This window comes from Hypanus sabinus, chromosome 24, assembly GCF_030144855.1.
Source record: "Hypanus sabinus isolate sHypSab1 chromosome 24, sHypSab1.hap1, whole genome shotgun sequence".
Classification (NCBI taxonomy): Eukaryota; Metazoa; Chordata; class Chondrichthyes; order Myliobatiformes; family Dasyatidae; genus Hypanus; species Hypanus sabinus.
In genome coordinates, this window is record NC_082729.1 from 18,962,948 (window position 1) to 19,034,680 (window position 71,733).

The 71,733-nt window shown below is 47.6% G+C and overlaps 1 protein-coding gene, 1 long non-coding RNA gene and 1 pseudogene across 3 annotated transcripts in view; all 3 read right to left on the reverse strand.

Moving 5' to 3' along the window:
- Positions 1-5,480: 5,480 nt before the first annotated feature.
- On the reverse strand, positions 5,481-38,734 carry flcn (folliculin). 2 transcript variants are annotated; one of them, XM_059949422.1, is made up of 12 exons: positions 38,385-38,734; positions 32,205-32,605; positions 31,494-31,640; positions 30,824-31,045; positions 30,332-30,498; positions 26,661-26,752; positions 25,513-25,706; positions 24,698-24,811; positions 18,773-18,896; positions 11,153-11,275; positions 7,201-7,303; positions 5,481-6,241 (listed from the first exon to the last, which is right to left on the reverse strand). In XM_059949422.1, the coding sequence occupies exons 2-12, from the start codon at positions 32,433-32,435 to the stop codon at positions 6,034-6,036; spliced, it is 1,725 nt and encodes a 574-aa protein (XP_059805405.1). In that variant the 5' UTR covers positions 32,436-32,605; positions 38,385-38,734; the 3' UTR covers positions 5,481-6,033. The 2 variants fall into 2 exon arrangements, with proteins under 2 accessions (XP_059805405.1, XP_059805403.1); XM_059949420.1 differs by lacking the exon at positions 38,385-38,734 and having other exon boundaries at positions 32,205-32,625.
- A 12,376-nt stretch (positions 38,735-51,110) lies between these two features.
- LOC132380543 (G-protein coupled receptor family C group 5 member C-like) lies at positions 51,111-57,437 on the reverse strand (annotated as a pseudogene).
- A 13,230-nt stretch (positions 57,438-70,667) lies between these two features.
- The window catches only part of LOC132380552 (uncharacterized), a 5,299-nt gene continuing 4,233 nt past the window's right edge, over positions 70,668-71,733 (reverse strand). The window contains exon 2 of the long non-coding RNA XR_009507812.1: positions 70,668-71,733. This exon is cut by the window's right edge and continues 1,254 nt beyond it. This is a non-coding gene — a long non-coding RNA (uncharacterized LOC132380552).

The following is a 71,733-nucleotide window of genomic DNA, read 5'->3' on the forward strand; positions in this document are numbered from 1 at the left end:
AAATCTATTCTTGAAGGACATATTCTGCCCCCTGGCGTCATTTTATTCAAAATGCATGTAATGCAATGACGGGACACGTTGATGAAGGTTCGTTCGTGGTAAAAGTGCTGAACTTAGAGGAGGGAGGCATAATCCGGAGAACTGTGTGGTGAGCCTTTGCTTTTAAACCAGTATTAATTCGAAGTGTTCTGTGTGTGACCCTGTCTACTGTGTTTTGCACCTTAGCCCCGGAGAGACGAACATTCGTTCAGCTGTGTACATGTAAATGCTTGAATGGCAATAAAGTGAACTTAATTTGAAATATTAGTCCCACTCACATCAGGGATGAAGCTGCGCAGAATCGACGTCAATTCCAAAACAATTAATTTCCTAAAGTTGTCATGCTGATCAACATATTCTCCAGCACCTTTTTGCTACATCTTATAAGAAACAATTAACTCAGAGTGGGTCAAACATGTGCCTTTATTTTACTTGCTACAAGGGAGGACTATCACCGTACAAGGGCCGGTGACAGATTCAGGAAAAAAAAACAGACAGCTCAGTCACTCCTTCATACACAGATGTTATCTACCCAGCAATCATTTGGCGTTGGAGATTGATTAGCAAATTAAAGAAAGTCAGTGGAAAGCGCAACGGCCGTCGAGTGAGAGGTCAAAGTCAGTGATCATCATGAGGCTTTCACTTTTCGAGACTTCAGTGAGGAAAAGCTACCGTCAGAGAAAGCAAAATAAAATCTCCATGTTATGTTTTTTCCATCCCGTCTTTATATCTGCTCAGCTAGGAGAGTACAGAGGCCAGGCATGACAGTTGAATGCACACTGGGGGCTCAGCTATTCTGGACTGGTGTTGTACAATGGACTGGAATTGCTTAGAGAGCTTAAGGGAAAAAGAAGTTTTAGGGGTAAGTCATCGTAAGATTATCGAATTCACCTTGAAATTTGAGAAGTAGAATCTAAGGTCAGATGTATCAGTTTGCAGTGGAGTAAAGGATATTACAGAGGCATGAGAAATGAGTTCGTCAAAATTGATTTGAAAGTAACACTGGCAGGGATGATAGCAGAGCAGCAATGGCTGAAATTTCTAGAAGCAGTTCGGCAAGAAGATATATACATCCCAAAGAGAAAGAAGTATTCTCAAGTAAAGATGACACAACTGTGGCTAATAAGAGAATTCAAAGACTGCATAAAAACCAAAGGGAGGGCATGTAAGAGATCAAAAATTAGTGGGAAGTTAAAGGATTGGGAAGCTTTTAAAAATCAACAAAAGGCAACTAAAAACGTTATCAAGACAATAAATATAGAATATGAAGGGAAGATAATAAGTAAATAATATTAATTTTTCTTCAGATACATAAAGTGTCAAAGAGAGGCGAGAGTGGCTGTCGGACCACTGGAAAACAATGCTGGAGAGGAAGTAATGGGGGCAAAGAAAAGGAGGAAGACTGAATAAGTATTATGCATCAATCTTCACTGTGGGAGACATCAGCAATATGGCCGAAGTTCCGGGTGTCAGAGGTTGTGAAGTGTGTGAAATTACCATAATTAGAGAGAAGGATCTTGGGAAACTGAAATGCCTGAAGGTAGATAAGGCACATGGACCAGATGGTGTACACCCCAGGATTCAGAAAGAGGTGGGTGAAGAGATTGTGGAGACATTAGCAATTATCTTTTAAGAATCATTAGATTCTGGACTGGTGCTGGAAGATTGGAAAATTATAAATGTCACCATTCTTCAAGAAAGAAAGAAAGAGGCAGAAGAAAGGAAATTATGGTTAGTTAGTCTGACTTCTGTGGTTGGGAAGATGTTGGAGACAATTATTAAAGATAAGGTCTCAGGGTACTTGAGGCACATGATAAAGTTCGTCGGAGTCAGCATGGTTTCCTCAAAGGAAGATCTTGCCTGAAAAATCTGTTGGAATTCTTTGAAGAAACAGCAAACTGGGTAGACCAAGGAGAATCGGTTGATGTTGTGTACTTGGTTTTTCAGAAGGCCTTTGACGAGGTGCCACACAAGAGGCTGCTTAACAAGCTATGAGCCTGTAGTATAACAGGAAAGATTCTGCCACGGATAAAGCAGTGGTTATTTGGCAGGCAGCAATGAGTGGGAATAAAGGGAACTTTTTCTGTTTGGTTGCCGGTGAATAGTGGTGTTCTGCAGGGGTCTGTATTGGAACTGATGCTTTTTAACTTATATGTCAATGATTTGGATGGTGGAATTGATGGCTTTCTTGCAAAGTTTGTAGATGTTATGAAGATAGGTGGAGTGGTGGATAGTTTTGAGGAAATAGCGAGGCTACAGAAGGACTTAGATTAGGAGATGAGCAAAGAAATGGCGGATGGAATAGTGTCTGGAAATGCATAGTCATGTACTTTCATAGATGAAAGGGATAGCTATTTTCTAAATCGAGAGAAAATGGAAAAAAAGGCTCAAAACGACGTGGATCCTTGTATAGGATTCCCTAAAGATTAATTTGCAGACTCAGTCTGTGGTAAGAAAGGCAAATGCAATGTCAATATTCATTTCAAGAAGACTAGAATATAAAAGCGAGGATGTAATGTTCAGACTTCATAAAGCACTGGTGAGGCCACAATTGGAGTATTGTGAGTAGTTTGAAATGATGTGCTAAAACTAGGGAAGATTCAAAGAAGGTTCACGATAATGATTCATGGATTGAATGGTTTGGCATATGAAGATCATTTGATGGATCTGGGGCTGCATTCACTAGGATTAAGAATGACGGGTGACCTCATTGAAACCTATCAAACGGTGAAAGACCTTGATGGAGTGGATGTGGAGAGGATGATTCCTATAGTGGGAGAGTCTAAGACCAGAGGATACAGTCTCAGAATAGAGCCGTCCTTTTAGAATGGACATGAGGAGGAATTTCTTTAGCCAGAGAGTGGTGAATCTGCGGATTTATTTGCCACAGACCGCTGTGGAGGCTGTTTTTATGTATATTTAAGAGCCAGAGGTTGATAGATTCTTGATTGGCCAGGGCATGAAGGGATACATTGAGATAGCAGGAGACTGGGACTGACAGGCAGATTGCATCAGACATGATGAAATGGCGGAGCAGACTCGATGAGCCAAATGGCCCAATTCAGTTTCTGTATCTTATGGCATTACGGTCTCATCTCTGGACACCTCACATTTCTGTCTGTGGAGCTTCCGCATATCTCAGTCCTGCTGATTCTCGACCATAATGAAACTTAAATTGCTCAATCGACGGTGTCGCTAAGCTACTGAGCCCAATGCACTGGAATCTCAATAGCATTCCATGGAGCTTCCCTTCCATGGTTGCGAGCAACCGAGAATATAAAATCACTTACCGCAAAGTTTTACACAACCTGATACTTTTGGTCTTCAAACGAGTGTTTTTCTTTCCATTTTTCTAGTTTTTCCATCTCCTGGATTCTGCAGACAAGAGATTCTGTAGGCGCTGGAAACCTGGAGTAACTGACACACACACACAGTTTTTTTTCCTGGAGGAACTCCGCAAACCAGGCAGAATCCGTGAAAAGAAATAAACAGTCGACTTTTCGGGCCAATTCCAGCCACTGTGCATATTTGCACAGAGGGTCACGCAGTATCGTAACGGTTAGAGGAACACTTTACTCCAATAGCAGTAGAATTGATCAGGGTTCATTTACACTGCTGTCTGTAAGGAGTCTGTGCGTCCTCCCCATGACCGCGTCAATTTCCTCTGGGCGCTCTGATTTCACCCACAATCCAAACACGTCCGGGTTAGTGTAGTAAGTTGTGGGCATGCTATATTGGCGCTGGAAAGTTGTCAACGCTTACCTGGCATCGGACTATGTTGGTCATTACCACAAACTGACGCATTTCACTGTATGTTTGATGTACGTGCGACAAACGAAGTTCATCCGAATCTTATTTCTAAAAAAAATTTAACTTTGACTTGACTCTTGCAAACTCCGCCCTGACCACCAGAGGGTGCGCGTAGCCCGTAGCTCGTTTTAGACTACCAGTGCGAAAAGGAAGCAAACTTCAATGAACCATTGAACACGGCCTCGGTACCGTTTTGCACTTATTAAATGGCTTATATTAATATGACTTAGTATATTATCTAGTATTATACTATATAATTCAATATAATATATATGATGCTAAATAATTTATTATACTATATGTAGATGAGTTATTAACTTCAAACTTTCTGCATAATCACTCAGAGTGAACTGCACGTGCATGTAACGAGAGCTGTATAACTCATCTCCTTCTACCTTAGGCTACGAACTTACCAATCACCCCTGCTGTGGACACTTCCTGGAGGTCCAAGATCTGTATGCTCCACGACCTCTGGACTAAGTGTGCAAATGAATTAGGGGACTACGTTGAAAAATAAACGTGCTAGGTTTTCTAAAATTGACGCCTTATACTTTAGGCCACGAACTTATCAATCACCCCTCGTAATGTGATGGAGCTGGCTGAGTCTCTAATGCTCTGCCGTCTTCTGCAAGACCTGGAGTTCGGGTTCCATCATCTGTCAGTCCTTGGGGTCAATACCAACTGTCAAAACCCAATGGTCAAAGGCCAAAGTTGGTGAGTTCAGAGTCGAGGCCTTATGGTCAAAACCCTGTCAGCATGGACAAGTCTGTCTGATGTCCATAAGCCCTCAGGAAGCCCAGAAACTGCTGTTCTGAGGTTAGGGACCTGTCTTTGTATTTGAAAGGGGAGGGGGGGTCAGTGAGAGGGAGGAAAGGGGCATATCTGGCTGTCGTTGACAAGAGAGATTCTGCAGAAACTGTAAATCCAAAGTAACATGCACAAAACGCTGAAGGAACTCAGCTGGTCAGGCAGCATCTATGGAGAAAATAAACAGTTGACCTTCCAAGTGGAGATGCTTCAGTAGGACTGATTTACTATTTAGGATATATTTACTGATTTGCTGTTGTTTGTTGTTCCGCCAAGCACTGTGGTGTCAGAATGTGCAGTAACATAGTCTTACAAGAGGATGGTTGCTCATGCAAAACAATGCATTTTGCTCTGTGTTTACATACATAGGACGTAGCAGTCTGCACAGCATTTGGGAGTGGCGGAGTTCAGCGTTCAATTCCAACATCCTCTAAGATGTTTAACATTACTCCAGTCTGAGCATGGGTTTCTGCTGGTCTCCTCTAATGTACCGGTTAAGGCTCGGTTGCACTGTATCTAATAAACAAATTATTTCTTTTTTTAAAGTAAAGTGTAATAAATAAATAAATCTGAATGTGATTTTGACACTCAGATCCCGTTGCCTTGTCTTTTCTTCCAGATGTTGCAGGAGTGATCTCCATTCACTCGGGATGGTGAGTGTGGAACCAGCTGCCAGCACAAGTGAACTTTGGACAGGTATTTTGATGCAAGGGGTATAAAGGCCCCGGTGCAGGGCAATGGCAGTAGGCAGTTTAAATAGTTCAGCACGGACCAGATGGGCCGAAGGACCCATTTTTGAGCTGTGCTTTTCGATGACTAACAGATACAGTAGAACACTGGCTTTAATAAAGAAAATACTAATTACAAAGTTAAACACACACTTAAAGCAAAATTGTCATTGAAAACACACATCCAAACTCTCAGTCCCTGTGTTAGATTAAAAGGTGCATCAGTAGTATCCAGAACCGAAACATCTGACTTCTGCAGAATGGCCTCAGGAGCCAAAGTTTCTCCAGCTCCCTCTCACTGGCCCTCAGTGACTTGCCTCCCTCCGCACCCTGCGTCATTGACAGTATCCTCATTAACATTAATACAGCTCCCGCAGTGGACCGTCCCTCTCAGCGCCCTGTGTCACTGACTGTATCCGGACTGACATTAATCCAGCTCCTTCACACAGTCTCTCAGCGAACCCTCTCCCCAGCGTCCTGTCACTGACTGGAACCCCACAGACATTAATCCAGTTCCCTCAGCGACCCCACTCCCACAGAGCCCCATGTCATTGACTGTGTCTCCACTGGTGTTAATACAATTCCCTTACACCACTCCTCGCTCCTCTGCATCCCCCGCCCACCTCCTTTGCCTCACTGGGTCCACCCGCTAATTGTGGGCCTCTGTCGGGGGCATGGCACCACCCCGGACGCTGGACAGGAGGTGGGACTTGTAGGTCTTGCTGAGTCCAGTGATCCAGAACTTGAGGAGCTTGACGTTGTCCTCGTCGCTGGCTCCCAGGGCAGCCAGGAGCCGCTGCGTGTCCTCCTTGGGGCGGCTATCAACCCGGGAGAACTTGAACAGCACCTTCACCTTACTGGGGGTGGGGTGGGGTGGTTCAGGGGCAGTGGGAGGAAGGGGGGATGGGTAGATGGAGGAGAAGGGGGTGATAAAGCAGAAAGAGAGTTCGGGATCCAGGATTGGGGGTGGGAATGGAAGGCAAAGGGAATGAGGCAGTGAGAAAGGGAGGGTAAGAGGCAGGAGAGTGGAAGCGAGTGAGGGAAAAGGACAGGAAATGGCGAAACATGCGGGTGATGGAGGGCAAGTGAAGGAGGGCCAAAAAGTGGGGTGGGGGGAACGAGGGAGGGAATGCCAAAGCATGTGGGGGAGGAGAAAGAGGTGGCAAGAGGAAGTAGGGAAGGAAAGGGGAGCCAAATGAGGTTTGGGAGGGGACAAGAGTGAGAGGTGAAGGGGAAGGAAGACGAGGATGTGAGAGCAAAGGGAAAATGGAGGACAAAAGGAGGGTGAGAGATGGAGGGGAGAGGGAGCAGAAGGGGAGGGGAGAGAGGAAGGGAGGGATGGAGAAAGGGGACAATGTTAAGAGTCAATCTTCAATATTACCCCAGGCTGCCCATTCCCCCCAGCCTCCTACAGCACAGTGCTTGGTGTGTTTCCCTGGCGCATGTATACTCAGACTACCAATGCCCTCTGACCATGCAGACACCTCCCTACAAGGAACAGACACCCCAAAGCCCAGCCCAGCACCAAGGGCTGACACCTACCCCTCCGAACCCTAGGACAGACAGCTCCATGTAACCAGGGCTGGGGAAGACAGAGACAGACAGACAGACCTCATACACAAGGAGTGTGAATGGGTGCGAGACACAATCAGGGAGGTACCCAAGCTGATGCGCACAGACCCAGAGGTCTGGCTGGTTAACCATTCCCCACACCCACCATCCACACCACCCATTGCTCACCCCCACTCAACACCACTTCACATTAACCCTAGCCCTCCCCTCCCCTCCCACCCTACCCTGTCCACTCAGCACTCACTTCATCCACTCCTCCTTGAGGCAGATGAGACATTGATCCACCACCTCCACCGACAAGCTCTCGTTGCTCAAGGCAGCTTCCAGTTTACTCAGAATGGTGGGACCTGTGGGTGGGGTGGGGGACAGACAGCACAGGTGAGGGTCTGAGCTGGAGAGGCACTCAAAGGGGTGCACTAACCCCGAGTGAGAACAAACTTCTCCCCATTGCCGAAGGCTGCAATTGATCTGACTGCAGCCCCCTAAACGCAGATGCTGGAAATCTTGAGCAACACACACAAAATGCTGGAGAAACTCAGGGGAATTCTTTCCCCACCCTCCCTCCTCCTCTCTTTCTCCATTCTAGCTCCCCTCTAACCCTTTCTATGATCCTCACCCACCATTCAAGTGCCCTCCTCCTCTCTTCCCATGATCTGTCTGGGTAGCCTCCAATCTGATGTCATGATCATCAATTTCTCCAACTTCTGGTTATTTCTCCTCCTCCCCTTTGGTTTCCTTCCATTCCCCACTCTGGTCCCCCTCTTACCTCTTCACTTTCCCTCACCTGCCCATCACCTCCTTCCAGTGCCCCTCTTCCTTCCTTTTCTTCCACAGTCCACAGCCTTCTATTATTTTCCTCCTTCTTCTGCCCTTGACTTCTTCCATCTATCCTCTCTCAGCTGTTCACATCAAACCCCCCCACCAGCCTCCACATCACCTTGTTTCATCAATCACTGATCATTAATTCATTTACTTTTATTAACTTCTTAGAGTCCACATGGATAGGCTCTTGCTGCCTTCAAGCCACATCACCCAGCAATTCCCCCAATTTAATCTGAACCTAATCTTGGGACAATTTACAATGATCAATTAACCTACCAACCGGAACGCCACTGGGAGGAAACCCACGCAGTCACGGGGACAGCGTGCACGCTCCTTACAGGCGGCAGTGGGGATTGAACCTGGGTCGCTGGTACTGTATAGCGACAAGAGTCTGACCACTCCGCTACCGTGACATGTTGCACAAGCGCAATGGAAAACTCCCTTGCAGCAGCGTCACAGGCACGGAGAACCACAGACTCGACATTCACACAGAAAGAAAAAAAAATCATTAATCACAGCCAACACTGACAAAATGCTGGAGGAACTCAGCAGGCCAGGCAGCATCTATGGTTAAAAGTACAGTCGACGTTTTGGGCTGAGACCCTTCAGCAGGACTGGAGAGAAAAAAAGCTGAGTAGATTTAAAAAGTGGTGAGAGGGGAGGGAGAAACACAAGATGATAGGTGAAACTGGGGTGGGGAGGGACGAAGTAAAGAGCTGGGAAGTTGATTCGTGAAAGAGATACAGGGCTGGAGAAGGGCGAGTCTGATAGAAGAGGACAGACGGCAATGGAAGATAGGTAAGGGGAGAGGAGCACCAGAGGAAGGCATGGGCAGGAAAGAAATAAGGTGAGAATTGGAAGAAGGGATGGAGAAAGGTGAAGGGGGTACTACAGAGAGTTTGACAAATCCATGTTCATACCATCAGGTTGGAGGCTACCCAGAGATAATGCAAGTTGCTGTTCCTCCAAGTGTGATGTCCACACGACAGCAGAGGAGGCCATGGATCGACGCATCTCTTTGGGAATGGGAAGTGGAATTAAAATGGATGGCTACTGGCAGACTCGGTGAAGCGGTCGCCCAATCCGCGTCGGGTTTCACCGATGTACAGGAGGCCACACTGTGAGTACCGGACACGGGTGAAGTGTCGCCTCACCTGGAAGGATTGTTGGGGCACTGAATGGTATTAAGGGGGAAGGTGTAGGGGCAGGTGTAGCACTTGTTCCGCTTGCATGGGTAAGTGCCAGGAGGGAGATCAGTGGGGAGGGACGAATGGGCAACAGAATCGCATAGGGAGCGATCCTGCGGAAAGCAAAAAGACAGTGGGGGGGTGAGGGATGTGCTTGATGGTGGGATCCCACCGGAGATGGCGGAAGTTATGGAGAATTATGTGCTGGACAGAGGCTGGTGAGGTGTTAGGAGAGGACAAGAGGAACCCTACCCCTGGTAGGGTGTTAGGAGGATAAGGTGAGAGCAGACATGTGTGAAATGGAAGAGATGCGGTTGAGAGGAGCATTGATGGTGGAAGAAGGGAAGCCCTTTTTTTTGAAGGAGGATGATACCTCCTTCATTCTGGAATGAAAAGCCTCATCCTGAGAGTAGATGTGTCAGAGGTGGAGGAATGAAGAGAAGGGGATGGCATTTTTACAATTAACAGGGTAGGAGGAGGTCTAGTCCACCATGTCCAAAGAGATCCTACCACCAAGCACACCTTTCCCTCTCCCCCCACTTTCTGCTTTCCACAGGGATCACTCCCTACATGAATCCCTTGTCCATTCATCCCTCCCCCACTGATCTCCCTCCTGGCACTTATCCTTGTGCCACACCTGCCCCTACACCTCCTCCCTCACAACCATCCAGGGCCCTAGTCCTTCCAGGAGAGGCAACTCTTCACCTGAGAGTCTGTTGGGGTCATATACTGTGTCTGATACTCCCGATGTGGACTCCTGTATATCACTGAGACCCAACGTAGATTGGGAGACCGCTTTGCCGAGGACCTGTACACCATCCATTAGAAAAAGCGGGATATCCCAGTGGCTACTCATTTTAATTCCACCTCCCATTCCTATTGCGATACATCAATCCATGGTCTCTTCTACTGTTGTGTGAACGACCACATTTAGGTTGGAGGAACAACACAATATATACCGTCTGGTTAGACCCCCCCACCACCTGATGGCATGAACACTGATTGCTCAAGCCTCCAGTAATAACCCCCCCACCCCTACCTTTTCACCTCCCTCACCTTATCTCCTTGCCCACCCATCACCTCCCTCTGGTGCTCTTCCCGACTTATCTTTCTTCCATGGCCTTCTGCCCTTTTCCTTTGAACTCCCCCTTCTCCAGCCCTGTATCTCTTTCACCAACTTCCCTGCTTTTCACTTCATCCCTTCCCCTCCCAGTTTCACCTCACCTTGTATTTCTCTGTCCCCTCACCCCATCTTTTAAATCTACTCATCTTTTTTTTTCCAGTCCTGCTGAAAGATCTCGGCCCAAAACGTCAAATGGACTTTTCTTCTATAGATACTACCTGGCCTGCTGAGTTCTTCCAGCAGTTTGGGTGCGTTGCTAAGATTTCCAGCATCAGCAGATTTTCTCTTGTTTTTAAATCAAATTTTTTTTGGAAGAAGCAACACAGAACAAAGAAAGCAAAGTCCATTGCATGCAAAGTTGTCACAGTGTTGTTGTACTGAGGTCATGATTAAGGTTGTGCCAGTTGGTTCAAGAACAGAGTGGTTGAAGAGCTGGTGGTGTCAGACTTCAGGCTCCTCTACATCCTGCCCCATGACATCCTCTCTAAAGCTTCCACATCATGAGGCAACCAGAACTGAACACAATAATCCAAATGTGGCCCAACCAGAGTTTTAGAATTGCAACATTGCCTCACAGCTCTTGAACCCAATTAATAAATGCACTACACACCTTCTTAACAACCCTATCAACTTGGGCTCAATGAACATGGACCCCAAGTATGGTTTGATCTAAATTTTATGAAGCGGAAATGTTACCTCATGGCTATTGAGCTCAGTCCCCTGATCGACGAAAGCTACACACCTCTCCTAACTCTAACCCTAACAGTTCCCCCACATTCCCAAATACCCCTTTCCCAACTCCCTGACACTGTCCCTGTCAGGAAACAAGTCCATCTGGGATGCTCCCTCCATCCTAATTCTATTCCCCATTCTACTCCATCCTAAGAATCATTCCTTTCATGACACTCCTTCCTTATACCTCTCCCCACCCCTCATTCCATCAAATAGCTCCACCCTGCCCCCTCCCTCATCCCACCCCTCAGCCCAGACACCACATCCTCCTCCCTCCCTCCCTTAGGAAACTCAGGTTGGGGGGTGGGGGGAGAGAATGGAGGAAAATTTACCTCGATCGGTCACCATGGCACTGCTGCTGACGGTGAACTCGTAGCTGCCAAGGGGGTCCTGGTCACCGTGGCTGGTGGGTGATGGAGAGTGGAGGGGCCGGACATCCACCACCACACAGAACTCTGAAAAACCAGAAGGAGGAGAGGGGTCAGCTTGGCCTGTCACCATCCTATGCCCACCCCTTCCACCTCACTGTTTCGACTAATGGGGGGGGGGGGAAGAGTGTGGGAGTGAAGAAGACGAGATGTCACTGGTGAGCAACGCTTGATCCAGATCCCTGGGGCGGAAGGTCAGTGTGTCGATTTTCTAGCAACTCCCTGGGGTGAAAGGTCAATGTCCCAACCATCTTCCACCAGGGGTGAAAAGACAATGTTATTACCCTCTCTGGGGTGAAATGTCCATGTCACCACCAAGAACTGATAGGCCAGTTCCCAAACAATCTCCCAGAGTCCTGAATTGATACTGTAAGTCAACATCTCCACCTTATCCCACCACCCAGGCATGACAGGTCAACATCCCCACCCTTGCACAACTCCCTGGGGTAAAAGGTCAAAAGCTTTACCCTGTCCCTCCACCCAGTGAGGGTGCACAAGAGGTTCACCAGGATGCTGCCTGGATTAGAGGGCATGAGCCAGAAGAGGAGGCTGGACAAACTTGGGTCGTTTTCGCAAGAGCGGCAGAGGCTGAGGCGAGACGTAATAGAGGTTTACAAGATTATTAGAGACACAGACAGAGCAAGCAACAGGATCTTTATCCCCCAGAGTGAAAACAACTAATACTGGACAGTAAAAATTCAAGGTGAGAAAGGTGGAAAGCTCAAAGGAGATGTGCGGGACAAAGTGATTTCAGACAGAGGTCAAGTAGCTGGAATGTGCTGCCCGGGTGGTGATGCAGGCAGATGCGGTACAGGCATTGCAAGGCTCAGGTAGGAATGTGGACGTGCAGAGAGGGATATGAACGCAGAATAGCTCACTTGGATTGGTATCATAATTGCCAAAGAGCCAGCTTTCCCCCCCCCCCACCCCCAACCCCATTCTCCCCAGTCTGGGAGTCTGGGGGCAGGGGAGGAGAGAAATGAAACATCAGGTACCACATCCCCCACAGACCCAATTGCTCACCAGTCGAAAATCAACATTCAACCCCTGGTCCCCACTTGCCTCCAAATGCCATCATTTAGAATTAGGCCATTCAGGCTATCGAGTCTACTCTTCCATTTCATCATGGCTAATTTATTTTCCCGTCAAACCCATTCTCCTGCCTTCTCCCCGTAACTTTCGATGCCCTGACTAATTAAGAACCTGTCAACTTCTACTTTAAATATACCCAGTGCCTTGGCCTCCACAGCCATCAGTGGCAGTAAATTTCACAGATTCACCACTCTGGCTGAAGAAACTCTTCTTGGTCTCTGTTCTAAAGGGGACATCCTTCCATTCTGAGGCTGTGCCTTCCGGTCATAGACCCTCCCACTATTGGAAACATCTCTTGTGCACTCTAAGCATTTCAATAATTGATAGGTTTGAATGAGATTTCACCTCCCGCCCCCCCCTACCACTCTGAACTCCAGTGAGTGCAGACCCAGAGCCAACAAATGTTCCTTATACATTAATGCTTCCATACCATGGTGGCAGGGTCGAGATATGTCTCTACCACAGGAGGTGCAAGGCGCTCTTTCCCCCATAAGCCTGCAGGTCACCCTTGGGTGTAGCAACAGCTCAGCACACCACTACCTCCCCCCAAACCCGAACAGGGTCACCTGAAGCCATGGGAGCAGGTGGTGGATGGCCGTATGAGCAGCTGGTGCACATCACAAGTCCTGGTTATGCGACCAGTGATGGCAGGCAGACAGTCTCCGAAGGATGTTGATAATGGCTGGGGTCACCCATCTTGTAAAGACACTGATGGCAATGGCAAAGCGCTTCTGCAGAGAAATTTGCCAAGAACAATCCTGGTCTGGAGACCACAATCGCCCACATCATATAACATGGCAGATCACGATGATGATGTTGACCTGGAATCGTTCTCATGAACCTCCTCTGGACCTTCTCCGATACCAGCACATCTGTTCTTCAACAAAACTGCTCACAATCCTCCATATACGGTCGGACAATGCCTTTTAAAGTCTCGGCATTACACCTTTGTTTTTCTATTCTCATCCTCTCGAAATGAACACCCGTTGGCCTTCCCAACTCAGCCTACAAGTTAACCTTTAGGGAATCCTGCACGAGGACTCCCAAGTCCCTCTGCACCTTCAATTTCTGAAGTCGCTCCCCGTTTGGAAAATAGTCTCACCATCATATCCTTGCATTTATATTCTAGTCTTCTTCCTACTGGCTTGGGGTAGCTGAATCTGACCACACACCAAAATCTCTTCCTCATCACCCCACCTCACTCCCAAAAGCCGGATCAGAGGCCTCTCAGCCTCAGGAACGTTGAGACATCCCCTTGAAAAGCCGCAACAAGAAGGGAAATCCTGGGCAATGACAGGCTGAACTCCTGAGGAGTGTTTGATGTCCATGCGATATCGGTCATCGACAATATGTTAAATGATTTTACTTTATTTAGAGATACAGCACAGAAAAGGCATCTCCAGCCCAACAAGCTGCACCTCCCGGTAATCCCCAGATTTAACCCCAGCCTAATAATGGGGCAATTTACAATGAGCAACTAACCTACTAACCAGTTCATCTTTGGACTGTGGGAGGAAACCAGAGCACCCGGAGGAAACCCACGTGGTCACGGGTAGGACGTACAAACTCCCCCTGGACAGGGCCAGATTTGAGCTCCGAACGATGCCGAGCTGAAATAGTGTAACACTCACCGCCACAGTGCCGAAGTGCCCTAGATTTGTTTGTGATAATGGACCTGATTCTGGTGTCTTTGGACCCATACCAAGTGGAATTTAGGTTGGGGGGGGGGGGCGGAAGGAGGAGGAGTGGGAGCAGTGGAATCTCATTGTCAGAGACTGACCTTTCCCCATTCTACGTCCTGGGCCCAAGTATTCTAGAGGCTATACTATATTCAGAGTTTGGGGAAATTTGGTACACCATCAAACACTCTCGCAAACTTCCACAGATGTAAGGCGGAGGCCATTCTGACTGGTTGCACCATCGTCTGGCATGGAGGCTCCAGTGCACAGGATTTCCAGAGAATGTAAAGGTTTGTAGGCCCCACCAGCTCCATTATGGACACAACCCTCCCCACCACCGAGGGCATCTTCAAGAGGTGGCGCCTCAATAAGGCCCTCATTAAGTGCCCTCATCACCTGGCACATGCCCTCTTCTCAATACTACAATCCCGGGAGGTGGCACAGGAGCTCATGGGTCCACGACCATCAAGCGGTCCATGAAGCCATGAACAATACCTCTTTTACACTCTTTATGTTTACTCTGGCAAAGTAATTTTATGTCTTGCACAGTAGAGCTGGCACAAAACAACTAATCTTGACCCCCCTCAGGTGTTCAAATGTATTGTGTACAGAGATAACCGTACTATTGTCATTGGCAGAATTTCAGATGGTGATGAGGTGGTGTATAGGAGCGAGGTAAAGCAGCTGGTTGACTGGTGTCACAGCAGTGACCTTGCACTCAACGACAGTAATGACCAACGATTGATTGTGGACTTCAGGAAAGGGAAGGCAAGGGAACACACACCAGTCCTCGTCGAGGGATCGGACATGGAAAGAGTGCACTACTTCAAGTTCCTGGGTGTCGACATCTCTGAGGATCTATCCCTGGGCCGTACGTATCGATGCAGCTACAAAGAAAGCACGACACCGGCTATATTTCATTAGGAGTTTGAGGAGATCTGCAATGCACCAAAGGCTCTCGCATGTGTCCAGGTATACCGTGGAGAGCATTCTTATTGGCTGCATCACTGTCTGGTATGAGGTGGAGGGGGACGGGAATTAAATAAATCAAAATGCACCGATCGATGTCCAGGTATACCGTGGAGAGCATTCTTATTGGCTGCATCACTGTCTGGTATGAGGTGGGGGGGGAGGGGGAAGGAAATCAAAATAAGCTGCAGAAAGTTGTGAACTTAGCCAGCTCCATCAAGGACACCTTCAAGGAAAGATGTCTCAAGAAAAGGCGGCATCGATTATTAAGGACCCCCACCACCCAGGACATGCCCTCTGATTGCTAACATCAGCGAGGAAGTACAGGAGCTTGAATACACACACTCAATGATTCAGGAACAGCTTCAAACCCTCTGCCATCAGATTTCTGAATGGACATTGAACTCATGAACACTACCTCACCACTCGTTTGTTGCACTACATTTTAATTTATGTATTATATATATTTACTGTAATTTACAGATTTTATTACATATTGAAATGAACTGCTGCTGCATAACAAATTTCACAACCTATGCCAGTGATGTTAAACCTGATTCTAATTTAATTCGCTTGAAATTATAAACCATGTTTTACGAAGTTATGGATATGATAATAGTATACCGATGTGATAGCGTTAGAATCAGAATCAAGTTTATTATCACTAACATATGTTATGAAAGGGCAGCATGGTACGATACAGTCTTTTAAGAGACTTTTGGACAGGTACATGGAGCTTAGAAAAATAGAGGGCTATGGGTAAGCCGAGTCATTTCTAGGGTAGGGACATGTTCGGCTCAACTTTGTGGGCCGAAGGGCCTCTATTGCACAGAAGGTTTGCTATGTTTTTTATGGTAGTGTAGTGGTTAGCACAATGTTTTACATTACCAGGGACGCAGGTTTAATACCTGCCGCTGCCTGTAAGGAGCTGGAACAGTACACAACGGCATGGGTTTTGTCCCAGTGTTCTGTTTCCTATCACAGTCCACAGACGCACCGGTTGGTAAGTTTAGCTGGTCATTGTAACTAGCCCCGTGAGAAGGAAACAGGATTTGCTGGGCAGCACAGCGCAGAGGACTGGAAGAGCTTTGCACCTCAATAAGTAAACAAATGAAGCAGTTGTTTGATGGCAGCAGTACACTGCAAGGCACGAGAAAGTAGAAATTACAATAAATTAATGGTACAAAAAGAGGAAAAAATCGGGAGGTGGTGTTCATGGACCATTCAGAAACCTGATGACAGAGGGGAAGAAGCTGTTCATGAATTGTTGAGTGTGGGTCTTCAGGCTCCAATACTACCCTCCCCACCCCCCCCCATGGTAGTAATGAGAAGATGGCGTGTCCCGGACAGTGAGGGTTTTTAAATGATGGATGCTGCCTTTTTGAGGCATTGCCTCTTGAATATGCCCTCAATGGTGAAGAGGGTCATGCCCAGGATGGAGCTGGCTGAGACTATCATGCTCTGCTGCCACCTTCGATCCTGTACACGGGAGCCTCCGCACTAGACAGCGATGTAACCAGTCAGAATGTTCTCCAAGGCGCATCTGTAGGATTCATTTGAATAAACATTTGCACGTTAAATAAAACAACAAATTTCAGAACATTTTTCTGTGATTGATTCTCTGGGCCTGCTTGCGATGGAGCTCCAAAGGACGAGGGTGGGATCTCACTGAAACTGAATGGATACTGTGAGAGGGCTGGATGTAGCGGACGTAAGCCATTTCATCATCGCTGATTTATTATCCCTCTCAGCACCATTCTCCTGCCTTCTCCCCAAAATTTTTGACTCCCTGACTAATCAAGAACCTGTCAGCCTGCACTTTAAATATATCCACTGACTTGGCCTCCACAGCCGCCTGCAGAAACCAATTCCGCAGATTCACCACTCTCTGGCTGAAGAAATTCCTTCTCAGCTCTGTTCTAAATGGATGTCCTGTTATTTTGGGGCTGTGTCTTCTGGTCCTAGACTCATCCACTGTAGGAAACAACCTCTCCATCTAGGCATTTCAATATTTGATAGGTTTCAATGAAATCCCCCTACATTCTAGTGGGGATAGGCGCTCAGCCATCCTCATATGTTAACCCTTTCATTCTCAGAATTATTTTAGTGAACCTCCTCTACATCTCTTCCAACGATAGCACATCTTTTCTTAGATAAGGGGCCCCAAACTGCTCACAATCATCCATGTCCAATATACCCAATGCATTATAAAGCCTTATATTCTTGTCCTCTCAAAATGAATGCCAACATTAAATCCGCCTTCCTTACCCTCGTCTCAACCTGCAAGTTAATCTTTAGGGAACCATACACAAGGATTTCCAAGACCCTTTGCACCTCTGATTTTTGAATGACTTTTGTAATGGACTCCAACATCTTCCCAACATGTTAAGAAAATAGTCTACACCTTTATTCCTTCCGCCAAACTGTATGTCCATTCACATCCCAACACTATTCTGCTACTTATTTGCCCATTCTCCCAGTCTGTCTAAGTCATTCGGCAGATTCCCTGCATCCTCAAACTACCTGTCCCTCCACCTATCTTTGCATCTTCCGCAAACTTGGCCACAAAGCCATCACCAAAATCGTTGAGATATAACATGAGAAGGAGCAGTCCCAAACCCTACCCCTGCGCAAAACTACCCATCACCACCAGCCAACGAGAATAGGTCCACTTTATTCCAACCGTCTCCTGCCAGTCTGCCAATCTTCTGTCCATGCTAGTATTGTTCCTGTAATACCACGGGCTCTCACCTTGTTAAGCAACCTCATGTGCGGCACCTTGTCAAAGGCCTTCCAAGTCCACACATCTACCGATTCTCCGTTGTCTATCCTGCTTGTTATTTCCTCAAAGAATTCCAACAGATTTGTCAGGCAAGATTTCGCCTTAATGAAACTTTGCTGACTTTGGCTTGCTTTCTCATGTGCCTCCAAATACCCTGAAACTTCATCCTTAGTAATGGACTCCAACATCTTCCCAACCACTGAAGTCAGGCTAACTGGCCCATAATTTCCTTTCTTCTGCCTCCCTTTCTTAAGAGTGGAATGACAATTGCAATTGTCCAGGCCTCCAGAATTCCAGCCTCTGGTGATTCTTGAAAGACCATTACTAATGCCTCCATAATCTCCTTTAGAATCCTGGTGTGTAGTCCATCTGGCCCAGGTGACTTATCTACCTTCAGACCTTCCAGCTTCCCAAGCACCTTCTCCTTAGTAATAGCAACTACACTCACTTCTACCCCCTGACACTCTCAGATTTCTAGCATACTGCTGGTCTTTCACAGTGCAGCCTGATGCAGAATACTTATTAATTTTGTTTCCAACTTCTTTGTCCCCCATGGAGAGGGCCAGTCCTTGACTTGAGTGGGGGGTGGGGGGGTATCTTGGAACCATGGGTATGTTGCCTCAGAATAAAAGGATGAAAAACCGAACACAGAACTCTGCAGCACAACATTTTCCTAATTCAGCTCCTATTTCTTGCGCCGCGGAACATCCCCGAGTTAACTTCCACAGCATCTCTCCCTCCTGTGGAGGGGAATAAACAGTTGATGATTCAGGGAGAGACCCTCCTTCAGGGGAAAAAGAATAGTCAACTGGGAACGAATGGCGTTATTCTGCTCCTGAACGTCACGGCACCGCACCCTCCCGCAAACACACACCGCGCCGGGGCGGAGAGGCTGGTGGGCCCCCCCCCACCCACCCCCACTGCCCCTCCGCCATCACAGGAAATCACCAACCTCCATCCATAAACACCCTCCCTCACGAGGACCCCCCCCCCCCCACTCACCGGAGGCGGCGATGTGCGAAGGGATCTGCACCTCGGGTCTCAGTCCCAGGAAATTGCAGCGGTAGGCTTCCTCGTAGCAGTTACTGTAGGGAACCTTGCGGACACAACCCACCGGAAGCATGGTCTGCTCGGGAAACAGAGGAAGGGTTAGATTCTCTTCCTCCGGAAAGGCGCGTCATGAGGCAGAGGGCTGGGAGGGTGGGAGTGCAGGAGGTTGGTAGGTCACGTTGCAGGGGTACGAGAGGCTGGTGAGGACGGACTTGCACACTGTGCACAAATCTCAAGGAGCGACTTGAACCTTTCTGACACCCACGGTGTGTTAAATTTCAATGTACATTGTACGATAGTACAGCACAGGTCCAGGCCCTTCAGCCCATAAAGTTTGCACCAAGCAAGTTAAATTCGGAATCAAATGCCCAACTACTTGAGGAGGCTGAAGAGAGCTGGCCGATGCACGTACATACTCACGTCATTCTGCAGATGCCCCGCAAGGCACATCCTGACGAGGTGCATCACTGCATGCAACGGGAACTGCACTGCTGCAGAGAGCAAGGCTCTTCAACGGGTAGTCAAAACGGCCCGACAGCAGCAGCCTACCCCACCCCCAGCAAAGACACAAATACATAGAGCGGCCCCCCTCCCCCCACTGCTCAGGGTCAACCATGGATGTCGCGTTCTGTAGCCAGAACAGTACAGTATGGAGAGCAAGCTGTTGCCCAACTGGAAGGACCCCCTCTCCATGCAACTAATGAATCCAAAGGAATGGCAGAGACCAATACAGCTGGGCACCAGCAGCCCTGCCAGAACTTCCAGTCAACGTTGAACTCAACATAGAACTGCCTTAGGGACTTCAGCTCCAGTTTTTCTTCTGGGTTTACTCCTGAAGCCGTCCCCATGAGTGGGTACAAGAACAAGACAGCAGAGGTTTGAGATCAGAGTTTTCCTTCTCTTAGACGGCTGACGAGACTCATCTGTCCGAAGCGACTGGGTTTAAGACGCCAGTAACTCGCCTTTGCCCCTTCTCCTGTCAGTGGAAACGGTTCCAATGGACTTAGTAGCTATGGCCAAGAGCTGGTCTTGGCTGTAGGAAGCTATCTGAGATCCATGGGAGCACTTCATACATAATGGGAGCTTGTCCCCATTATCACCCCCGGCTACGACAACATTAACCATATAACGGGGCTGGAAAAGGGCCTGTAATATCATGAAGGATCCCACCCACCTTGCTCATGGACTGCTTGTCCTACTCCCATCTGGGAGAACGCTACGTAGCATCCACGCCAGGACCACCAGACTAAAAGTTACTTGCCTCAAGCAGTAAGGCTGATCAACATCTCCTCCCACTCACCCACTTTACCATTTCCTATCAGAGTCACCTTCTGTACAGACACTCCTGTTCCATACAATCTATGGAAATAAGCTATCTTGTGTATTTATATTTATTGTGTTTTTTATTGTGTTCATTACCTTGGTTTTTTGATCTGCATTGATTCAAGAGTAACAATTATTTCGCTCTCCTTCACATTCATGATTGAGAAATTACTTCAAACAATACCGAATCTTGAATTAAATTAATCCCTTCTGCTACACAGCATCGAACTCCCTCCATTCCCCACACATCCACCCGCTTTTCCAAGATCCTCTTCTCCGGTCCTGACAAAGAGTCTCGGCCCGAAGTATCGACTTTTCTTTCCCCATTCATAGATGCTGCCTGACTTGCGGAGTTCCTCTTACATTTTGTGCATCGGCAGTATCTCGTGTCTCTGAGAGCCTCTTTAATGCCTCTATCACCACCCCTAGCAGCGCATTTCAAGCACCTGTCACCCTCTGTGTAAAAAACAAAAACTTGACCCGCACAGTTCCATTGAACTTAACTGCCCTCACCTTAAATGCATGCCCTCTAGTACTGGATATTTCCTCCCCAGGGAAAATATATTGCCTAATCTATGCTTCTCGGAATCTTACGGACCTCTCTCAGGTCGCCAATCAGCTTCTACCACTTCAGAGAAAACAACCCAATCTCTCCTTGTAGCTCACGCCCTCTAATCCATGCAGCGGCCAGGTAAATCTCTTCTGCACCCTCCCCAAAGCCCACACACCCTTTCTGACATGAGTCAATCAGAAATTAGTGCACAGCAGATGGACCCAGGAGTATTCACCAAAAGCTCTTTTGAAATTTCTCCCACTAAACCTTTGCCCTCTAGTACTTGATATTTTCACACTCGAGGGCTGGATGTGTGACTATATCTACACTAGATATAGATAATCTCATAACATTATAAACTTCTGTCATGTCTCCACCCAGCCACTGCTATTCCAGAGAAAACATCGCAAGTTTGTCCAACCTATCCCTATGGCCTTCTAATCCAGGCAGGATCCTGGAGAACCCCTCCTGCACTCCCTGCAAAGCTTCCACATCCTCCCTGTTACACACACACAAAATGCCGAAGGAACTCAGCAGCTCACGCTGATCTATGGAGAAGAATAAAGTGCAGATGTTTCAGACCAAGACCTCTCATTGGGACTGGAAAGGAAGGGGGAAGAAGCCAGAATAAGTAGGTGGGGCAGAGGGGGGTTAAGAGTACGAGTTGGCAAGTGCTAGGTGAAGCCAGATGAAAGGAAATATAGGTGGGTGGGTGAGGGGCAAAGGAGGATGAGAAGCTGGCAGATAGGATGCAAAACTGGACTGAGAAGTGGCAGATGGAGTTCCACCCAGATGAGTGTGAAGTGGCTCATTTTGGTAGGTCAAATATGATGACAGAATATATAATCAATGGTAAGACTCTTGGCAGTATGGAGGACCAGAGGGATCTTGGGGTCCAAGTCCATAGGACACTCAAAGCAGCTGAACAAGTTGACTCTGTGGTTAAGAAGGTGTATGGTGCATTGGCCTTCATCAATCGGGGAATTGAATTCAGGAGTTGAGAGGTAATGTTGCAGCTATATAGGACCCTGGTCAGACCCCACTTGGAGTACTGTGCTCAGTTCTGGTCGCCTCACTACAGGAAGGATGTGAAAGCCATAGAAAGGGTGCAGAGGAGATTTCCAAGGATGTTGCCTGGATTGGGCAACATGCCTTATGAGAATAGGTTGAGTGAACTCGGCCTTTTCTCCTTGGAGTGACAGAGGATGAGAGGTGACCTGATAGAGGTGTATAAGATGATGAGAGGCATTGATTGTGCGGAAAGTCAGAGGCTTTTTCCCAGGGCTGAAATAGTTACAACAAGAGGAAACAGGTTTAAGGTGCTGGGGAGTAGGTACAGTGGAGATGTCAGGGGTAAGTTTTTTACTCAGAGAGTGGTGAGTGCGTGGAATGGGCTGCCAGCAACAGCGGTGGAAGCGTATACGATAGGGTCTTTTAAGAGACTTTTGGATAGGTACCTGGAGCTTAGTAAAATAGAGGGCTATAGGTAAGCCTAGTAATTTCTAAGGTAAGGACAAGTTCGACACAAATTCGTGGGCCGAAGGTCCTGTATTGTGCTGTAGGTTTTCTATGGTTGATAGGTGGAAAAGGTAAGGGCTAAAAAGGGAATCTGATTGGAGAGACCAGTGAACCATGAGAGAAAAGGACAGACAAGGAGCATCAGAGATAGATGATAGGCAGGGGGAGGGGAAGGGAAGGGGTAGGGGGAAGCCAAAATGGTGAATGGAAAAAGAGAGATGAGGGGATAACAGGGAAGAAATTACTGGAAGTTGGTGAAATTGATGCTCGTGCTGTCAGGTTGGAAGCAACCCAGGTGGAATATGAGGTGTTGATTCTCCAACCTGATAGTAACCACATGCTGGTAGTACAGAAGGCCATGGACATGTTGGAATGGGAACGGACAGTGGAATTAAAATGGTTGGCAACCGGGAAATCTTACCTGTTGCAGACGGGGCAAAGGTACTCGACAAAACGTACCACCCCACCCCCACCAATCTGCATCAGGTCACACCCAAGACCACCAGATACAGGAGGTAACCCCGAAAGACACGTAGCAGAAATGACTGCTTGGGGCCCGGAATGGAGGTGAGGGAGGAGGCGAATGGGGAGGTGGAGCACTTCTTCCCCCTTACAAGCGAGAAGGGCAAGGAGGGAGACTAGTGGAGACTTCCTGTTCGTAAGCTGGTTTTTTGTTATGTCATTTCCTGCGTGGGTTAATTTGGATTTCGACTGGGCGCAAACACTGTAGAAACACATCCATCACCATCCATTCTTTATTTGTCCTTGAAACAGCAATAACCGTCATTTCTTAATATTGGTATATGTACTATGAAGGAACCATTATGTTAAGCTATGGTTGCACCACAAGTTCCCTCTGGTCAACACAGCATAGTTGATGCATGATGCATGTGTGTATTATCTCCATTAACTGATCGTGAGAATAATCAATAATATTAGTATATTCAAGCGCTCGACAATTCTGTGTTTAATCTAATATGTGTTTTACCTAACTTTCTGCAGTTTCACAAAGTTCTCTCATTAAAAGCCCTGAAGAAAGTTTCCAGCTCAGGTAATTTTTGAGATTGTTTAACTCCCTGCCTGGCTTTGTACACCTCGCGCTGGGAGGGCAGTAGACAGAGGAACAAGTGGACAAAAGAGTCACAGAGAGTGAGAGGCCCCTACAGAAAGTGGAAAGCAGAGAGTGAAGTCAGCGGATGGGGGAGAAGGATTAGGAGAGTCCAACACAGAAACAGGTGCTTCACCCCATCTAGTCCGGGCCAAACTACTTAAGGTACCTCCAACCTGCACTGGGACTACAGCCCCAGCCAGGTACCTACCCAAACTTCTCTCAAACATTGAAGTCGCGCTCGCATGGACCACTTGTGCTGGTAGCTTGTTCCACACTCCAACAACCGGCTGAGTGAAGAAGTTTCCCCTCATGGTCCCTTTAAACTTTTTACCTTTCAACCTTAACCCAAGAACTCTGGTTGTAGCCCCATCCAACCTCAGTGGAAAGATTTAAAGATGTTCAATTTTCCAACATGAGGAAAGGTGTTTTTGGTGGTGGTCTTGCAAAGAGACAACCAGAACTGAACACAGTACTCTAAGTGCACAGTCTGAACAGAGTATTTTTTTTTAAAACACCTACAGTATCTGTCACTCTGCTACAGGAAAGATGGCATTAAATGGCAAAGAGTGCAGGAAAGAATCTCAAAGACGCTGTTGGGAGGAGGGGTCCTGAGTTACGGGAGAGTTTAGACAGGTTAGGTCTTTAATCCTCGGAGGGCAGGAGACCAGGTGGTGACCTTGTAGAGGCATATAAAGTCCCAAAGGGCATGTTTAGTGTGAATGCACACATCCCACACTCAGTGGTCACTTCATTGGACGCACCTGCTCGTTAATGCAAATATCTGACCAGCCAATCACACGGCAGCAATCAAAGCATAAAAGCATGCAGACATGGTCAACAGCTTCAGTTGCATTTCAGTCCAAACATGAGAATTGTGAAGAAATTTGATCTAAATGATTTGTTGGTAGAATTGGTTGTTGGTGCCTGACGGAGTGGACTGAGTCTCAGAAACTGATCTCCTGGGATTTTCGTGCACAACAGCCTCTAGAGGTTAACAGAGAACGCTGCGAAAAACAAAAAATCTCCAGTGGGTGAAAATACCTTGTTAATGAGAGAGGTCAGAGGAGAATGGCCAGGCTGGCTCAAGTTGATAGCCGCTCAAATAAACACACGTTACAACAGTGGTGTGCAGAAGAGCATCTCTGAAGGCACAACACATCAAGCACTGAGGTGGATGGTGAGGTGCAGGACGCATCTAATGAAGTGGTCACCGCGTGCACTTCACTGGGTTGTGGAAGCAGGAACTAGAGGGCACAGGTTTCGGGGATTTAACAAGAACCCAAGGGGCATTTGTTTTTTTTGAAATATAAACAGAGGAAAAGAGCTGACAGAGGAAGTTACATGGCTCAGAGCTAGAAGATGGTGTGCTTACCACGAGAACATCGATGGCTGATTCGATCAGCTTGCGGTTGGGACCCCTCCAGATGACCTGGTTCCCCATCAACACGTGCCAGGCAAGAACGTGGAAGGACACTGGGGACAGGACCTGGGGGGCGGGTGGTGGGGACAGTGGTGGAGAGGAGAGTGATAGAGAATGTACAGAACACTTAATATTCAACTGCAGCATTAGGCAACATTCCTTGCTACTCACACGGAATAACGAGGCCAAGATGTGACTCCCTCACCCTTTGCCCCCCCTCCTCCTCCCTTCTCCCTCACCCATCACCCCCCCTTCTCAAATTAACACCATGGCAGATGCAGAGTGCGTAGAGTAACGAGGAGAAATTCTGACGTGTGGCTTCCAAAAAGGCAGATTAGTGACATGGTGGTACAGACTAATGACAGGAAATCCTGAGTTGTGTCTTCAGGAAGGTGGGGGGGGGGGGGGGGGAGCAATGTGGCGGATGCATGGTTCATGGACTAACAAGGGGAAATCCAGAGTTGTGGTTTTGGGAAGTTGGATTAGCAATGCAGCGGATGCCGAGTAGATGGACTGAATGGAAGTCCTGAGTTGGACCTTCAGGAAGGTGGATCAGTGATGTGACAGATGCAGAGTGCATGGACTAACAGGAAATACTGAGTTGTGGCTTCGGGAAGGAAGATTAGCAATGCAGCGGCTACTGAGTACATGGACTAACAACAACGAAAGACTGATTGACCCTTGCCCTGGGGGACGGGGGAAAGGAGCAAGGGCACAAGAGGGTTGTCACTGGGCACCAAGACTGACCATCCCTTGCACCAACCTACCTGCCTCATGTGGCGTAGGGAGCGGAAGACTGGAGACGGCCCAGGGCATAAGGCCCGGCCGGAGCCCCAGGCACACTCAGCGGCATGACCCAGCTGCGAAGAGCCCAGCATCCCCTCGTGGGGGCCAACTGCTTCATCGATGGGGCGGGGCGGGCGTTCTGAGTCCTCCCAGGAAAGGGAGTCTTCCTCTAATTCTGTGGGGTAGGGGAGAAGCGATGGGTGAGAGAGGGAAGGGGAAGGGAGGCAATGGGTGGGGCAGAAGGAGGGAGGAGAGACGATGGTTGGGAGGGAAGGCGGCAGGTGAGAGAGGGAGGGGGAGGGAAGCAAAAGGTGAGGTAGAAGATGGAGGGGAGGCAATGGGTAAGGGAGAACACAGAGGAGATGGTGGGGGAGAGGGAGGGGAGGCAACGTGCATGAGGGACGGTGAGGGAGGTAGCGGCAGTGACGTGTGAGGAAAAGTGGGAGAGGGAGGGGAGACAACGTGGGTGAGGGTCAGTGGGGGGGGAGGGCAGAAGAGGCAACGTGTGTGAGAGAGTGCGAGAGGGAGTGGAGGGGGCAGGGAGAGAGAGAGGACGAAGGGGAGAGAAGGAAGGTGTTAAGAGATGAAAGAAAGGGAAAGAAAAATGACATGAGGAAAGGGGAAAGAGGGGTGGCGGAATAAGGAGATTGGATGAGCGAGAAAGGGACAGAATTAGGGGAGATAATTGGGGGGAGGGGAAGCAGAATGTTTAAGGCAATGGAGGGTAGGGTAGGGTAGGAGTGAGAGGTGGTAGGAAGAAAGAGATACCGTTGGTCACATAACATAAAAACCCCTATCCATGGTCCTTCAGATATGACCATCTGTACAGAAAGATCCCACTCATTACTCGCGTTAGGAGCCAAAGTCAATACTGGGGAGGGGTGGGCAGAGAATTGGGAGAGACGTACCCGGATTCTGGCACCCCAGTCCCCGGATAATCCCATCCCAGGGCACTGTTGTCCCACTAGACTGACAGTGGTCGGGCTGGCCACCAGATAAAGAAATCACCGTAGTGGCAGGCAAAATGGCCTTTTGCTGCCTCCCCCAGGTCTGTTCAGCCCCAAATGGACCGCTGGGGAGTCGCGGCATCCCACTCCCCCCCCCCCGACCCTTCCCCGATGCTTCGCACCTGCTTGCTTTTCCCTCTGGACCAGGGTATCCTCAGTGGGGGCACCTTCCAGAAGCTTCTCGGTCAGACGACTTCCGCAGGATTTCAGCAGCCTGGGCAGATTTGGGAGGGGGTGGAAGATAAGGGGTATTGGTCTCCAGAGTAAACACAGCATATTGACAGGCCATTCAGCCCAAACATCCCTGCTGACCAGGAATCCCTGTCTGAGCTGGTCCCAATCATATGCCTTTGGCCCATATCTAAGTCTTTCAAATTTCAAAGTTTAAGTTATTCTCAAAGTACACACACGTCACCATATACAACCCTGAGATTTGCTTTCTTGTGAGCCCCACAGTAAATCCAAGAAATATAATAGAATCAGTGGAAGACAGCATCCAACCGGACAGACAACCATGTGCAAAAGACAACTGCAAACAGAAAAGAGGAAAAACAATAACAGAAATAAATAAATAAACAAACAAACAAACAAACAAGCAAGCAAGCAAGCAAGCAAGCAATATCAAGAAAACGAGATGAAGAGTCCATGAAAGTGAGTCCATGGGTTGTGGAAACAGTAGTGCTGGGGTGAGTGAAGTTATCCCCTCTGGTTCAGGAGCCTGATGGTTGAGGGGTAATAACTGTTCCTGAACCTGGTGGGACAGGACGCACCTGTATCTGTAACAGCGAGAAGAGAGCGTGTCCTGGGTGGTGGGGGTCCCTGATACTGGATGCTGTTTTCCAGCAAGACTGCGCAGTGTAGATGTGTTCAATGGTAGGGAGGGGTTTACCTGTGATAGACTTGATTTTGTTTACAGGTACCTGTCTAAATCACTTTGAAACATTGTAGTTATACTTGTGGTTCCTTAAGGTTTTTACAGCCAGGGATGGGAATGGGGATTAGCTCCAACTACCTATTAAACGCTCCCAATGCCGTGCATCTCAAATAGCTTCCGACAACCAAGTACAGCTCCTGGCCTTCATTTGCGGCTTAGCTACCAGACCCAGCAGAACCGTTACCACTGACAGGAGGAGGGGCAAAGGCGGGTTGCTGGCCCTTAAAACCAGTCGCTTTGGCCAGCTGAGACTCACCGGCCGTGGTCGGCAGCTCATCAAGGAGCAGGGAAACTCTGATCTCAAACCTCCGCCGCCTTGTGACTGTACCCGCTCACGGGGAAAGCTTCAGGAGTAAACCCCGAGGAGGAGTCCGGAGCCAGGGAACCCGAGGCTGTTCTACGTTGAGTTCAACACTGACTGGCAACTGATGCAACAGCGCAGGTGCCAGACTGTATCGGTTTCTACAGTTCCTTTGGATTCATCGACTGCGTGGAGAGGGGGAGCCTGCTGTGTGGGCAACTGCTTGCTCTCCATATCATACTGCCCTGGCTTGCACATAGACATCCAGGATGCAACATCCATGGCTTACCCCGACCACAAGATGAGAAGACAAATGAGCAGAAATAGGTCATTCGGCCCATCGAGTCTGCTCTGCCACTCCACAATGAGCTAAACTCTTCTCTCGTCTAGTTCCAATTTCCGGCTTTTTTCCCAAATCCCTTGAAACCCTGACTAATTAGATACCGGTCAATCTCCTCCTTAAAAACCCTCAATGATTGGGCCTCCACAGCTGTATGTGGCAACGAATTCCATAAATCCACGACCCTCTGGCTAAAAAAATTTCTCCACATCTGTTTTAAATGGGTACCCTCTAATTCTAAGACTGTGACCTCTTGTCCTGGACTCACCCACCAAGGGAAACAGACCAACAGAGGCTATCTGTTGTACCTGCCATTGCTGCAGCTTAAACACTAGTTCTACCTGCCTTTACCCCTTCCTCTGGCAGCTCAATCCATAGACACAGGAGATCAACTGGGTTCTTAAAAGGACCAAAGGAAAAACCAGCAAACCTGGCTAGAATCTGTCACTACCACCTGCCTTTCCTATAGTTCCACGGTTTCTGGAAGGATTACCAGGATCCTGACGAGATACTAGATTAATACCATCCACAAACCCGTAAGGAAGCTCTCATCACAGTTTATCCAGGTCAGAGATGACCTGGGCTCAGGACGGCTGGCTTTTACAGGACTCCCCGTGAATGTGGAGCAGTGTACATCAGACCGACTGGACGCACGGTGGAAACCCACATCAAGGAGCACAGGAGGTGTATCTGTTTGGGTTACCCAGAGAAATCAGCGGTAGCAGAACATTGCACCCGCAATCGCCACAGAACTGACTTTGATGGCACAAAACTCGCACCTTTGGCTTTTGGGACTGCCTCGCGAAGGAAGCCATTGAAATAAAGCTAGAGGAAAATAACTTTTACAAAGACGAAGCTCTCACTCTGAGTAAGAACTGGAATTTGATTGTAAACTGGATGAGGACTAACCAAACAGGAGGACAGATGACAGGGGTATAAATACCACCAGACTAAACCTGCCCAGGCATCATGCCTGATGAAGATTGGCAGAGCTTGTCATCCAAATGGTGGTTAAAATCGATACCTGTACCCGGCTGGAAGCGCAGAAAGAGTTTATTCGTTATATATGCCGGGAAAGCACTAGATCCTTTTGAGCTTGTCGCATTTGCCTGCCTTGGGCCCATATCCCTCTAGAGCAGAGGTTCCCAATCCAGAAGTCATGGACCCCTTGGTTAATGGTATTGGTCCAAGGCATGAAATAGTATAGGAACCCCTGCTCTAAGAATTCCCTATCCACAAACCTGTCTAAGACTTGGACAGATTAGGAGGTTGGGCAAAGACGTGGCAGATGGAATACCGTGTACTGTAATGCACTTTGGTAGAAATAAAAGTGTAGACTATATCCTAAACAGGATTCAGAAATCAGAAATGCAAAGGGACTTGGAAGTCCTTGAGCAGGATTCCCTAGCTTTCAGGTCGATTCTGTGGTGAGGAAGGCAAATGGGCCTTCACTTTGAGGAGATGAGAATATAGAAGCAAGCATGCATTACTGAGGCCACATTCAGAATTTTGTGATCAGTTCTGAGGCCTAAGTAAAACCACAAGTCCCCTTCCCTTAAGTCTTTATGAATATTTAAGTCAGAGATTGATAGATTCTTGATTGGTCAGGGAATGAAGGGATACAGAGAGAAGGCAGGAGATTGGGGTTCGGGGGAAAATGGATCAGCCATGATGAAATGGCAGAGCAGACTTGATGGGCCAAATTGCCTAATTCTGCTCCAATATCTTATAGTCTTATGAAATGTATCGAATATTGAAAGGTCCATTTAGAGTGGATGTGGAGAGGAAGTCTAGGCACAGCCTTGGAATATGACGTTTCTTTACAACAGAGATGAAAAGTAATTTCTATAGCCAGAGGGTGGTGAATCTGTGGAATTCATAGCCATAGATGTGGAGCCCACGTCTCTCGTACCCCCTCTCCCCCTCCTAATTACCCCTTCAGCGGGGAGCTAGCATGGCCTGGAATTGGAAGAACAAGGACCAAACCACACTACTGTTCTCCCCTGCTCCATGTAAGCCCTACTCAACCCTCTCCTCATCTCCTTTCCCTCCTTTCTCAACCCTCCCCTCTGCTACACTCACCAGCCCACTTTCTTCCTCTATCCCCTTTCCCTCCCCTCCCACCCATCCTTTCCCTCCCCTCCCACCCTTCCACCTCTCTCTCCTTTCCTACCCCCCTCTCTGTTCCCCCCTTTTTCCCCTCCCCGCTCCCCCTCACCAGGCAAAGCTAGTGTGCAGAGAGGCCCAGAGGTTGCCGGCATTGGTGAGTGACGGCAGAGACCGTGCCGCGCTCCCGTTGCGCTGGTGCAGGAAGGCGCCGGGGGTGAAGGCCGTGTTCATCCGGTGGGCCCGCTGGGGGCAGCCATACTGTTCTCCCTCAAACACCTGGTGGAGGAGGGAAGAGGAAAGCGGGGAGAGATGGGAGAGAGCAAAAGGGACGCACGATTAATTCTCCCAACACATTCCTCCTCCAGACCCCACCACTCACCGCTCCTTCAAACATCCATCCCCCTCCCTCCCCCTTTCTCACCCCTCTACACCCTCCGTCCTTCCCTCCCTCATAACCCTCGTAACACGCTATTCCATCCTTCCTCATCCCTCCTCCTCCCATCATTCACCTCCCACTCCCTCCCTTGCCTCCTCCATCTCCCATCCCACCCCCACCCACAACGCACGGGCTAGGTGGGGGTGCCCCCACCGCAGTTCCTACCCTCAGCGCGCTGGCCTGCAGCTGTCCGATGATGGCGCGGACGGCGGCGAAGAGGAAGGGCCACGAGTTGATGAGGTAGAGCCGGTCGGTCATCACCACGATGATGCTGTACCAGCGCTGGAAGCCCCGAGCCAGGCTGTCCTTGATGAAGAACGTGTGGCTGAAGACAAAACCGTGCTGCTCGTCCCCGAAGAAGATGGGCCCCTCCCGGCCTGGGCACACCTGGGGAGGGGGGGGGGGGCCAAACGTCGAGAGAGCCGGTCACGGGGGAATAAATGCCCCCCTTGGTCAGCAGAAAAGGGGCAGAGAGAGGAGTGTACATGGCAGGAGACGGCAGGGAGGGTGTTAAGACGACAGATAGGGAGAGGGGAGGGTGAGCGGGGAGGTGAGAAGTGAGGAGAGGTCAGAGAAAAGGGTGGAGTGGGGTGGGGTGGGCAGTTTGGTTTAGGATGTAAGGTTAAGTAGAAGGAAGGGTCTGGAGGAGGAGGATGGGGACAGCAAGTATCGGACTGGGGAGGGCTACGTGTGCAGGGTCCCAGTGCAAATGAAACGCTTCCACTGAAACCACCGCCCCCACCCCCCCATCCCGCCACTGCTGGTACCCACAAGGTTTTACCTGTCCCTCCCCACCACCGCACACCACCCCCCCGCCCTCTCCTCATGGACCCACCTCACAGCTGAGGCTGCGGACGCAGGCCTGCCGGACGATGCTGAAGAGCTGTGGGCGGGTGGGGTGCTGGTGGCTGACGTACTTGACAGAGGCCTCCTGGTCCAGGCTGACGTAACCCGGGTGGCCGAGAGAGAAGGAGCGGCAGCCCTGGAACACAACAAGGAGAGTCAGAGGGGACGGGGGGAGGGAGGAGGGGCAGGAGATCGCGAGGGGGGCAGGAGATAAATAGACAGACATTAGTGAGAGGGGAGAGGCATGTTCCAGGGAAAGGGGGAAGAGGAGCACAGAGAGGTGGCAGAAAACGAGGGGCATAGAGAGGAGGCAGAAAACGAGGGGCACAGAGAGGAGGCAGAAAACGAGGGGCACAGAGAGGAGGCAGAAAACGAGGGGCTGGGGCAAGGGAGAGAACTGGGGGAGTCGGAGAGAGAGGCAGTATAGTGGATTGTATTCATGCAGCAGAACAAGGAGTGTACAATTCTGAGGCTGTTACACGTAGGGAGGGGATGAGGAAGGGGTTTGAACAGAAGAATGGGAATGTAGGGGTTACAGAGATACAAAGGGAGTGATGAAGGGGTTTTAATAGGAGGACAGGGAAGGGATTGAAAGAGGAAGGCAGGGCATAAGGGGGGTTACAGAGAGGAGGGTACAGATGTCAGGCGGAGGATGCGGTGGTGAGGGGGAAGGGAGTAGCGTGCAGTGAAGCCCATCTACCTCACACATTTCGGCCCTCCTAAGTCCGGGGCTCCCTGAGGTTTCGCTGCCCCCGTCAGCCGGGCTGCGTGCCTGTGCCCCCATCTGGATGCCCCCTTCCTCGTCGTCAGCAGCACCACACTCCCCTCCCGTGCCTCCCAGCGGCAGGGCCGAGTGCAGAGCCTGGGTGCAGAACAGGGTCCGGGGACCGTGCAGCTCGCAGAAGTGGCACAGAGCCACAATGGCATTCATCGTCACACCCCTCCTCCTCCTCCCGGACAGCGAATTATCTTCCTCCTCGTCTTCCCGTCCTCGTTGCTGGCAATGGCCGAGACCCTCTTCCTCCGCTCCTCCTTGCTGAGAGTGGCAGAGGCCCTCCCTCCTCCAATGCTCCTCGGAGCTGACGCTCAGAGTGACGGACCCTAGCAGAGGAGAGTGAGACATAGGGGTCAATGGGAAGGGACAGGCCCTGCTGCCCGCCATGGTCCATCTGGACGGATAAGCTAGCTCCCCACCTACCGAGGAAACTGATGCCCCTCCATCCCCCACCGCACCCCCACCCACCCCACGCATCTCATTTCCAAACCAGTCAAAGGGGCCAAGTTTGAAACCCCTCCCCCCTTGTCCTCTGCCTTTCTTACCATCCCTCTCTACACTTTCGTTCTCTCTTTACTTCTCCACCTCTCTCATCCTTTTCTCCTCTCTGGACCCTCCCTGCCCCTTTATTTTGCTCCCCCCATGAACCAGTCCTTAGAGGTGGAAAGGGTTAACAACTAACTGTTACTATTTCAGAAGACCTTTCCTGGGCCCAGCATGTAAATGCAATTATGAAGAAAGTCTGGCAGCGCCTGTACTTCCTTGGAAGTTGCAGAGATTCAACATGACAGCTTAAACTTTGATAAACCTCTATAGTTGTGAGGTGGAGAATATATTACCTGGCTGCATCACAGCCTGGTACGGAAACACCAATGCCATTGAATGGAAAATCCTACAAAAAGTAGTAGATTCGGCCCAGTCTATCACAGGTAAACATTTCCCAACCACTGAGCGTATCTACACAAAACGTCGCAGGAAAGCAGCATCCACCATTAGAGATCCTCACCACCCAGGACATGCTCTCTTCTCGCTGTTGCCATCAGCAAGGTGGTGGAGAAGCCTCAGGACCCACACCACCAGGTTCGGGAACAGTTATTACAACAGGTTCATGAAATAAAAGGGATAACTTCACTTGCCCCGTCATTGAAATGTTTCCACCTCTTTTCCCCTCTCACTTTTCATTCCCTCCTCTCTTTTTTCTCACTCCCTTTTCTCTCTCTCATCTCTCTTTCATTCTACTTTCTCTCTCACCTTTTCCCTCACTCCCTTTTCTTTCCCTCCTTCTTTCAAATTCCTCTTTTCCCTCACTCTCCCCCTCCCTCTTTCCTTTCATTCTCATTTTCTTTGTCTTCTCATTTCCCCCTTTCTATCCCTTCCCTCTCCTTCTTTCCTTTCGTACTCATTTTTTCTCTCACCTCTTCCCTCACTCCCTTTTCTCTCGTTCACTTTTCTCTCTCCCCTTCTTCTTTCATTCCCATCACTCTCATCTTTTTCCTCTCCCCTCCCCCTTCTCTCTTCTTCCCCTTTCCCTCTGCCTTCTCCAGTGCCCTTTCACCTCCTCTCCCGTCTCTTGAAGTCTTCCGCTCTCCCACCCTCTCGCTTCTCTCTCATCCCCTCTTATCTTCTTACCTCCCCCTCGCTTTTCTATCGTCCCCTTTTCTTTCTCTCTCCCCTAACATCTCCCTTTTCCATTGCTCCTGTGCAGACCTGGATTTTTGCTAGAAATCTACAGTGGCACATAAAATGCTGGAGGAACTCAACAGGTCAGGCAGCTCAATGGAGTGGAATAAGCAGTCGACTATGTGCCTATCTATTGAGATACAGTGCGGAATACACCCTTTGAGCTGCGTCAGCCAGCAACCCCCAATTTGAACCAAGCCTAATCACGGGACAATTTACGATGACCAATTATCCTATCGAACAGTACGCCTTTGGAAAACGGATCACCCAGAGGAAATCCACGCATTCACGGGGAGAACGTACAACCTCCTTACTGACAGCAACAAGAATTGAGCTCAGGTTGCTGGCACTGCAAAGCGTTGTGTTGACCACCACACCACCGTGCCACCCTTTGGGCCAAGACCCTTCTTCAAGTCTGGAAAGGAGGGGGAAAGAAGCCCAGTGGAACACGACACACCAACATCAATTTCTCCAATTTCCAGTAATTTCTTCCTCCTCCTCTTTCTCTTTTCCCATTTCCCTTTTGGCTTCCCTCTTCCACCCCACCTTCTCTACTCCTCACCTCCCTCTGGTCTGCCTCATCATTCCCTTTCCCCCATGGTCTACCCTCCTTTCCGATCAGATTCTACCTTCTGCAGCCCTTTACCTCTTCCATCTATCAACTCCCAGCTCGTTACTTCATCTGCTCCCCCATGCACCTACCTTCACCTGTCAGTGTACACCATCCTCCTCCCCCCAATTTGTTATTCTGACTTCCTCTGAAGACCTGGTGGAGGGACTCGTATTGAAATGTCATCTCTTAAAATTTGCTGTTTCTTCCCTACTCTGATGTTGGTCTGAACAACACGTGAACCACTCGACCACACTTGCATGCTTTTAGGCACTGGGTTGCTGCCACATGATTAAATATTTGCACTAACGAGCAGGTGTACAGGTGAACCAAATAAAGTAGAAGAATAAGGAAGAAAGAACAAATTTTAAGAGATAACATTTCAATACCTGAAGTATGTGTCTTCAGACTCCTCCCTGGTGGTAGTAATGAGAAGCAGGTATGTCCCGCCCAGGGGTGGGGGTTCTGAGCAAGGGATGCCACATTTATAGAGGCATCTCCTCTGGAGGGTGTCCTCAATGGTGGGAGCATTGTGCCCGTGACAGAGCTGACTTGAATCTACAATGCCACGCAGCACCTTAAAATCCTCCATTTTGGGAGACTCCCTACCACACAGCGATGCAACAGGGCAGAATGCTCTCCATCATACATCAGTAAAAATTTGCACGTCTTTGGTAATGTACCAAATCTCCTCATACTCCTAACGAGGTAGATCTGCTGGCCTGCCTTCTTTGTGATTCCATCAATGCGTTGGACACCAAAGTTCTGCCTTCTCATTACAACAACGTAAAGCTGAAGTTTTATAAGGCATTGGTCGGACCGCCCTTGGAGTATTGTGAGCATTTTTCAGCCCCGTATCCAAGAAAGGATGAGCTGGAATTGGAGAGGGTCCAGAGGAGATTCACAAGATTTAAAGGGTTACTTATGAGGAGAGTTTCATGGCACTGACCTGTACTTGCTGGAGTTTAGAAGGATGAAGGGGGATCCCATTGAAACCTATCGAAGACTGGAGGGCCTAGATAGGATGTGGAGAGGATGATTCATATAGTGGGGAAGTTCTGACACAGCCTCAGAATTGAGAAATGAGGAAAAGTTTCTTTAGCTAGAGCGTGGTGAATCAGGTGGCTGTGGAGGCTAAGTATTGGGTATACGTCAGGCAGTGGTTGACAGGATGTTGATTAATCAGAGCATCAAATGTTATGCAGACAAGGCAAGAGAATGGGGATGAGCGGGATAATAAATCAGCCATGATGGAATGTTAGAGCAAACTGAATGGGCCAACTGGCCTAATTCTGCTCCTTGCCTTATGGTCTTGTGATTTTCTCCTCCAATGGCACATTCCAGACATCACATCTCTGTCGACACTTCTCACTGCCACAATAATTCAGCCAGCATAATCAAAGACTCCATCCACCCCAAACAGTTTCTTGTCTCTCCCATCCCGTCAAGTAGAAGATACAAACGCCTTAAAGCATGTCCCAACAAGGCTTCTACCCTGATGTAATAAAGCTATTGAAAGATTCCACAGTACAACATAATAGACTCTTAACCTCACCATCCAGGTGGTGGGATAGTCATACGAGTAGCTGGTCAATATCAAAAGTCCTGCTTATGCGACCACTGATGCCAGGCAGACAATCTCTGAAAAGTATTGATAAATGCTGGGGTCACTGCCCAAAAAGCAGCCAAGGCAAACCACTTCTGTAGAAAAATTTGTGAAGTACAATTGACATGGAAAGACCATAATCATCCACATCATTCTGTATGGCACATAAACGAACAAACTCACAAACCATCTCGATACAATTGCGCAGCTTATAATGCAATTATAAGGTGCAACAATTATGGTGCAACAACAACGGACAAGGGAAGTCAACGTATACCCAAAGAAAGGGCATATAATAGCACAAACATTAGTGGGATTTTAGAGGATGGAGAAGCTTTCAAAAACCAACAGAAAGCAACTAAAAAAGTCATAAAGAGAGTGTCAGAGGGCAGAAATGTGTGAAGTTGCCATTACTAGAGAGAAGGTGCTTAGGAAACTGAAAGTAGATGAGTCACCTGGACCAGATGGACTACACCGCAGGTTCTGAACGGGGTAGTTGAAAAGACTAGTAATGATCTTTCAACAATCAATGGATTCTGGCACGGTTCTGGAAGACTGGAGAAGAAAGGAAATTATAGGCCAGTTAGCCTGACCTCAGTGGTTGACAAGATATTGGAGTTAATTGTTAAGGATGTGGTTTCAGGGTATTTGGAGGCACATGATAAAAATGGTTTCTTCAAAGGAAAATCTTGCCTGACAAATCCATTGGAATTATTTGAGGTAACAAGCAGGATAGACAAAGGAGAATCGTTTGATGTGTACTTGGATTTTCAGAAAGCCTTAGACACGATGCTGCACGTGAGGCTGTTTAACAAGTTAAGAGCCTGAGAGTGGTATTTCAGGAAAGATACTCAGATAGATAGAGCATTGGCTGATTGGCAGGAGGCAAAGTATGGAACAAAAGGGAGCCTTTTCTGGTTGGCTGCTAGTGACCAGTGCGGTTCCACGGGGGTCTATGTTGGGACCACTTCTTTTTACGTTATATATCAATGATTTTGATGGTGAAATTGATGGTTTTGTGCAGATGATAGTAAGATACGTGGAGGGGCAGTGGTGTTGAGGAAGTAGAGAGGTTACAGAAGGACAGGCAAATTAGAAGAATGGGCACAGAAGTGGCAAATGGAATACAGCATCGGGAAGTGTATGGTCTCACACTTTGGTAGAAGAAATAAAAGCATACACTATTTTCTAAATGGAGAGAAAACTCAAAAAGGACAAAGGAACTTAAAAATCCTTGTGCAGGATTTTATGAAGGTTAATTTGCAAGTTGAGTTGGGGGTGGGTGAGGAAGGCAAATGCAATGTCAGCATTCATTTCAAGAGGATCAGAATATAAAAACAAGAATGTAACGTTGGGCCTTTGTAAGGCACTGGTGAAGCCTCACTTGAGTTTTGTGAGCAGTTTGGGCCCCTTATCGAAGAAAGGATGTGCTGACATTGTAAAGGGTTCAGAGGAGTTTCACAAGAACGATTCCAGGAGTGAAAGGGCTACCATATGATGATTAATGGCTCTGGGCCTGTACTCACTGGTATTCAGAAGAATTGGGGTGGGGGGGGATGTTGCACTGATACCTATCAAATGCTGAAAAGCCTCGATACAGTGGATGTGGAGAGGATGTTTCCTATAGTGGGGGAGTCTAGAATCAGGGGGCACAGGCTAAGAATAGAGGGACATCCATTTACAACAGCAATTAAGAGGAATTTCTTTAGACAGAGAGTGGTGAACCTGCGGAATTCATTGGCACAGACGGCTGTGGAGGCCAAGGCACAAGGTACACTTAAACCAGAGGTTGATAGGTTCCAGATTAGTCAGGGTGTGAAAGATTGCGAGGGAAGGCGGGAGACTGGCGCTGAAAGGGAAATGGATCAGTCATGATGAAATGGCAGATCAGTCTCGATGGGTCAACTCACCTATTTCTGCTCCTACACCTTATCTTACGGTCTTATTGTCTACCTGGACTGCACTTCTCTGTAAATGTAACATCTTACACTGTGTAATTATCTGATCTGTATGAACAGTATGCAAGATAAGCTTTTTCCTGCATCTCGGTACACGTGACAAAAATAAACCAATTCCAGTTTAAACTCTGATACCGCTTTCCATTGAACTACCCCCGGTGTATGATCAGTATGAACGAGCACGCAATACATGTTCTCACTGTATCTATCAATAATAAACAAATTTACCAATGTTCTGTATTTAAACTTACCTGTCAGTTCAACGTTAAAGCCTCCCAGTTCTCCGGGGAAGCGCCGGCCTTTTCGAGAGCCAGGCGCACTGTATTGAAGGAGCCCCTCACGCCGTCAGATGACTGTGCCTCAGTGCTTGAACTCTTGTTGCCGAACGGGGCATTAAACCGATGACTTGAGGCCTCGCTTTTGCAATATAGCTAACTATTAAAGGTCTGCGTCCCTATCGCCTAACGTCCTCTCGCTCTCTTCTGCTGCCGACCCCTTCTCTATCTCTCGCCCGCACTTCTCGCTACCTTTCCGCTCCCCAACTCCATGTTGTGGAGGCGTTCTCTGCACTTGACCCAGCTGAGTTGAATCATGTGACGTTTGCCGTCACCTCCCGGACTTCCGGGAGTCAGTCACGTTGCCGTGACGCGTCTCAGCGTCGCAAACCGGAGAAAACAATTTTAAAAAGAAGTGGCTGTTTCTGGTTAATGCTTTTATATTATTTGGGAACGAAAACCTCACCTAGAGCAACGGCCCACTCGGAGAGGCGGCCGGCTGGTGGGGCGTTCACGACCGGATCCCGCCCCCGATCTGCTGGGTGCAGTGGGCGATCCTCCGGTCATCTCCCTGAGGCAGGAAATGCCCGTCCGGGCCATTCTCGCGACCGTGGTGTATTTTCAGCCCGTGTTGTAATTTCAGGCATTGTGACGTCAGGCGAAACGGGCGTCCCACCCCGAACCCCCTATCTCCATCACCCCATTTCTCCTCCCGCGGCCCCAACCATCCACCCTCCACTACCCCCCCCCCCCCCCACATCTTCCCCCACTGTACCATGTTACTGTGAAATGCATGCTTTGCATACTGTTCTTACAGATCAAATCCTTACACAGCACAAGCTAAAACAAAAGAATGCAGAATAAAGTGCTACAGAGAAAGTGCAGATAAACAATAAGATGCAAGGGCAAGGTAGCTTGTGAGATCTGAAGTCATCATACTAGGTTCAATAGTCTGACAATAGCAGGGTAGAAACTGTCCTTGAACCGGCTGGTAGATGCTTTTAGGCATTCAGCAACCCTCCCCCCCCCCCCCACCCCAAAGCCCTTCTTTCCGTAATCCTTAACCCCCTTATCTATCAATATCTGGCTTAAACAAGCCCCTGTGACTTGGACTCCACCACCTTCTGTAGCAACAGATTCCACAGACTCATCACCCTATCTGAGTTTTTAGGGACAACCCTTTATTCTGAGGCCGTGCCATCTGATCCTGACTGGTGGAAACATCCTATCCACATCCGCTGTGGTGGGAAGTGTGCTGACTGGCCCTATCACAGCATGGTATGGGAAGACCAATGCTTCTGGGCACTAAAGGTAGTGAATTCGGCCCAGTACATCACAGGCAAACCCCAACCATTAAGTACATCTACCTGAAACCTTGCTGTAGAAAAGCAGCATCCATTATCAAACATCCTCACCACCCAGGCCATGCTGTTTTCCCGCTGTTACCATCAGGTAGAAGATACAGGAGCCTCAGGGATCGTATCAACAGGTTCAAGAACAGTTACCACCAGAGGCTTGAACAAAAGGGGATAACTACACTCATTTAAGGACCCTTTCATCTTGATATATTGTGCTCATTATTTATTGCATATTTATTTATATTTGCGATTGCAGTTTGTTGTCCATTGATCCTGTTTACAGTTACTGTTCTATACATTTGCTAAGTATGCCTACAGGAAAAGAATCTCAGGTTTGTTTATGATGACATGTATGTACTGCACTCTGATAATAAATTTTACTTTGACTTTGACTACCCAGCCCTTTCAGTTTGCAGTAGGTTTCACTGAGATTTCTGCAATCCACATCCTTCTGAACTCCATACAGTACAGATGTAGGGATGTCATATGCTTTTCAAATGATTCATTCATGGGATTGGTCTTGTAAATCTCCTCTAGATGCCCTTTAGGACCAGCACATCTTTCCTTAGATATAGGGCCCAAAATTGCTCATGCTGTTCCAAATGCAATCTGGCCAACAGCTCACAAGGAGTACAATCCCCCACGTTCATGACCTCTAGAAATGACGGAGGGTCCTGACGAAGGGTCTCGGCCCGAAACGTCGACTGTGCTTCTCCCTATAGATGCTGCCTGGCCTGCTGTGTTCCACCAGCATTTTGTGTGTGTTGTTTGAATTTCCAGCATCTGCAGATTTCCTCGTGTTTGTTCTTATTATCAAAGTACAGACATATCACCATGCACAACCCTGAGAGATGTGTTCTTTTGCAGGCATGCACGGTAAGTATGAAAACCATAATAGAATTTAGTTAAAGGCCACATCCAACAGGATGGACAACCAATGTGCAAAAGACAATAAACTGGGCAAATACAAGGCAGAGAGATCATAGAAATACATGAATGAATAAATCAGTAAGCAAGTATCAAGATCATGAGATGAAGAGACCTTGAAAGTGAGTCAATTGGCTGTAGGAACTGTTCAGTGATGGAGGTGAGTGAAACTGTGTGAAGTTATCCCTGGTGGTTCAAGAGCTTGATGGTTGAGGGGTACTAACTGTTCCTGAACCCGGTGGTGTGGGTCTGGAAGCTCCTGTACTTCTTCCTGACGGTTGAGAGGTAATAACTGTTCCTGAACCTGGTGGTGCAGGTCTGAAAGCTCCTACACCTCCATCCTGATGGTTGAGGGGTAATAACTGTTCCTGAACCTAGTGGTGTGCATCTGGCGGCTCCTATATCTCCTTCCTGATGGTTGAGGGGTAATAACTGTTCCTGAACCTGGTGGTGTGGGTCTGGAGGCTCCTGTATCTCCTTCCTGATGGTTGAGGGGTAATAACTGTTCCTGAACCTGGTGGTGGGGGTCTGGAGGCTCCTGTATCTCCTTCCTGATGGTTGAGGGGTAATAACTGTTCCTGAACCTGGTGGTGTGGGTCTGGAGGCTCCTGTATCTCCTTCCTGATCGTTGAGGGGTAATAACTGTTCCTGAACCTGGTGGTGTGGGTCTGGAGGCTCCTGTATCTCCTTCCTGATGGTTGAGGGGTAATAACTGTTCCTGAACCGGGTGGAGTGGGTTTTGAGGCTGCTGTACCTTTCGCCTGATGGCAGTGGTGAGAAGACAGCATGACTTGGGTAGTGGCAGTCCCTGATGATGGATGCTGCTTTCCTGCGTCAGCATTCCATGTAGATATGCTCAGTGGTGGAGAGGGCTTTACCCGTAATGGACTGGGAAGTATCCATTACTCTTTGTAGGATTCTCCTGCAAAACTGTTCAAGTTTATTGTCATCTGAAGGCACATATATACAACCAAATGAAACAACATTCCTCACCCACAAAACATATATCACACACAGCACGTAAACAAAATATTCCCATAAATAAGTTAATAAAATGTAATTCAAAAATGCACATAGTGCATTGAGCAGGTAAACAGTAATGGTAGTGTAGTGGTTAGCATGACACTATTACAGCTCGGGGCATCGGAGTTCAATCCCAGTGTCCTCTGTAAGGCGTGTGTACATCCTCCTGTGGAATGTATGTATTTTCTCCGAGGTGCTCTGGTTTCCTCCCACAGTCTAAAGATCTACTGGTCAGTAAATTAATTGGTCATTGACAATTCCTGTGATTAGTGGGTTGCTGGGTGGTTCTGCTTGAAGGGTCAGAAAGCCCAATTCTGTATTGCATCTCAATAAATAAATTAGGCATTGAACAAATCACTATCCTCGTGGTGAGACCTTGGTGGTAGCAGGGTATTCATTAGTCACAGCTGTTATGCAGTCTGGCAGGCCTAGTCCTGATACTCCTGTACCTCCCTCCTGATGGTAGTGGGTCAAAGAGATTGTGGGATGAATGAGGAGGTGAGGTAGCTCCAGGTTATGAATCATGACAATCTTATTTGCCTTCTTTACTACAGACTTACCCTTAAAGTTCAAAGTAAATTTTATTGTCAAAGTACATATATGTCACCATATACAACCATGTGATTCATTTTCTTGCGGCAAATTCAATAAATCTATAGAATCATAACCATAACAGAATCAACAGACTGCCCAACTAGGGCATTCAACCAGAGTGAAGAAGACAATAAATGGTCCAAATACAAAAATAAGAAACAATTAATTAATAGGTACATAAATAAACAGGTAAAACATGAAATTAAGAATTCCTGAAAACAAGTCCATTGATTATGGGAACATTTCAATGATGGGTCAAGTGAAGGTGAGTGAAGCTATCCACTTTGGTTCAAGAGATTCTTGAGGGGTAATAACTGTTCCTGAATCTGGTGGTGTGAGTCCTGAGGTTCCTGTACCTTCCTCCTGATGGTAGCAGTGAGAAGAGAGCGTGTCCTGGGTGGTGGGAGTCCCTGATGATGGATGCTGTTTTTGTGTGACAGTGTTTCATGTAGATAAGCTCAATGGTTGGGAGGTTTTTAACCTGCAAGTTCATCTTTAAAAAAATCCTGAACCAGGACTCAATTCCCTTTGCACCTTTGAGTTTGCAATCTCCTCCCCATTTAGAAAATAGACTACACAATAGACAATGAATTAAATAAAGTCAAGGAGGAGGGAGACACAGTGGATTTCAGTTAATTGGAACACATTGGGACCAGCACATTTAGGCCCAATTAAGCAGCAGCCCTAACTACTGGATGTTTCATCTACCGTAAATAGTTACAAGGGTATTGGAAAGGGACAAGCTACTATTTAACTGAGTAACAAATTATGTATGTAAACAATTTACAAAACAAATTAAGACACTATCAATTCTATAGGCCTATAAAGCTGTGTATTAGTTCCTAATAGTTTTCAACGGAGCAACTCAGCCAGAGTACACTGTCAGGTGCAGATAGTGGGCTGCCTTCGTACAATGCTTTCAATGTTTGCATCCTCCAAATCTTCATTGTTATTGTAACATTCAAGCCAATTGTCAATACCTTCAAATTCTTTGTTCCTAACGTGCTGAAGTAGTAAAATCATTCTGATACAATTCTGAATTGTCTTTTGCTTATTTCTCACTAACTTTCAATTAACAGTAGAGGAACTCACCCAGTATAGCACATTCTTTACATAGACTATAAATGAGCAAAATCTGTGCAGACACTTAGTGCAGGTAATGGACTTCCTTCAATGCCTTCCTGCATGAAGTAGTGTCAAAACAAAATTATCAAAAATCACTGCTTTTTGAATTGGTGTCTATCGGTGCAAAAGAATAAAATGATACAACTACACACAACCGATGCTATTTAAAAACTGTTTGCTCTAAATATAGTGTCGCACCTAGTGGACACATGACTGACTCTTCCTGTCCCAATTAAGTGGTGTAGTGTCCCAAATAAGAGAAGGGAATCAATTTTCTCAATTAGGTTTGTGTTCTTTAGGAATTCTCCCAAATAAGCAGGTTCCCCAATTAACTGAGAGTCCAGTTAACCAGAATCCCACTGTATATTTGAACACTTCACATTGCAGTTTATTGAAAGACACCCTTTACTCTGAGGCTGTGCTCTTTGATCTTAGACACTCCGTTGATGGAAAGATTGTCTCTACATCCACTCTGTCCAGTGCTTTCTGTCCTGAAGAAGCATCTTGGCCTGAAACATCAACAGCTTTTTCCTTTCTATAGATGCTGCCTGACTTGCTGAGCTCCTTCAACATTTTGTGTATGTTGCTTTGGATTTCCAGCAGGTGAATAATTTCTTGTGTTTATAACTTGCACTGAGGTCCCTCTAGTCCTTCTGAACTCTATTTGAGAACGGGACCAAAGTCTTATACACAAGCAAAAGACTTCCTACAAGGCTCTTGTCTCTGAGACACTGCCTCTTCCATAAGGAAACGCAGAGGGGTATGGGTTTACAGCAACCCTAGGTACAGTGATCCCTCATCATCCTTCCCACAGCGCTCCCTCCTCATGCCCTCGCACAGCTCTCCCTACTCACCCCCTCCCACAGCACCTGCTCCTCAGCCCACTCCCACTGTGCTCTCTTGTCTACCCCACCCACAGCACAGCACAATACAATGCTCCCTCACCACCCTTCCCATAGTGCTCCCTGCCACAACACCCTCTCCATCAGCACTCCCTCCTCACAGTCGCTCCCAAATGTGGCACTCCCTCCTCACCACCCCTCCCTCAATTTTCAAACATTCAGAGACTACTGCAGAACATTCCCCACCCCGCAAAGAAAGAATCTCGATCTCCATATTCTGGTGGTTACTGCTGAAAAATAACTCCCGGAGCGGGGAGGAATTTTAATGTTTGATTGCTTGTCAGTGAAGAGATGCTTTTAGAATTCATAAGACTTCAGAAATCTTCCAGCGTTGTCCTGGGGTCATGAAGCCAAAGGGTCACCTTCCTTACATGTCCTGGAAGTTGCCTTATTGGAAAAGTATGTGTTTAAGAGGCTGGTTGTCGAGATGAAATGTGGGGAGTTGGATTCACTGCACAACCATTAAAAAATAACAAGTTTTTCAGACAAAAACAACAGGCGATTTGGAAGCTCCGGTCTCAGGTCTCCGGATTTGGAAGACTGGTCTCCGGTCTCCGGATCTCGGGTCACTTCCGGACTTGGTGGGGAGGGTCTCACCCTGACCAGCATATAGGCCCGAAACCCCATAGGACATGGAGGACTTGAACTCCTGGAGCCTCAGGGTCAAATGCACCACCATCAGGACCTGGGGAAATGAAAGGGATGGTTAGGAAGGGGCAAGCAAAAGAGATGGCAGATGTTTTGAGCCTGGATCTACAGCAGTGAAAGCAGAGCCTTCGAGACTTTTTCACAGAGCATCACAGCACAAAAAAGGACCATTCGGCCCAGTGAATCCATACCTTCCTGGTCTTCTTCCTAGTCCCATCGACCTGCACCCAGAGCTTATCCTCCATATCCCTCCCATCTGCACCAATCCAAATGTCAGAATCGAACCTGCATCCCCCACTTCCACTAGCAGCTGCTCTACTCTTGCACAACCCTCTGAATGAAGAAGCTCCCCCTCAGGTGCCCCTTAAATATTTCACCTTTCACCCTTATCATATGACCTCTATTTCTGGTCTCACCCAACCTTAGTGGAAAAAATCTGTGTGTATCTACCATACCTATGTTCGAGGGAACATTGTATTCAACCTTTCCCTATAACTCAGGTCCTCAAGTCCTGGCAACATCCTTATAAATTTTCTCGGCACTCTTCCAAGAATGTTATCTCTGTATGTTGATATCTTTCCTGTGCATTCACAAGAATGATCGCAGGAATAACAAGGTTAATGTATGACGAGCTCTGGGCCTGTCCTTGCCAGAGTATTGAAGAATAAGGGGGTGGGGGGGGGTATTCATTGAAACCTATCGAATATTGAAAGGCCTAGATGGAGTGGACATGGGGAGTTCCCTAAAGGTTAGCTTGCAGGTTGCGTCGGTGGTAAGAAGAGCAAATGCAATGTTAGCATTCATTTTGAGAGGACTAGACTAAAAGGGCAAGGTTGTAATAATGACGATTTATAATACATTGGTCAGACTGCACTTGGGCCCCTTATCTAAGAAAAGATGTGCTGTCATTGGAGAAATGTTCACAAAAATGATTCCAGAAATGAAAGTTTAGAACAATAGGGGGGCAGGGATCTCATTGAAACCTTTCAAATATTGAATGGCCGAGATAAGGTAGAAGTTGAGCAGATGTTTCCTATAGAGGGGGAGTCTAGGATCAGAGGGCACAGCCTCTGAATTCAAGTATGTCCCTTTAAAACAGAGATACAGAAGAATTTCTTCAGCCAGAGGGTGGTGAATCCGTGGAATTTATTGCCACAGACATCTGTGGAGGCAAAGTCATTGGGTATATTTAAAGCGGAGGTTGATAGATTCTTGATTAGTAAGGGCATCAAATGTTATGTGGAGAAGGCAGGAGAATAGGGTTAAGGGGACTAATATTTCAGCCACAACAAAATGGCAGAGCAGATTCACTGGGCCAAATGGCCTAATTGTGCTTCTATGTCTTATGGTCTAGGGAGGTGACCAGAACTGCACACAATACTCCAAATACAGCCTTGCTAATGTCTTGTACAAAGTAGCATCCTAACTCCTGTACTCAGTGCTCTGATATCCGAAGGCCAATGTGCCAGAAGTACGATTTACGTACTGCTGCCACAAAATAACAAATTTCACATCATAAGTCTGCGATACTAGTCCTGATTCTAATTTTGATTATGCAGTCTTAAAGCTCCAAAACATCACAACAGAGAAGCAGGCACTTCAGCCCATCTAGTCTGTGGCCTGGTCTTTTACCTCATTCCATCTACCTGCAGCCAGAGCATATCCATCCAGACACCTCAAACTCATGCACTTAGAGTATCTAGTCTCCCTTAATTGTTACAATCAAACCCGTATCCATCACTTTCATTGGCAGCTCATTCCACTCACACCATCCTCTGAGTGTAAATTTCTCCCTCATATCCCCACACTTCCGCTGGCAGCCTTTCTCTCACTGTGAATGACCATTCCACCGTCTCAATGCCACCTGTCCCAGCCTCACCCCAAGATGGTTCTGCCCTTCTCTCTCTCCCCTTACTGGCCCCAACCTCACTAGCAGACTTGCAGATGAAGGCATACAGCATCTCTCCCTCCCTCCTTGACCCGCTGAGTTCACTGGGCATCCTGCCGGAGTTCAGGAGGTGTGGGCTGAAGCAGAGTGACCAGCTGCAGCTGCAGTCCTTCGCTTGAGGTCACTGCCAACTGGGAAAGGGGAAGGAAGGCTGATCAATGGGGGAAGAGCAGTCTCTGAAAGCTTCTAAGGAGAATTGGGATGGGACAAGTATAGGAAGTGATGGGCCAAGGGCTGGGAGTGGGAACAAACATGGAGGGGATCACCGCCAGCAGCATTTGCAGTCTCTCATCCATCCCAGACCAGCAGACACTTGCAGTGTCCCATCCATCCCAGATCAGCAGCCATTTGCAGTGGAGTAACAGACCCAGACCAGCAGACATTCATAGGGTCCTAACCATCCAAGAACAGTGGCTATTTGCAATGACCCATCAGTCTCAGACCAGCAGCCATTTTGTCCCATCGGTCCCAGACCAGCAGCCATTTGCATCGTACCATCAGTCACAGACCAGTGGGCATTATTGGTGTCCCATCTGTCTCAGACCAGCAAACACTTGCAATGTCCCATTAAAGACCTGAGACCATTTGTAGTGACCCATCTGTCCCAGGCCCTTGGCCATTTGCAGTGGCCTTCAGTCCAAAGTCGATGGCCATTTGCATTGCCACACTAACATCCAGGCTGGCCACCATATGCAGTGTCCCACGAGTACTAAACAGGCAGCTATTTACAGTGTCCCATCGCTCCCAGATTGTCAGACAGTTGTAGCACCCCATCAGCGTCCAACTACTTACCCAGCAGCCAGCTCCGGCCAAGGCGATGATAATGATGGTGCGAGTGCTGTGGACGTTAGCCGAAGATGGCTCCGAACGGATCCACTGCTCCATGATGAACATGCTGAGCAGAGCCCAGACAAATAGCCAGATCACTGTAGGAAGAAAAGAGAGGAGGTGGCATGTCAGAGAGGGAAGGGCTGAGCGGGGGGAGATGCCGGGCAGCTGTGGAGGTAGCTTCATTCTGGGTCTGACCCCTGGAGCGTGCGATGGGACAGTGTGGAGGGAGCTTCACTAGACTCTAGAATACTGCAGCACAGTACAGGCCCTTCCCTCCATATTGTGCCGACCCATATATTCCTTCAAAAAAAAGTACTAAACCCACACTACCCCATAACCCTCTATTTTTCTTTCATCCATGTGCCTGTCCAAGAGGCTCTTAAATACCCCTAATGTTTTAGCCTCCACCACCATCCTTGGCAAGTCATTCCAGGCACCCACAACCCTCTGTGTAAAAAAACTTACCCTGATGTCTCCCCTAAACTTCCCTCCCTTAACTTTGTACATATGCCCTCGTGTTTGCTATTCGTGCCCTGGGAAACAGGTACTGGATATCCAGCCTATCTATGCCTCTCATTATCTTGTAGACCTCTATCAAGTCCCCTCTCATCAGTCTACGCGCCACAGAGAAAAGTCCCAACTCTGCTAACCTTGCCTCATAAGACTTGTTTTCCAATCCAGGCAACATCCTGGTAAATCTCCTCTGCACCCTCTCCATAGCTTCCACATCCTTCCTATAATGAGGTGACCAGAAATGAACACAATACTCTAAGTGCGGTCTCACCAGAGATTTGTAGAGTTGCAAGAGTAGACTTCTCTACTCTTGAACTCAATCCCCCATTAATGAAGCCTAGCATCACATAGGCCTTCTTAACTACCCTATCAACCTGAGCAGCGACCTTGAGAGGATGTATGCATTTGAACCCCAAGGTCCCGCTGTTCATCCACACTCTTAAGTAACCGACCATTAACCCTGTACTCAGCCTTCTGGTTTGTCCTTCACTCTGTGTCTGACCCTGGGAGTGCATGATGGGGTGGTATGGAGGAAGCCTTACTCTGTCTGACCCCAGCAATATGGGCCAGATGGAGAGTGCCTCCCTTTTTGCCTGAGACGCAGACGCCTTGCCTTTCCTCAGCCCGGCCACCCATGAGGCCTAATGCCCCCTTACCTGCTGTCGCCAGCTCTGCCAGACAGATGAGGTGCAGGTACCTTGGCACCTTTATGTATGGCAGGTAGGGATCCAGGCACAGGAAGGTGAGGTTGGTGATCATCGTCACAAAGGTACAGAAGAAGAGGAGGCGGCAGATGAAGTTCCTGCCATTGAAGATGCAGATGTGCTCCCCTGGCCTCTCACTCCAGTACCCATAGAGGGCCACCAGGATGAACATAATCAGCGACGACACCTGCCCAGGGGAATTAGGTATTGGTATTGGAATTGTGTTATTATTGGTATTTGAATTGTATTGAAATGGAATTGGAATTGGTGTTGGTATTGGCATTGAAAATAGGATTTGAATCGGTGTTGGTATTGGATTGGAATTTGTATTGATATTAACATTGATATTCATATTGGTATTAATATTGGTTTTCTACTGGAACTGGAATAGATATTGGCATTGTATTGGAATTGAACTTTGAATTGGTATTGATAGATACTGGTATTCGTATTAGTACTGGTATTGATATATTATTAGTATTGGAAATAGTGTCAATATTTGTATTGGTATTACTAATAGCATTGATACTGGTATTGGAAACTGAATTGGTATAGATATTGTTGGTATTGGAAATTATATTATTATTGATATTACAATTGTTTTGATATTGGTTTTAGTAATGGTAATACTCAGCAGAGCCTTGAGATGATCGTGGTTGGTCTGTTTCATTGTTTTATTGGTGCGGCGAGTTTGCAACACTACAATGCTCCATGCGGCCAGTCTAAAATGAGACAGTGTCCGCGACGGGACAGTACTTCTGCACCGTGACAGTGTTACGGACGATATGTTCACTGTAGGATAATGTTCCAGATGGTGTGTGCGGGACGTAACGGGGAACCAGTAGTTTGAGTTCGGTTGGGGGGGGGGGGTGTCTGGCGTCCTATTTCTAATAGGACAATGTCGCAAATGGTGTGCGTGGGACGGGACAGTGCCACAGTTGGTCCCCCAGACTGTGTCTCCTACCAACAGGAAAAGGCGCCCCTGATTCAGGCGGTGTTGTATCCAGAGCCAGGCCCAGAGCATCTTCTCCTTGGCCCACATTCCTCTCTCGTCCGGTGTCACGCTCGGCTCCTCCCGTCCCGGCCCCATTTTCTGGTTCCCGTCGGCTGGACGAATAACGTGGCCACAGATCCTTCCGGGGGAAGTTCCTGGAGTCGAGGAGGTGCGATAGGATGGGCTCCCACTTTTTAAACCCTTCCTCCATCCTCACCTTAGGCTCCTGCTGACGTCAGCGGAGTTGGTAATAGAGGCCTGTTGACGTCACGAAGCAGCCCCCGCCCTCCTCCACCTCATAATTTCTCCTCCACTTCTCCCGCCTCAGTTAACCCTCCCCTCTTTTCCCCCTCCTCTCTCTGTTACCACACCCTTCTTCCTGCACCTTCTCTCCAGCCCTTCTCTCTCCCCTCTTCCTCCCCTCATCTATCCCTACACTCCCACTCCTCTCATCTAACTCCACATCTCCGCCCTCCTCCTGGTCCCCTCACCCACCTCTCCTCTCCCGAACCCTCTTTATTCCCCTCCATCTTCCTTCCAAACCCTCCCCCCTCCTCGTCCCTCGCCTTTTCCTGGTCTAACTCTTCCCGCTCACCGATCCCTTGCCCCAGCTCCTCCCCCTCCTCGCCACTGCAACTACCTCTCTCCTCTGCCTGTTCGTCCCACTCCTTCTCCTCACCGGCCCATCCCCTTCTGCCCTCCTCTCTTTCTCACCCTCCCTTCACCTGCCCATTACCTCCTCCCCTTCCTCATCGCTTCACCTACCCCCACCGCGCCTCCTCCTTCTCCTCAGCATATCATACACCCATTGATCTAACTCCCACCCCCACTCGTCCCTTCCTCATCCTTCGGCCGCTCACATATCCAGCCCTATGCTCCCTCTGCTCTCTACGGGAGGCGCTGCCTCAAGGAGTAATATCACAGATTCCCACCGTTCGGGCCATGCCATCTCTTTGCAGCTCCCATCGGACAAGCGGTGCAGAAACCTGAAGTCCCACACCACTCGGCTCAGGAACAGCTACTCCCCTTCAACCATTCGGTTTTTGAACCAACCTTCACAAACCTAAACACTACCTCAGTACAGTGACACTTGGACTGCAATGGACATGTTTTTTTTAAACTTTTATTCTGATTGTGTTCTAGCTTGTAAAAGATCGTGTAGAATTTTCATTTAGGACATTTTTCTTCGTGTGAACGTTGTGAATCCGATGGGCTGTTCCTGTGCTGCTGCTGCGAGTTTCAGCGCGCAGCGGGTTCCTGAGGCCGAACGAGCTGACACCGGTTCGCTTACAGGAAGTGCATCCGGTACTGCGGGTTCTGGGGAGGCAAAAGAAGAGAGAGGGTGACTGAAAGGGGTAGCCGGGATTTATGAAAGGAGGTGCACAGAGAGGGAGAGAGATATGGGGGAGGGAGAGTTGGGGTGGGACAGGAGGGAGAGGGAGAGATAGATGGAGAGGGGGAGATTGATAGGACAATGGAGGCATGTTGAAGACCCCGTAGCCCTCTCAGGAGTGTGGGGAGGGTATTCTAGGACCGATGACAGCAGAGTGAGGATGGGATACTCACAGAAACGGTGGACAACCGCTGTTCCTGCCGCCGGGGTATGGACTCCAGCTTCAGCATCGCCGTCGGCCGGACGTCCTCAAAGGGGGATTTCAACTTCCCTGGAGGTGGGCGGATGGAGAACAGCTTCAGGCTTTAGTCCTACTTTATCTTCAGAGCACAATGCACCCTCAACCTCTATCCTCACCTACCAATCTCACTCTATCTCCCTCCCCCATCCATTCCTCCTCAACACCAATCCCTCTTCCACATTTCATATCCCACCATCTGTTCACGGGCCTCTTCTTACCTGTCTTCTTAAAACCTCTCTTCCTCTCCGACCTTCAGCTCACCAACACCACTCCCTCCCCCTCCCCTCAATATCTCCCTCTCCAAGAGAACCTTCCTCTATCCCCATCCATCCACAGACATCCCCCACTCTACATAGTCTGTACTCCTCCTCAAAACTCCTCTCCCTTTCCAATCCTCACCTGAATCCCTCACACCATCTGAACCTCCCTATCCTTCTCTCTCCCACCCCACGATCCATCGCCTGACCTCTCCAGCCCTGCATACCTCCTCAAAACCTCTCTTCCTCTCCAATCGTCACCTATCCAACACCACTCCCTCCCCTTCCACTCTCCATCTCTCTCATCATCCATCGACAGCCCTCCTCCAATCCGCATACTCACTACCCATCTCCTCAGCTTCTCTCTCTTCCTCTCTCTTTCCGAACCGTCTCTAATCCCTCTCTGACCTCACCCTCCCCTCCCTAAACATTCGCTCTCATTCCCCACCCCTCTACTTCCTGCAGACCCTCCCTCCCTCTCAATACAGCACTCCTAGCTGACTCCACCTATCCCTCCCATTTAACTCTTCCCCAAACTTCCTCCCCCTACAATACCTTACCTTCCTTTTTCAATCCCTCCCCCTCTCCCTTTAATCCTTCCTTCTCACTCTCCCAGCCCATCTAACTCCTTCCTCTCTCCCCATTTCTTCCTATCTTCCTCCTTCCCTATCCTTTTCCGCTCCCCTTTCCTTCTCTCCCACTCCTTATCTCTCTCTCTCTCTCTCTCTCTCTCTCTCTCTCTCTCTCTCTCTCTCTCTCCTCTCTCTCTCTCTCTCTCTCTCTCTCTCTCTCTCTCTCTCTCTCTCTCTCTCTCTCTCTCTCTCTCTCTCTCTCTCTCTCTCTCTCACTCTCTCTCACTCTCTCTCACTCTCTCACTCTCTCTCACTCTCTCACTCACCTGCCTCGGGCTGGAATGACTTGCTGTCCGCAGACCCGACCTTGGACACGCCCAGGCTCTCCCGCCCCTCGCTGTCCGTCTCGTCCTCATCCTCCTCGCCTCTTCTCCAGACCCTCCACGCCTCCAGCACCCAGGGTAGGAGGCAGCAAGCCAGCAGCGCCCAGCCGTTCGCCAGTAACAGGGCGGCGAGCGGCGAATCGTCCCAGGCGTCGTGGTAGGGAATCCAGGAGGGTCGACGCTCGCCGCTCAGGTAGGCGGCCAGGCAGGCGATCCAGACGGCGGCAGAGAGGGCAGCGGCTGCCAGCAGATAGCCGGCCTCCCTCCTCCGCCGGCGGGGGCCCCGCCGGAGCAGCCTGAGGAGAGCGGCCAGCGACAGCACTAGCCCGGTCGCCAAGAGCACCATCACATAGACCAGAGAACCCACGAGGTCGCTCTTAGCCACCGAACAGGGGTTCTGCCCTGGCACGGACTTCAGTGGCCGCGCCCGGACAGTCGACGTGATCAGCCACACCGCCTTGATCAGACACTCCACCAGGAAGAGGGTGAGGGCGGCCAGCAGGCAAAGCGGGGGACGTTGTGCCGCCGCCCCGCCGCAGCAGGAGCCCTGCCTGGACGCATAGGCTGGCGAAACAGAGGGCGGGCACGGCACCGAGGAGGAAGCGCCGGGCCGCACAGTTGTCAGCATGCGGCTTCACCACGAAAGCGAAGCTGAGCGCCAGACAACCCCAGGCGCCGGCCGCCAACATCACCCGCAACGCCGGTAGCGACCACGCCTTCCACCGTGCAGCCGAGCTGCGGCCCCGCGAGCAGAGGGTCAGCGCCAGAAGGGCCACCGTCAGTCCGGCGCCCAGCGCCAACCCCGCCACTGCTAGCGCCTCGACCAGGATACCCCAACCTTCCTTCAGGTTACACAGGCTGTGGTAGATCCAGTTCAGGTCCCGGCGGCAGCCGGCCGGAGCTCTAGCCATGGAGAGTGTGGTGGACAGGGGTTCGCGGAACCTGCTGGGTGACATAGAAGGGGGTCAGATTATGGAGGCAGACAGACGGGAGGTGTTCCCCTGTCCCACTAAGAATCCACATGCAGACGCACGCTGTGACTCGTCACTGATTACACCTCGACATTAGCAACAATGCGTCTTAGTTATCGCGGGACACCAAAGGCAAGTCTGTCTTAAGTTTCACCCGAACAAAAGCTACGCCCCGTTATAGTCTGTCGCATTACACCCTAATGCAAGCTACACTCCATCGCAAATTACACCCCGACAGAAGCTAGTTAAGAGGCACAAAATTGCTCACTATACCCCAAGTGAGGGCTCAACAGTGCTTTATAACACCTCAACATCACACCCTTGCTTTTATGTTCTAGTCATAGTCGGTTGTAAATTACATCCAAGCTCAAACAACAGTCGATAAGACAGGAACAGGATTTGGCCGTTCGACCCATCGAGTCTAGTCCGCCACTGCATCATGGCTGATTTATAATCCCTCTCAACCACATTCTCCTGGCAACTGGCTGTAACATTCGCCACCCTTACTTGGGCGCAAAACCATCAACTCCGTCATCCAAGTCATTGACATACAACGTGGAAAGAAACGGGCCATCACGGACCCCTGCAGAACACCACTGGTCACCAGCAGACAACCAGAAAAGGCTTGTTGTCTCTTGCCAATCTTCCTCTAAAATAGTACCTTTCCTGCCATACCATGGACTCTTGTTAAGCAGCTTCGTGTACAGCACTTTGTCAAAGTCCTTCTGAAAATTCAAAGAACATCTCTTGACACTCTTTTGTCTACCCTAATTGTTATTTTCATGTTCTCCTGCTTTTCCCCTGCAAAATTTGATGTCCCGAAAACAGTCTGCGCCTTTATTCCTTCTACCGATTTGCATGACCCAGCACTTACCTCCATTAGTCCGCAAACTTGGCCGCAAAGCCGGCAATTGCTTCATCCAGATCACTGAACACATAACGTATAACGAAGCTGTCCAAACACGGGCCCCTGTGGAGCACCACTAGTCATTGAGAGCTAACCAGAAAAAGGCCCCTTATTCCCAATGTTTGACTTCTGCCAGTCAAGCAATTATTTATCCATGGTAGTATCTTTCCTGTAATACCATGGGCTATTTAGTAAAGCAGACTCATGTGCATCACCTTTTCAAATACATTCTGAAACTCCAAGTAAACAATATCTACTAACTCTCCTTTGTCTGCCCTGCCAGTTATTTCCTTAAACAATGCCAACTGATTTGTCAGCCAAGATTACAACACCCTATGCTGTAATCCATCCAATCCAGGTGATTTATCTGCCTTCAGACTTTTCAACTTCCCAACCATCTTCTCCTTAATAATAGCGACTACACTCACTTCTGCCTCTGGATACTCGAATTTCTGGCAATCTGCTGACGCAGAATACTTAAGAGTTCATCCCCCATTTCTTTTCTTCTCCAGCGTCATTTTCCAGTGGTCCGATATCTACTCTCGCCTCTCTTTTGTTCTCTATATATCTGGGGGAGGGGGTCTTCTGCTATCCTCTTTGGGATTGTTGGCTAGCTTACCCTCATATTTCATCTTTTCTCCCCTTATAGCTTTTTTAGTTGCCTTCTGTTGGTTTTTTGAAAGTTTCCCAAGTCCTCGAACTTCTCACTATTTTATATTCTAGTATAAAAAATTATGTTCCAGAGAGAGGGAGAGTTGTGAACGGTCTTAACTCTTTCATTTCCACAGATTAACCCCTTCATCCCCAGCCCCACTACTTCTGGTTACATGAGGCAGGACCATAATTGGATTAACCCCATCATTCCCAGCCCCACTGCCCCTAGTTACGCTGGGCAGACTGCAATTGGATTAACTCTTTCAGTCCCACTGTCACTTGGAGAGACTGACGGACGAGAGGGAAAGGGAGAAGGGGCAATGGGTGGAAGGAAGGGAGAGTATGAAAGAAGTGAGGGTGTAAGAGCGAAAGAGAGACACACACAGGGTGGATAGCGGGAGAAAGAAAATGCGACAGCTGGGGAGAGACAGAGAGTGGGATAGAGCGGCGGGGTTAGAAGAGAAAAGGGGGGGAGAAAAGGAGTGAGGGTGAGACAGAGAAAGTGGAAGAGAGAGGGGAAGAGTGAGTAATGGAACGGGAATGAGAAAAACAGGAAAGGAGAAATTGTGGGAGAGAGGAGGGAAGAGACTGAGTCAAAGTGGGAGAGAGGGAAAACTGTTTAGAATCAGTTAGAAAGAGAAGGAAAGAATAAATTGAAGAAAATGAGGCTGGGAAAGAAATTGTGGGAGAGATTGGGGCAAAGTGGGAGAGAGCTGGGGAGAGCAATCAATAAAGAGGGAGATTCAAAGAGAGGAGGCATTATGGGAGAGAGATGAGTGGAGAGACAGGAGGAGAGAGCAGGAAAGTGGGAGTGAGAGAGAGAAAAATGAGACAGGCACTGCGAGTGGGAGAAACGGGAAGTGAAAGAGTGAGCGTGGAAAGAGAGACTGGGAGTGTGGGGTTGAGAAAGAGAATGAGAGAAGTGGAGAGATAACGCGAGTGTGGGTGATTGGGGAGGGAGAGTGGCAGAGAGTCAGCTAGAGAGGGAGTTTGACACTGGGGGGGTTGTTGGAAAAGAAGTTTGTTGGAGGAAGTATGGGGGAGGAATGGTGGGTGATTGAGGGCGAAATGGAGAGGAGGTGTGACAGCGAGACAATGGAGATAGCATTTCAGAGAGAGAGGAGATTGGAAAGAGAGTTTGAGAGCGATGGATGAAACAGTTGGACAGAGGGAAAGAGGGTTTGGTGGGGGACACTGGGGGGAAGAGGAGCAGATGGGCTTAGTCTGACTTGGCAAGAGAGGGGTTGAGAGAAAGCGTGAAAAAGAGAGAGTTTGACGGAAAGAGAGTTTAATAGGGAGCGAGATTACAGAGGGAAAGAGAGTTTGGCTTAGTTTGACATTTGCTAAAGTGTGCCGAGAGAGAGAGAGAAAGACTGTTTCACAGAGAGACAGGAAAATGAAGAGATAGATAGTTTGACAGAGAGAAAATATGATGAGTCTTTTAGGCAGGAAAAAGGAGAGGGGGACTAGTTAAACACGGCAGGGACGGAGGACAACAAATGTGCGTGAGATGGTTTGATGTTCGACAGAGAGAAGGAGGGGAAGAGCGAGATTGGGTTTGAGAAGCCATTTGACAGAGGCGGCTTGATGTTGATGCAGAGAGAGAAGGGGGAAAGTTTGTGGTTTGACAGAGGGTCAGAGAGTAATGGGGAAGATGGGTGAGAGAAACGGAAAGGACAGAAAGAGAGGGGGAGAGACACTGACAGAGAGATCAGAAAGAAATGGGGGAGGGATCGAGAGAAAAGGGGAAAGAGAGAGACAGTCAGGGGAACTTGGAGAAGGATACAGAGAGAGGGAAAAAGAGTGTGATGCTGATGGTTGGCGGGAAAGGGGTGTCAGGGAGTGATAGGGAAAAATGGGAAAGAGTGACAGAGAGGGAGAGGGAGAAAACGGGAATTTATGACAAAGGAGTTTATAGAGGAAAAGAGTGGGGCTCGTTTTGACAGAGATAGAGGGAGAAAATGAGTTACTTGAAAGAGGGAGAGGGGGAAAGATTTAGCTTGAGAGAGGATAGGTGACAGAATAGGTGAGTTTCAGATGGGGAGAGAAATAGAGGGTTTTATGTTTGAGAGAGCAAGAGATAGATCGACAGTGTGACAGAACAATTTATTTTGATGGTTTGACAAGAGGGAGAGAAGCGACTGTGTGAAGCTGCCAGGAGAACTGTAAGCGAGAGGGGAGATAGGGAAAAGGGAAGGGAAGTGAGAAGGAGGGTGAGCGGAAGGTCGGAGATTATGTGTGTACTCACGGGCTATGCGCTCTCTCTCTCTCTCTCTCTCTCTCTCTCTGCCTCACACAGGCTCCCAGCCGCCGCTTCGAGATACTGACAACTCCCAGCCGAGGAAGAACTAGGATTGAATGGGGAGGGGGGGGGGGGGTGGGAGGAGGAACAGAGAGGGCAGGTGTGGCGGGGTGGAGGTGCAATCTCCTCTTTCCCCTCCACTCCCCCCCCCCCCACAGACGTCCCGAGGCACCCAGATACAGACAGCTGGACGGCCCACAGCTGGAGAGGCAGTCTCGGCCTGGAGCGAATCCTGGCCCTCCCTCATCTCCCCTCCATCCCTCTTCACACCCTCTTCCTCCCTCCGTCCTTTCCTCATTCCTCTCTCGCTCATCTCTCCCTCAATGCTCTTCCACCTCTCTCTTGCTCATTTCTCCTTTAATACTCTCTCTGGAATCTCCCCTCCCTTCTTCGTATCCTTTGTCAACCCTCTCCCTCATACCTCCTTCCTTGTCTCTCCATCATCCCTCTTTTCCTATCCCTCACACCCTCCCTCATCCCTTCCTCTCATCCGTCCCTCTCTGCTCTCACCCTCACTCCACCCCTCCTGATCCCTCTCTCCTTCATTGCTACCCCATCCTTCTCACCCCGAAACGCCCCTCCTCCCACGTCCTACACTCTCGTCCCGTCCCACTCCCAGAGCACACGGACCGAGACTGCAATAGGTGGGAACCTGTGTCACCGCTCCAGAGGTGCCTCGCTGCCCGCCGCAGGAATCTGGGAGATTGTTCCCGCAAGGCGCGGTGTCTCACCGACTACATCAGGCCCGCCTTAAACTGTCTCCTCTTAACCACTAACCCTCGATTATGTTTAATTGCTGGCGTCCGCGTCAGAGGCGCGGCTCAGAACTAAAATTCTTTAACTGCGTGGGCTGTTCTATGTTCTAATAACCCTTCGAAATACATTAGTTCAAAGTTGAAAGTCATTTTTTTTATATCAAAGTACCGTATACAGCTTGAGAAACATTTCCTTACCAGCAAGGGGAAAAGTAAATACTGTACAAGAGAACTTCACGGAACACTATACGTAAACAAATATTGAAAATTAACTAATGTGCAAAAGAAGACAAACTGTAGAAATAAAAATAATGACGAGAAAATCTGCAGATGCTGGAAATCGAAGCAACACATACAAAGTGCTGAAGGAACTCAGCAGGTCAGGCAGCATTTATGGAAAGGAGTAAACAGTCGACGGTTCAGGCCGAGACCCTAGATGCTGCTTAGCCTGCTGAGCCTCTCCAGCGTTCTGTGTAAATTAAGTAAAAAAAATAATAATACTGAGAACAGGAGTTGTAAAGAGCCCTTGAGGGTGAGTCTGTGGGTCGTAGAATCAGTTCAGAGCTGACGTTACCCACGTCGGTACAAGAGCCTGATAGTTGAGGTGTAATAACCTGGCGGTCTACGGCACTGCAGCGGTTCGCGCGATGCGAGTACAGCTCGGAGCGTTTCTGAGTTCGATTCCGGCTCCGTTCAGTGAGGCGGCTCTCCCTGTGCGCCCACCGCGTGGACTGTGTGGATTTTCCCCGGGTGCCTTCCAAAGGCGCGCCGGAAATGTGATAGTATTTCCAGGGGTCCCGGGATTGTGTTAATATTTACGGAAGGGGTCCCTGGGAGTATGTTAATGTTTACAGGGGGGGACAGGGAGTATGTTAAAATTTATTGGGGGAACAGGGGAGTGTGCTAATATTTACAGGGGTCACCGGGAGTGGGTTAATAATGCAAGAGACGATGAGGGAGGTAACTTTCATGGATAAGTGGACCATAAACTTTCAGAAACCTGATGGCGGTGGGGAAGAAGCTTTGAGCCTCCTGTACCTAGTCCCGGATGGTAGTAATGAGGAGGGGGTATGACCAGGATGGTGAGGGATGCCGCCTTCTTGATGCACCTGTCCGGCTGGGAGACCAGACCTAACAACTTATCCCCAGGTGCGGATTCTGCGGCTCTTTAATAAAGAGGATCAAAAAGTCCTGACCCGCTCGCTCGGTCTTCTTACAATCTAAGAGGTAAGTACCTTTGGCTTCCCCAGTCGCTAGCGGAGTCCTCGCCCACAGTGATTTAACCGCCCCCTCGGGCATGGGTTTCGCAAAAGTGCGGAGTTTTATTGAGAGACTTGCAATTTCCCCCAATACACCGACCCTCCATAATCAAGAGCCACAGGCAGTCGCAGACAAAACACCCAGTCGCTGGAGGTTAGGGGATAACCCAGGCGGGAGGGAATGTTTGGCAGATCAGGTGATGCCTGTGGGGTTGGGGAGGGGCGAGGGGTTGTGAAGACAGAGACAGAGAGAGAAAAAAAAGAGAGATAAGCAGATAGAAAGAGAGAGAGAGAGGGACACATAGACAGAGAGAAAAAGAAGGAAGGAGGGAGACAGAGACAAAGAGAGAGAAACGGGCAAACAGACGAACAACGGAGGACCCAGCAAGGCAAGCAGCGGGGAGTAAGTGTGTGTGTGTGTGTGTGTGTGAGAGAGAGAGAGAGAGAGAGAGAGAGAGAGAGAGAGAGAGAGAGAGAGAGAGAGAGAGAGAGAGAGAGAATAAGAAAGTGAGAGGGAGGTTGAAAGAAGGAGGGGAAGATTTACAGAGAGAGAGATTGAGAGGGAGGGAACAACGCACTCAAAATACTGGAGAAATTCAGCAAGCTAGGCAGTCGACGTTTCCAGCAGAAGCTGTTCCTGAATCGTTGAATGTGTGTCTTCATCCTCCTGTACCTCCTCCCTGATGGTAACAATAAGAGGGCATGTCCTGGGTGATGGGGGTCCTAAATGATGGATATTGCCTTCTTGAGGTATCGCTTCTTGAAGATGTCCTGGGAGGTGAAGCTGACTGAGTTCACAACTTTCCCTCTGCCCCTCCTCCTTCACCCCTCTCCTCTCCCTCTTCTCCCCTCACCCATTTCTCTCCCACTCCGTATCTCCCTTATTACCCTCCCTGCTATTGAGGACATTTTCAAAACACTGTGTCTCAAGAATGCAGCATCCACCACAAAGGACTTGAACCATCCGGGGCATGCCCGCTTCTCATTAACTACCATCAGGGAGGAGGTACGGGAACCTAAACACCCACCCTCAAACGCTTCAGGAAACCTTCATCCCATCCACCATCAGATTTCATCAGAGGAACCTCACTGTTCCTCCTAGAATTACTAATTAATATTTATAACGTATAATGATTTTTATGTCTTGTACTGTACTCTTGCCACAAATAGCAAATTTCACGACGTATATCAGCGATAATAGACCTGATGTTTATTCTCTCTCTATTTCACATCTCTTGATCTCTCTCTCTCTCTCTCTCTAAAACTCGCTCTTAATCTCTTGCTCTCAATCTCTCCCTCTCTCTTTTAGCAACATGTGCATGCTGAATGTAAACCCGAAGGTATTCTAAGGATAGTAAACTACCAAATCCAATTTGTTGTTCATTATTTAAAAGAAATAAAATAATGCACAATAAATAGTTTATTTCTCATATACTATGAGACAGCATGTAATAATATCAATCTTTTCACATGTTATTAACGTTGTTTGAAATGGTCAGACATTACAAAGCTAGGTGACAAAAAATCCAGATAGGTATTTTAACACGTCTCTGCTTGCGATCGGAAGATTTGTTTTTCAGAATGATTATTTGGTGGTTTCATTCTGCCTTCTCGACTCTCATATAGTGGAAGGCAGTGTTTTATTTTGACAGATATTCATCAAGACAAAAGAATTTCACTTAACTGGGATGCAACAGCCCGGGACATCTTGACAGAAAAATGGCATATCCTGGCGTTAAAAAAGGGTAGCCTTGGGCTTAACGATTTCCACATCCCTGCATGGTGGCAGCTGAGAACATGCCAGGCCTGCTACCAGCTGCAGAGAGGTATATTATATGAAATGAAAGTAGATTAGGTGAGGCAGTCTGGTTAATTTGTTGAAACTTGAAATATAACTTTACGATGTTGAAATATACTTAACATGCCAACGTAAAGGGTGACAACCTTTTGTGCACAGTTTAAATTCCTTTGTGCTCTAGTAGCCAAAGATGTGAACATTGCTCAATCTCTCTCTCTCTCTCTCAGAGAAAATCTGCAGATGCTGGAAATTGGAGCAACACACACAAAGTGCTGGAGGAACTCAGCAATCCAGGCAGCACCTAGGAAAAGAGTACAGTCGACATTTCGGGATGTGGAAATCGTTTAGCCCCTCTTAGCGGCAAGTAAGAAATCAATCACCAGAAAGTGGCTAAATCCAATATCACCTACGTTAGAAGGTTGGCATGAAATTACTTTGGAAATATTTAAAATGGAAAAGATGACCTACTCTTTGAGAATTCAAAATAAATTAATCAAATTTGGAATAAATGGATTGAATTTATAACCCCAAAGTGAGCAGACTCTGGTTGACTCTCCTAATGATTTATACTGCTTTTCTCATTAACACAGTAATATTGCTAATGTAAGCACCCTTGATTCGATTGTTTACTTTTTTTTTGAAAATAGGGAATTAACACAAGTAAAGGAAAAGATTTGGGAAAGGGGAAAATATGAAAAGATTGATTGGAAATTGATTGGAAAGGGATTGGATAATTATGCTTTTGGGGTGGAGCAAACATGAACGAGTTAGGATGTAAAATCCTACAATGGTAGTTACATAAGGTTACATATAATATTTTGGACCAGAAGTAATAGTTCAGAAGAGATGCATGGAAATTATTATGAATCCACTATTATTACTATTTTTCTTAACAATTATTGTCATTGCTTAGTCTAATAGGGTGGAATTACAACTGCACATAATTATCTATTACTTATTACTTTTTATATTATCAATGTGTACTTATGAATGTATAAAAATTATAGATTAAAATTAAATTTTAAAACTATTAGGAAAAGAAGGAAATAATTTAGCCCAAAGGCCCAAGGCTATCCTTTTTTAATGCCAGGATATGCCATTTTCTGTCTAGATGTACCGGGCTTTATTTAGTGTGCATTATTTTATTTCTTATAAACAATGAGCAACAAATTGGATTTGGTAGTTTTCCATCCTTAGAATAACTTCGGGCTTACATTCAGTGCACACATGTTGCTAAAAGAGAGAGAGGGAGAGATTGAGAGCAAGAGATTAAGAGCGAGTTTTAGAGAGAGAGAGAGAGATTAAGAGATGTGCGATAGAGAGAGATTAAACATTAGGTCTATTATCACTGATATACGTCGTGAAATTTGCTATTTGTGGCAAGAGTACAGTACAAAACATAAAAATCATTATACATTATAAACATTAATTAGTAGTTCCAGGAGGAACAGTGAGGTAGAGTTCATGGGTTCATGGTCCACTCAATAATCTGATGGTGGATGGGATGAAGGTTTCCTGAAGTGTTTGAGGGTGGGTGTTTAGGCTCCCGTACCTCTTCCCTGATGGTTGTTAATGAGAAGTGGGCATGCCCCCGATGGTTCAAGTCCTTCATGATAGATGCCACGTTCTTGAGACAGTTTTTTGAAAATGTCCTCAATGGCAGGGAGGGTAATGAGGGAGATAAGGAGCGGGAGAGAAATGGGTGGGGGGGGGAGAAGAGGGAGAGGAGAAGGGGTAAAGGGGGAGAGGCAGAGGGAATGTTGTGAGCTCAGTCAGCTTCATCATGTGCACTAGCCTCTGCACCACCCAGGACATCTTCGAGAAGCGACACCTCAAAAAGGCAACATCCATCATTTAGGACCTCTCATCACCCAGGACATGCCCTCTTATTGCTACCATCAGGGAAGAGGTACAGGATCCTGAAGACACACACTCAATGATTCTTTCCCTCAGTACACAGAGTTCTGAATAGACATTGAACCCATGAACACTACTTCGCTACTTTTTTGTAATACTCATTTAACTATTGTGTGTGTTGTGTCAAAATGGTTGTTGCATTGCGTCTTGTGGGTAGTGCTTGTTGCTTTCACTTTCAGCTTCCACCGCTGGCTAGCAGTATTGTGAAAAGGGCAGTCGAGTGTGTAAGACTCTCCCTGCTACTACATAGCTTCTCCAACAGGATGTCAGGGTCCGGTCCGGTCTGGAGTCTGCGTTCTAGGTCACGATCCGGTCCGAGTGCTCTGGTCTCCGGGTCTTGCAGTTGTCCCTCCAGGCTCCTTTGAGCCTGTTAAGATCAGCCTGGATCAAGGAGGTACACCTGTGGCCAATTCTGCTGCAGGTGTTTATAAGGGGCCATGGGCTGGAGACCAGCTGGGTGGTTGTTTGGAATCCTGCTTGGTATTGCTCTATCCAGTTGGTTTTGTTCCCCTGCTTCTCTCCTGTGCACTGGTCCTGCTGTTCTGCCTTATTCTCCTTGCTGGTCCTGCCATGCTGTTGGTTGCCTTTCCCAATTTACCAATGTACCCGGTGGATCACTGTAGTTTTGCTGCTTCCCTTGGACCCAGCTTCCTACCTGTTGCCTCTGTCAGGTGGATCTGGCTGGACTGCTGCTGCCTGATGGGGTTTCTGCCCCCTCCTATGTTGCCTTTGTTGGGCAGGTCTGGCTGGACTGCTGCTGTCTGGTGGGGGTTCTGGCCCTTCCACCTATTGCTCCCTAAGGGTTGTGCCCTGCACCTGCCCAGGTGTCCACGACTGGCCCAGGCTTCTGTGTTCCCACCTGGGAGGTGGCCCTGCCCGGGATCCCTGTGGCCTGCCATAAGGAATCTGCCTGCCCTGAACTGTGGGATCTGCCTGCCTCGTTTGAACTCTCGGATCCAGCCCCGCCTGCATTAACCCTTACATGCTATGGCATCCCCACCCTGTCCTCCCCCTAGTACTTCAGTGTCTGCGTCCTGCATTTGGGTCCATTCGGCCCCCGTTCCTGACACAGGAAACTCCATGTACTGCCTCCGCACTGGTGACAAATGGAATCTGAACTCCTTTTGGACTCAAGCTGAAATACGGAGGATGGGTAGGAGGTCTGGCCCACCGGCCTGTGGACACGCCCTGGTACTCGTGAACCAGATCCCCAGCTAAGTAGCTTGCCTTGGGAGAGGCGAAGGCTATGGGTGTAAACCCAGACAGCAACTCCCGAGTGGAACCCCTAAGGCAGTTGCACATCATTGAACATCCTTCAGCCAAACTGGTGCCAAATGTATTGCTTCATAAGCTTTCCTTTGGAACACACTGGTGTGGCTGAGAGGAACATCTTGACAACTGGGCATCTCAGGATCAGCATACCTTCCACCCAGGCATTTCCCATTGGGAAAGAGAAGGGGGAAGGGGGAGGGAGAGGACAAGAGAGTGAGGAGGTGAAGCTGAGTGGGTGTAGGAGAGGAGGGGTTGAGGAGATAATGGAAGAGACTGAAGGGGTAAGCAGAGGGAGGGGAGTGAGTGAGGAGAGAAAATGTGGGGAGGGAGGGAGAGTTGTGAGAGGAAGGGAAGTGGAGAGAGAGTATCAGAAGGGAAGAAGAAAGAAGGATGGTGTGAAATGGAGAAAAGAGAGATCTTGTGCCCCTTCCTCAAGATTTCCAGCATTTCCAGACTGTTTTGTGGATACAATAGATGAGTGTTCCTGGTATTAGCACATTGTTAAAGATGCATCCCTGTCACTTAACATGATAGCACATGCCCTCTAAACCAGGCAGCATCCCAGTAAATGTCTTCTGCATGCTCTCCAGCATTTTTCCTATAGTGCCATGACCAGACTGTATAGAATATAGGCAAGCACAGCAGAGGAACAGGCCCTTTGAACCACAATGTACTTAATCATGCATTGTTATCTTTGTACTGAGAAAATATAAAACACTGATATTGTTCTGGACTCATTCCCTCCCCCCAAAGATCCCCTGAATAAAAGCATTTACATTTAGTTTCAGTCAGTCACAACATTGTTCTTGGGGCCAAAGACCATTCGGAAATCCGATGGCGGAGGGGATGAAGCCATTCTTCAGTCATTGAGTCTGTTTCTTCAGGAACCTGTACCTCCTCACCAAAGGTAGTAATAAGAGGAGGGCAATATCCTGGATGGTGGCCAATTGTTTGCAGTTTTTCTGAGGTATTAACTCCTGAAGATGTCCTCAATGGTGGGGAGGATTGTGCCCATAATGGAGCTGGCCAAGTCTATGACCCTCTGCAGCCTCTTATGATCCTGGGCATTGGAGCCTCTGTACCAGGCGGCTTTGCAGCCAGGCAGAATGCTCTCCACTCTACATCTCCGTTAATCTATTTATTTCTTAATTTTATTTTGACATACTGCATGGAATAGGCCCCTGCGACCCTTTGACCAGAACCCACGACAACCCTGATTTAACCCTAACCTATGCACGGGACAAGTTACAATGACCGATTAACCTACTTGGTGCAACTGGAGAAAGCCAACAGGGAGGACATACAGAGACACCTGACACTGGCATTGAACTGCAAAATTTCCTAGGGTCTTTGGTGATCTCTCAAATTCCTATTAGATAGATAGATAGATACTTTATTCATCCCCAAGGGGAAATTCAACATTTTTCCAGTGTCCCATACACTTATTGTAACAAAACTAATTACATACAGTATTTAACTCAGTATAAATATGATATGCATCTAAAATCACCCTCCCAAAAAGCATTAGTAAATAGCTTTTAAAAAGTTCTTAAATAGTTTACTAAAGTGCATTGAGTGGTAACTTAAGCTCAGTCCTAACCCCGGCACTTTAACATGTCTTGCCCCTGGTGGTTGAATTGTAGAGCCGAATGGTGTTGGGGAGTAATGATCTCTTCATCCTGTCTGAGGAGCATTGCATTGACAGCAACCTGCTGCTGAAGCTGCTTCTCTGTCTCTGGATGGTGCTGTGCAGAGGATGTTCAGGATTTTCCATGATTGACCGTAGCCTACTCAGCCTACTATTGAAGTAGAGCTGCCAGTGTTTCTTCTTTGTGACTGCCTCAGCGTGTTTAGCTCAAGATAGATCATCCAAGGTGCCGACGCTCAGGAACTGAGACTGCCAGGAGAAGCGTGGCTGGTCTCAGTGAGTTTATAGTCTGTTGTGCTCTCCTACTGGGTGGCAGATGACAGCGGTGCAAGAGCCCTTCAGTGTCTAAGCCTGATGGACAGAGTCCCCCTGTTTGAAGGCAGTCACTTGTGATAGGAGAATGTAGAGAGAAAAGAGCAAGATGAAGAACATGTAAAAGGTGTAGCTGAGATATGGGGAGTGTAGAGAGAGGGGTTGGGGGAATGAAGCAACTGAGGAGGTCAGAAGGGGAGCAGGGCACTCGGGGAGGGAAGAGCAGAAAGGTACGTGGAAGAGTAAGAGAATTCAGCTCAGAGATGGTAGACCACCCCCAACAATTCCCTAAATAACTGCTCGACCCCCTTCCCACAACCCCTATGCTAGACTGGGCTCTGAACACAGCAGACTGACTGTAGAGTGATCATTTCTGTTTAATGACAGAATCACCACAGGGTACCACTGGATTTTACAGCAGCAGACTCTCAGACAGAATGAAGTTAACACAATGGGTTGTGTGCGACCTAACGCACACATGTACTAAAGGGCAGCATGGTAGCTTAGTGGTTAGAATCACACTGGTTCAAATTCCAGTAACGACTTTCTCCTCCAGGTGCTCCGGTTTCCTCCTGCATTCCAAAGGCCATAAAACATAGGGGAATTAGATGATGGACAATAGACAATAGGTGCAGAAGCAGACCATTCAGTCCTTCGAGCCCATCAAGTCTGCTTCAGCATTTCATCATGGCTGATCTATTTCACTCTCAACCCTATTCTCTGGTCTTCTCCTTCATAACCTTTTCATGTCCTGACTTATCAACCTCTCCCTTAAATGCACCCAGTGACCTGGCCTGCACAGTTACCTATGGCAACAAATTCCAGAGATTCACCACCTTCTGGCTAAAGAAATTCCACCTCATCTCTGTTCTAAATGGATGTCCATCTATTCTGAGGCAGTGCCCTCTAGTCCTAGACTTCACCACAGGAAACATCCTCTCCACATCCACTCTACTGAAGCCTTTCAACATTCGATAGGTTTCAATGAGGTCCCTCCTCACTCTTCTAAATTCCAGCAAGTACAGACCAAGGAGCATCAAATGCTCCTCAAATGATAGGCCTTTCATTCCAGGAATCTTTTTCATGAACTTTCTTTATCAATCTTTTTATTAGTTAAATAAAAACTACATATATATAAACAAGAATAAACAAGAGGAGAACTATCACAAGTATCTACATCAATAACAGTTCAAATAAAAGGAAAAATAAACATTATCAAGATCAAAGTATTAATCTACTGGCGTATAATAAAGAGAAAGGCAATTGATTCTCCTATTATCCATAAAAGAAAAAATATAAAGAAACTTTTATAAATTGAAGTGTACAGAAAAAAAAATCCAAAACACAAATAAAAACAAAAAAAAAGAAAGAAGAACTGGGCAGCTCAAACTGAGAGTGAAAGCAAAAAAGAAACAAGGAAACACTTTCTGAAGAAATCCAAAACTTTAAAAAGGTAACTGGAAGGGCCATAAGTCAGAGCATATGAAAATATTGAAAAAAAAGGTCGCCAAGTTTTCTTAAGTTTCGAGCATGTATCAGATGTCCAACTTCTTATTTTCTCTCAACTTAAACAGGACGTAATGGAGGTAAGCCAATAAATAACTAGGTGGATTAGAATCCTTCCATTTAAGCAAAATGGCTCTCCTAGCCAATAAAGTTGTAAAAGCTATCATCCATTGAATGTAACAAAGGAAAAACAGGAATATCTCCTGCTACTGATGGAATAATCCCAAAAATTGCTGTAAGTAAACTCGGTTGTAGATCCAAATTCAGAACCTTTGATAAAGTTTTAAAGACTTCTTTCCAAAACTTATCTAACGATGCAAGACCAGAACATATGTGTTAAAGTAGCCACCTCAATATTACATCTATCACAAATAGGATTAATATTAGAAAAAATACGGGCTAATTTGTCCTTTGACATACGTGCCCGATTCACTACCTTGTACTGTATCAAGGAATGACGGGCACAAGTTGAAGAAGTATTTAACAAATAAAAAATTTATCCTATCGATTATCTGAAAGTGACTTTCAAAACTCCAATTCCCATGCAGATTTAATTTTATCATTTAGATAACATAAGCAAATTCAATAACCATTTATAAATTATAGCTATCAGTCCTTTTTGAAATGGTTTGACCTGAAAAACGGTATCAATAATATTGGGTGAAAAAGCCAAGGGAAACTCTGGCAGTAAATTGTGTAGAAAATTCCTAATTTGTAAATATCTACAGAAGTGTACATTAGATAGGTCATATTTATCCACTAACTGAGAGAAAGACATTAGACAATTAACAATTAACAAATCTAAAATAGTTACTATTCATTCGGTTTTCTAAATTGAAAAGGTCTGATCAAAAATTGAAGGTTTAAAAAAAATTAAGATGGATTTTACTAGAAAGAACCAAGTTATTAAAGTCAAAGTATCTACAAAATTGAAACCGAATTCTTAATGTATGTTTAATAATAGGGTTAAAATCTCAGCTACCGATCTTAAGGAACAAGAAAGGAGGGGGAGCTCCCAATAAAGAGGCCAAAGAAGACCCCTTCATCAAGTTTTCATGAACTACCTCTGAGCCCTCTCCAATGCCAGCACCTCCTTTCCAGCCATTGTTGTACTGCCGATATCTCTGCTGGTGTCCCCTTTCAATCAATGTGGGCCACCTCCACTCTCTCATGCCTCTGTAATTCCCTTTACTCCACTGTAATACTGATACATCTGACTTTAGCTTCTCCTTTCAAACTGCAGGGTGAAATATGATGAATGGGTTAGTAGGTTCATACGTCACATGGGTACAATTGGGTGACACGGAATTGTTCAAAATAAATTTATTAACAAAATGTGTGTTCAATATTCTCTGCGATATAGAAAGTTTGACGTTAATACCTCATCAATTAATAATTCACCGGGATGATTGATAAGTTTGTGGCCTAAGGTAGAAGGAGATGAGTTATTAACTTAAAATTTTCTGAATGATCACAGAGTTGACCTGCATGTGCATGTAATGAGAGCTGTATAACTCATCTTCCTCTACCTTAGGCCACAAACTTATCAAGCACTCATCTGTGGAAAACTTTCTGGAGGTCCAAGATCCGTAAGCTCCACGACCGCTGGACTAAGTGTGTAAATGTAGGAGGAGACTATGTTGAAAAATAAATGTGCTAGGTTTTCTAAAATTGAATCCTTCTACCTTAGGCCATGAACTTATCAATCACCCTTTGTACAATGCACAAGGAATTCACTCCATTGGATAGAAACACTTACGTAACAAAATAATTTCATGTCAGAAACTCTCCCAGAGTTTTCTTCAAGGCAGCACCTGGGGCATCAACGGATGGGCCATATTAATGTGGAATCCTGTCATTCCACGTAACTCCTCTCCACACCATCAGCAATTCGCTAAGTCCATCATGAGAGGGTTCGCTGTCAGTAAAGCAGGCAGCCAAAGGTGTTGTAGGGACCCGGGGAGAGAGAAGAGTCTCTCAATGTTGTTGGGTTGGGAAAATTAGCCAGAAGAAAGAAAGTGATTTCATTGGCTATTGGATGTTCTAAACACGAGCTGCGGAAAAGAACACTCAGGGGTTAAGCATTGTCAGTAAGAGTTCAACATACTTGTCTGATCTATTCGTGAAGGTAGGATGGGGTCAGTCGGGTGACACAGTAGATGTGGTATACAGTGGATTCTGGTTAACAGGGCCATCAGTTCATCAGGGCAGCTACTTACTTGCAGCAACTGTTAAAGAACAAAAACTAATCAAGAAAATAACTGGTATTCCCTTAATCGATGCTGCTTAACTGAAGCAGGAGACTGTTGGAAACAGTTTCTAACTAGTGTCAGTCACATACACTTACGTGGCTGTTAGACACACTTTGACAATCGACAATCACTTTGAATGTTACAGTAAAAGGGGGGGGGGGGTTGTTGCTCACTGCTGCTTATGCGTGGGAGGCAGGGGAACTTGTGGGGGGGGGGACTTTGGGGTTCTTACTGTTATGAAATGTAATGTTTTAGAAACAAACCAGCAGCAAGAGATTTCACACTGAGTCAGGTTTTAATGTTAAAAACACTATCTTTATTAGAAACCGCTTATAAAATAGTAACTTAACCAAGATAAACAAAAGTTAACAGCACTATGTGTATATATGTGTATAAATATGGCTCCCAAACTATTGAGCTTGGGAGAACAAGGCTCAGAGTCTTGAAATGGTAAAGTAGGTAAGTTCCGTCATTCAGGTAATAAATGATGGGAGAGAGGTATTTGTAATCCATGTTGTAATGAAGAGAGAAGGTAAGTACGAAGTAGTCTGCAGTTCCCACGTAGGTAAACAAGGTAATAGTCACCGAAGATCTTGTTCGTCAAGTCTTTCCAAATCCACATAGGAATTATCACCAAAAACGACCTGTCACAGGAATATCATCTTCAAGTGGTCCCATAGGATATCTCAAAATCCGCTCCTAAGGATTATCCGAAGTGACAGGGGTGCAGAGCTGCCAGAGCTCACTGGAGCACCACTCCGTCACCTCTGTAAAAAAAAAGTCAAAATAAACAAGCAGGGAATTTAACAGCGGCCACATATTAAATAGAGGGAATTTTACGGAAGCGGAGGTTGCGGAGAGGGGTTGATGGCTGGTGGGGAAAATACCACTAATAACATTAGGATAGGATATTTGATTGTTTTTGGTGAAATCCTTGAACTGTGACTGTTTTTTATTTAGATATTTGTGAAACTCATCCTCATTTGACCCGTTGCTTTCCCAGTATACCCTGCTGTAGCCTCCCGCAATTTCACAGATCCTCGGTCTCTTTCCAGCCCAGAGATTACTGTTCACAAGTGTGAGCATTTTTCCGCTCTTGCCAATGGGTACCATTGGATTCCAGGTAGGAGCTATATTAAGCAAGGAATGAACATTGAAACCAAAGGTTAAAAGTCAAAAATAGTGGAAAAAAAATCACTGCTCGCTTATCTTCGACCTGACTTTGGTTAAATATTCAAGGTAATCATCCAAAATCCTCTTCTACACCTGGATAAAGTGAATTTTTCTTTTTTTTACAAGCCAAACGGAAAAAAAGATTCTAGGCTATAAGCTACAAACACTTGTAGTTTTACATCATTT

Bases quoted from the DNA above. Each gene is read 5' to 3' on its own strand.
- flcn (XM_059949422.1), bottom strand. From the start codon at position 32,435: ATGAATGCCATTGTGGCTCTGTGCCACTTCTGCGAGCTGCACGGTCCC. The intron at 18,897-24,697 runs GTAAGCACACCA...TTTCCCGAGCAG, and splicing joins CAGCCATCGATGTTCTCGTG to ACCATGCTTCCGGTGGGTTG. The intron at 6,242-7,200 runs GTGAGTGCTGAG...CCCCACCCCCAG, and splicing joins CTCAAGGAGGAGTGGATGAA to TAAGGTGAAGGTGCTGTTCA.